Below are 69,191 nucleotides of genomic sequence, written 5' to 3'. Positions count from 1 at the left end.
GAACCTCACACCGCGTAACCGTGGAAACGGAATCCAGAGGCTACGGAGCGACCGCGCGAAGACACCGGCCACTAGGGGCGCACTGAGTCCCTGCCCCGCGCCGCCTCAGGCCTCGCCCCCGCGCTCTTCGCCACGCCCCCTCGCGGTCCGCGCACGCGCAGACACCTCCCAGGGCGTGCCAAGGCTCTGGTCCGGGGATCTAGGTTTAATTTTGACCCTGCCATACGCTGCCGGTGTCACTTCGTTTCCACCAACCTCAATTTCAGCAGAATAGAGATAATACTACATCCGACCTCAGAGGGCTGTTAGGCTAAAACGAAGGTGCCCACAAATCACTTAGAACTCTGTTCCTTTGTTCCAGAAATTTATCTGAGTCTTTCTGGCCTGAAGACGGGAGAGATCATCCTCAGAGAGTCACCTAAAGCCCCACAGCAGCTGTGGCCTTGGTTTCATTTATACATTCAGGTCTTCATTCAGTCCGTAGATACTTACTGAGCACAACTCAAGCAGGAGGCAAGCGCCAGGCCCTGGGCTGCACACGGTAGCTTGTCCTGGATCAACACGTATGCAAAGTGGAGGCTCTTGACATGGAGTCTGGAGGTGGCTTGGCCATTTGGTGCTGCCCGTCTGCAGACGCTGAGAAAACAGGTCCTCAGCCATGGGGAGATGAAGCCTAGGAAGAATTGGCTTATCATCCGTATTCTTTGCAACCTGCACCCCCACCCCAGCTCTTCACCCAGCCTGCCCCACCCTGTAAGGTGTGTTTCCCCATGCACAACATCACAGACCTTGTCTACAAGCGCTACCCACAGCAAACTCCCGATGAGAAGAGAGGAGACATCTGGTTAGTGGGTAGGTGGGCCAGACTTCTGGTCTCTGCCTTCTCTCTCTTTTTTTTTTTTTTTTTTATTTCTTGGAGAGAGAGAGAGAGACAGCATGAGCAGGGGAGGGTCAGAGAGAGAGAGAGTCACAGACTGAAACAGGCTCCAGGCTCTGAGCTGGCAGTCAGCACAGAGCCCGACGCGGGGCTCGAACCCACGAACCGCGAGATCATGACCTAAGCGAAAGTCGGACGCTTAACCGACTAAGCCACCCAGGCGCCCTAGGTCTCTGCCTTCTCTTCAGGGCTCAGGGGGTGGGAGCCCAGAAGGCTGAACTGCTCTCTCTGTCCTATAGAGGGGTGAGGCACCTGGCTAGGACTGGCTGACCTCCTTCCTTCTGGACACGAAGGGTTTCCCTGTGGTTTGATGCCCATCACCCAGATCGACCAGGTGATGGACGACCATGCTGACCAAGGGCAGCTACATCTCGGCTCCTAGAGAAGGGCTTCTCAAGTTTGGCCAAGCAGCCTGCACGACAGTGTTCCCTGCATTGCAGACGAGCTCCAGAGGGGATGGAAGAAGCAGGGCCTCGGAGCCAGGGAGACGTGCTGGAACTGTGAGGCAGGAAGCACGTGGCTGGAATCCGTGGGACCAGTCCCTGCCCTGAAAGGGGGAGGTGTGGGAGCTTGCAGACGCATCAGCAGTGGAGCAGGGACGACAGGGCCAGAGCAGCTAAGTACCTTCCAAGGAGGGAAGTCTAGGGAGACCTAGCAGGAGCAGCCAAGCAAGGGACGGGATGGCCGGTGGCCCCCTCTGGTTCCTGCCCACTTCATAGGCTGTGGGTGAGGCCACTGGCCGCTCTGCCTGGTGGGAGTATGTGTCCTAACACGGCTGAAGCAGGAGGCAAATTTAGGCTCTGGAAGTGGCCATGGTGCCGGGAAGGGGGGAGTCTCGAACCCCTCCTTCCTAGGCCGCTTTGTCCTTGTGAGCTCACTCCTGTAAGCGTGGCTGAGCGCCTGCCTTGTGCCAGGCTGGGCAGTGTTGGGCCCGACAGAACTGACCCAGAGATGGGGGTGAAGGACAGTCCTGGCCTCTCCCCACTGGGCCGCCAGGTGGAAGGGCTTCAGCACAGGGGAGCCGCCCCCCCAGTTCCTTCTGCTTCTGATCCCCTTTCTCTAGCCCAGTACAGCAGCCACGAGTGGTTTCCCAGGACCTTTGGGCTGATGCCTGATGCAGGGAGGACGGGGAGCAATTCCAGGGGACCCAGAAAAAGCACGTCTCCCTTTCGTGGCTACTCTGGCCTCAACTCACGTCCAGGTGACGTGTGGCCTTCCAGCTGGGTGAAGCTGTAAGGAGGGTGTCCTTTTTTCTGGTCTTCCTCTCCCAAGGTAGAAGGGACAAGCCACACAAACGCTGAAGGGGGACCTTGCAGGCAAGAAGGTGCTGGCCCTTCGGCTCCCCACCCCTAGTGTTATTTGGACAATAAAAGGAAAGAAGCGGTGACACATATGACAGCATCGATCAACCCTGAGAACATGCCAAGTGGAGCAGGTCAGATCCCAAAGGACAATTATTGTATTTTATCATTTATTTTTATTAGTGACAAGAAGATGTTACTTTATTTTTTTTCTTTCATTAAGATTTAAGGGTTTTTTTTGGAGGGGGGGGTGTAGGTGGATCAGTCAATTGAGCGTCTGACTTTGGCTTAGATTGTGATCTCACAGCTTGTGAGTTCGAGCCCCACAGCAGCTCGCTGGTGTCAGCTCAGAGCCTGCTTCGGATGCTCTGTCCCCCTTTCCCTGTGTTCCTCCCTTGAAAATAAATAAAACATTTTTTAAAAAAAGATAAGGATATTTTTTCTTTAAAAATTTTTTTAATTCTAGGGGCACCTGGGTGGCTCAGTAAGTTGAGTGTCTGTTTAGGCTCAGGTCTTGATCTTGCAGTTCCAGAGTTCAAGCCTCTACATTGGCGGGGGGTCATTGCTGCTGTCAGTGCACAGCCTTTCTCTCTGTCTCAAAAATAAATAAATATATTTTAAAAAATCCCAAACCCCTTCTCCCTTTAAAAAAATAAATAAATAGGGGTGCCTGGGTGGCTCAGTCAGCTAAGCGTCCGACTTCGGCTCAGGTCATGATCTCACAGTTCATGGGTTCGAGCCCCGCATCGGGCTCTGTGCTGACAGCTAGCTCAGAGCCTGGAAGTTGTCTTCGGATTCTGTGTCTCCCTCTCTCTCTGACCCTCCCCTGCTCACGCTGGCATCTCTCTCTCAAAAAATAAATTAATTAAATAAATAAAGAAAAAACATTTTAAAAATTAAAATAAATAAATAAATAATAAATATGAAATTTTAATTACATTATAGTTAGCATACAGTGTTGCATTAGTTTCATGGGACAATTATTTTAGATTCTATTTGTATGAATTCTCTAGAATTGGCAGATGCATAGACACAGAAAGTAGGTTAGAGGTAGCCAGGGGCTGTGGGGGAGGGAAATGGCAGCAACTGTAATGGATGTGGTTCCTGTCAGAGGCAATGAAAGAGATTTGGAAATAGCGGTGACAGTTGCACAACTTCGTGAAAGTAATTAATGCCATTGAATTATATACTTAAAACTGGTTTAAATGCCAAGTTTTACACTGTGTGTGTGTGTGTGTGTGTGTGTGTGTGTCCCCTCAATAAAATTTTTTTAAACATTTAAAAAAGGCCACAAAGCCAAGCAAAATGCCTCCTGGTCAGATTCAGCCTCCACAATGAAATCTGACACAGCGATTGGAGGCAGGAGAGGCTGGGGGTGAGGTGGGAGTCTGGGATCCGCAGGGTCAGAAGGATGGAGAAGAACTAGCAGAGAATGTAAGGGGAAACTGAGGCTTGAATTTGCGTCCAGCAGCCCGCGTAGTCTGTACCAATCAGACACCAAGCCCCACCTTAGCACTGTCCCCAACTCCGTCCCCACTGTCCCTGTCCCGTCCAGTCCACCTCATCCTGCGCTGGCTTCCTCCACTTTGACCTTTGATCCATCTTCAATTGGCCTCGGTGGTGACCCTTCTAGAACCTGGATCTGACCACATGTCTCTCCTGCTTAAAGTCCGTCTGCAGCTCCCCACTGCCTCTGCTCAGCCTTGCAGGCGACGCTGTTCCCAGCTGACTCCAACCTGCTTTTCCTGCTTCGCAGTCCTCATGTTCCCGAGCTCCGAGTTCCTTTATGTCCATAGCCATTTTTGCATACCTTCCGTGCGGCAATTCATAAATGTTACCCCTAATTTCCCCCACAACTCTGCAAGGTCGGTACCATTGACTTGATTTTAGAGATGGAGAAACTGAGTCTCAAACAGGCTAGGTCAGACTCAGGTCTATGCTCTTTGAGATGTGTTGGCTCCTCTCTGTCATTTCCTGGCCGCCCAGCCTTTGTTTATGCGCGAGCATAATAAGCCTGTCAGCCCCCAGCAGCGGGCTGATCAATTCCAAGGGCTAAAGGTCCCAAAGCTTCTTCCGACTCATGTGGCTGCCGCTCTTCAGATCGACAGGCACCTTGGTGGACATCGCGACCTTAGCACCAGGTGGACGCAAGCCACCCACCGAGACCATGGCCTCCCGCTGCCTCCTCTCACCACCTCAGCCGGAAACACCAGATCCACAGGGCAATTTTCCGTCACCAAAATTTGCCAAGAGGTTGAGGGATTGCAGATGATGACAAAGTGGCCATCAGTCTCCTTTGGGAGGGTCCAAGCCAAGGTCCCTTTTTTTTTTTTTTAAGTAAACTCTACCCCCAACATGGGACTCGAACTCATGGCCCTTAGATCAAGAGTCACATGCTCCACTGAGAGCCAGCCAGGCACCCCAAAGGTCCCTTAACAGGTTCTCTTGGCAGGCCTAGATGGCTCAGTTGGTCGAGCATCCAATTCCTGATTTTGGCTCGGGTCATGGTCTTGAGGTTCAGGGGATCGAATCCCAAGCAGGCTCTGCACCATCAGTGTAGAGCCTGATGTGGGATTCTCTCCCTCCCTCTCTCTCTGTACCTCACCTGCTCACCTGTGCATGCTCCCTCTCTCAAAATAAATAAACATTAAAAAAGAAAGAGAGGTTCCCTCTACCAGGGCTGACTGGTTTCCTACCCTTCTCCATGTCCTGCTCCCCCAACTCGACCCTGCACACTGCATTTCCCTCAGGCTTGTCCGGGCTTGGCGTTCCCTCCAGCCCACAGGAGCCCAGCTCTCTGAAGAGGACTTGTGCTGTCACGTGAGCTGAGATCAGGTTGAGACGACTTGCTGGGCTAACTGGGCTCTGAGAGGCGGGGAGCCCCGAGCCCGGCTGGAAGGCCCTACCTCCCAGGCCAGCTCTGCACACCTCCCCTCCCGCTTCCAGAATTTCTGATGAGACAGGGCATGTGGAAGGGGTCATCGCAGGCACGGGCGGGGGATCCCTGGGGACCATGCGACAAGGCAGCCAGTGGCACTGCGGCCAGTGAAACGGACTGCGCTCCTGTGACGGCTTTCTGGGCATGCGGGGAAGGGACGGGGGAGGCTGACAGAGCTCGGCGAGAGGCTTGCGTGGGGCTTGCTCAGCATCACAGCACGCTGTCCCCGCCGGGTCCCGGGCTGGGGGTCTCCTGGGATCCATCCAGGTCCCGGGCAACTGGATGGGGCAGTCTTAGATCCCTCGGTGCCCGTTTGGGCCCCTCCCGCCCCAGGACCAGCGTGGTGGCCTTGCCTTCTCCTCCCCCAGGGCCACCCCGCACCCTGACCTGCCAGCCCACAGCTCCTCCACACTGAGCTCCTCCCCGCAGCCGTCCCAGAAGAGCCTTCCGGTCCTCGGAGGTGGTCCTGGGAGCCTCAGATGGAGGAGGCCAGGTGGGGAGCACAGCCTGAGGGATGCGGTGAGCACCCCCCCTCAGCCTTGGGGTTCACAGTCCCTAAGCTCTCCTCTTCTCGTCAAAGGATTGGTTCGGACCGGGCTAATTCGTCTTCTGCATATGGCCCGGGGAGGGGGAGAGCCCTTGAGAACCCAGCCCCAGGTTCTCCAAGGGGGCGATGGAGGAGTCCGTGGAGGGGAGCACTCCCGGGGGAGGCCCTGGGTGCTCCAGCCCAACGTCTCTCCTCAGGACCACAGAGGGGAAGGGCCTGGAGCGGGAGCCGGAAGGAAGCAGAGACGCCACAGGGACTCGAACCCCGGCCCGGCAGCACCAGGCGTGCCACCACTGGCGCCTTTTGCTTTTTCCTGCTCGCCTTCTCACAGACTCAAAGGTGAAAAGCAAAACCTGAACGCGGCCATGGGCCGCGTCCAGTAAAAGAAACACCTGCGGCGGCTCCGGGCCTCCCTCCCTCCCAGGTTCGCCCTCCCTGCCCTGACAGCCCTGTCAAAGGCGCAGCCAGGGGGATGCGTGTCCCCTTGGCCTCATGGCCGCACGTTTCCTGTTGTGCTAGATGCACACCCCAGCTGCAGGAGCTCACGAAGCCCGGGGGAAAACTGAACCACGAGTTATGGTCCCGCTCCCTAGAGGGCAGTGTCAGCAGTAACATGTCTTCGTATGTAGATGGAAATTTCCAGAAAGATCCTAAGAAACGAGAGCGGCCACCTCTGTAGCAGAGCTGGATGGGTGAGGGGAGGGGAGGGGAATTTACTTTCACTTTATACCTTTTCCATGGTTTCTATTTTTTTTTTTTTTGATGCTCCAGGTGAGGATCGAACATGGCTCGAATTTTTAACTCTATGCAGACCACTTTTATAATTAAAGGCAAAAATTTCACGTTTGTCATCCAGAACAGGAAGTCTAAGAACTAGAGGAAATTTCAAGCACCCTGGCCTAGCTCAGATGCCAGCGGTGCTCCGATGTGCTGGGCCACACAGCCTGGCCCACTGCGCCCCCCGCCCTCGCCCTCTCCGCCACTGTTGGCTGTGAGGTCCTTCCTGCACAGCTGCCGCTGCCTGAGAACGAAGCACAGCCCCACGCCGGCCTCTGGCCCGGCGTCTGAGTTCCCGCAGAGGACGGTCCGAGTCACCAGGGCCCCAGAGACAGGAGGAACAGGAAGCCCACCCCGGACCCTGGACCAGTTTACCTGCCCCCGGCCACCCTCCCAGCCTGCTGCTCCCGGGCCGGGCGCTGCCTCCTGTGGGCCCACGGCGGGTCCAGTGGGAGCACTCCCAAGTCTGCGGTCCTCCTCCGGGAGTCCTGGCCTGGCCTCTCCTGAGGGGAGGGCCGCTGGACCCCTCCTGCCGACCCCGAGGAGCTCAGGAGCCCGCTTCCAGCAGGGTCCGGAGAAGGCGAGGCTCAGAGGGGGCTGAGACCTGTTCAGAGTCACCCCAGGTCGGGCTGAGAACGGGTCCTACCAGTCCCGAGGGATGCTCTGCAAGCAGAACTAGTCCCGCATCGCTCACACACTCACACTCACACTCACACACACTCACACTCACTCACACACTCACTCACACTCACTCACACTCACTCACACTCACACACTCTCACTCACACACTCACACTCACTCACTCACTCACTCACACTCACACACACACACACACACACACACACACACCCAAGGTCTGAGGACCACCGGGTGGGCTCAGAGCCAGGCTTCCATCCCCCTCACCCATCTCCCTCGCCTCCCCCCCACCTCCTAGCTTGCCCATCTCCCCTCCTGGCCTCGCTTCAGGCTCCAGTCCCCAAACACAGCACAAAGGGCAGGCACTTACTTACTGCAGCAGGAGGGAGGAACCGTGCATAGCCATCTAAGTCCCAACCTGACGAAGCAACAAAGCTCTGGCCTTAAAAGGCCTCAGAAATGGGGGGGCAGTCAAAACAGTCTGTAAGATGAGCAAAGAATTAATTCAACATGTTAGTGACGAGACCCTCAAGGTGTCTGCGGCAGGAAACTCGGAGAGTGACCTACGCAGGGAAATGCGTCCCCGGTGAAAACTGAAATGGCTTCGAGGAAGCACTCCACGCTCACGGTCACAACAGAAACGGCTGTGGTGGCAGGGCGGTGGGCAAAACAGAGTGTACAACCGGCCCCTTGCGACCCTCTGGACCCAGGGCAGTGAGCGAAGAGGACCAAGCAATTCCCGCCCCTTCCCTCCGGCCAGTGGGGACAGGGACCAAACCAAAAGCAGCCTGGGGGTATAAAAGAGGATTTGCCCCAAGACATCTGTGCCGCTGTCATTTAGGGTTACAAAATGCTGGAACCAGCCCACACGAGGTGGCAGTGGCAGGCTCGCACCCTGGAATTCCCCAGAGAATTCAGCCACAACAGGCGGATTATTTCAGCACCAGTCACTGTGTCTACACCGTAGCCTGAAGTGGGAGAAGCAAAATAGCACCCGATCACCACCGTGTAAAACAAACACGTGACATGGGCAGGAAACAAATGAGAGATGGAAAAATGCTTTCAAAATTCAACAGTTGAAAATTCCAACACCCAGGTACTTCATTCAACCGGCCGGTGGGGATGGGGTGGGTCTCCGGCTGCCCTGTCAGCACCAAGCCCTCCCCACAGCAGGGCCGGACCCTCCATGTACCAAACACACTGCAGCAAAACATACAGAACAAAAACTGCTGAGCAGCCCTGGGGGGCTGTGGAGAGAGCGAGGAGTGGTGGGGAAGACGTAATCATGCTTCGCATTACATAGGGACGTCGTGGTTTTGGACTGGACCCAAAACCATCAAAAGGGATGGATCCAGAATACGGGATGTGACAAAGAATACTTTCTTGAGTGTCGTGGAACATTTATAAAAATGATCATACCTTAAGCAGTGAAGAAAAGGAGCCACAGATCCAAAAAAGCAGAAATTGTACCGGGCACTTCCTCAGGTAACCATTCATTAAAACAGAAACTGATTATAATAGTTTAAAATTAAAAAAAAAAAAAAAAAAAACAACCTTCTAAAGACTTGGAAAATTTAAAGCATACTCCTTAAATATGTTCAAATGATATATCAGAACTAAAACCAAAAAGCATATAGGAAATAAGGACAATTAACTCTTCCCAATTATAGACAGGGAGCCTTCGGGTGCTCTATGGGGGACACCCCGAGTCCTCACTGTGGCCCCGCCAGCCCCACCTTGCACTCCTAGCTCCAGCCAGTTCCCTTCACAGCTCAGAGGCTTTGCTCATGCCCTTCCCTCAGCTGGGAATGCTCTTCCTTACAGACTCACCTACCCTTCAAGTGAGAGCTCAAAGGTCTCCCCTGGGTTAGGGCTCTGTCTTCACCCTCAGGCTGCACTCCACCCCCTGTGGCTGTTGTCACACTGTGTTAACTCGTGATCTATATAATCACCATCCGAGACCTGTCCCCCAGGAGAACGGGGGCACCATAGGAAAGCCAGGCCATTTGTCTCACCTGCCTGTGTCTGTGGAGTCCAGCTGGGTATCTGGACATGAAGGAGGTCGTTGGAGTGATCGTTAGAAACTGGACCAGTGTGGACCGACTGGACCAGTGTGGACCGAAGCAACAGCGGTTCGCCAGAGCGTCCCCTCCCGAGGCTCCGGCTGGGCCCTGGCCACTAACTGGCCTCTGGGTGGGGGTGGGAGGCATCAGTTCCCTCCCTGACAGAGGGTCCACACGTCAGCATCTGAGGGCTCTGTCCATGGTCACCATGGGGCTAGAGCAGGACCGCCTCCTGCCTCAGCCTCCCTGCCGGTGCTCTGCCTCCCCCGCCTTCCGCATTAAGCATGCAACACGAGACTGTGGGAAAAGAGTGACAAAAGAACATCGAAGGAGAGCTCAAGAATTAATGAAATAAAAGCAGAAATTAATAAATTACAACATGAAAGCAGAATTGCGTTTTCTACCTAAACCTGCTCTTTTGAAAAAGCCAATAAAATAGATTTCTTGAAAGTCTGTTAAAGATAAACTAGGAATAAAACGTGAAGACTGCATTTTTTTTTACTCCCAGCCCCAAAAGCCATTGACAAGGATATTAAAATGCAAAAAAAAAAAAAAAGCTCTACACTAATACGTATTTAAAAAGGCAATTTTCTTAGAAAACTTAATTTTAAAAAATTGACTTCCAATGAACTAGAAATATGGACTAGCCTATAACTTGGGAAGAAACTGGAAGTTTGCAAAGAACACGGAATCTCCAAATAGAAGTGGCAGCCCAGGCAGCGTCACACAACTCTGTGCTCTGTCATCTGAACCAGGTGGGAGCCTGACAGCGATGGGAAACGGCAGCGCCCCTCACTCCCAGCACCTGGGCCGTGCGACCCCTCATCTCAGCCTCATGCGAACCACAAGTTATGTTCTAACTTTATTTCTGTCCCCATTTTATCAAGGAAACCGGCTTCAAGGATTTTAGAAATGTGGCCAACGTCATGCGCTAATAGTGGCAAGGCAGGGACTAGAAACTCAGCTGTCCAGCCCAAAGCTCTGCTCTTAGCCGCTGCTCTTGAAAGCGTCTCTGCCCTTCCCGAGGTCCTGATACCAAAACCTGCCGGACAGCGTCCCAAAGTTGAGCGAACCTTCTGATTCATTTCTGTTCTGGCAGAAAACAGCTCTGGGACTGGGAATGGAGTGTTTCAGAAATCACAGGAGGCCGTAACATTCCATGATGTCATTCATCATGAGAGAATGAAAGGTGAAAAACTCGATGCTCAGGGGGGAAAAAAGATGCAGGAAAGAAAGACATCTGAATAAATCCGGTATCTATTACAGGACGTTAGAAACCAAACCAAACCTTCTAAGCACTTCAAGCACTCCAGCAAGATGACCCCGGCTCACGTACCAGGTGGTGCCCGCTGACGTCACACAGGAAGGGGTGCCCACCCAGTTCATACTACACGATCGGAACACTCTTTTCTCTGCCCCCAAACCTTAATCATTCACATGACACCTGGTCATTATTTTTTTGCCACATCTGAGTATAGCCAGTTTTCCCCCTTAAATCAAGTTACTTTTATTTTTTATTTATTTTTTTTAATGTTTTTTTAAATTTATTTCTAGGAGAGAGAGAGAGAGAGACAGCGTGAGCAGGGGAGGGTCAGAGAGAGAGGGAGTCACAGACTCTGAAACAGGCTCCAGGCTCTGAGCTGGCAGTCAGCACAGAGTCCGACGCGGGGCTCGAACCCACGAACTGCAAGATCATGACCTAAGCGAAAGTCAGACGCTCAACCGACTAAGCCACCCAGGCGCCCCAAATCAAGTTACTTTTAAAATATAAATTTATTTTATGTCAAAGAACACTACCAAGAAAATGGAAACATGACCCCCAGAAGGGAAAAACGTGGTTAAGGGTCTAGTATCCAGAATATACAAAGAACTCTTAAAATTCAATGATGAAAAGATGAACTCTGAAAAAAGGGACAAAGGGTCCGTATAGACAGTTCTCTAGAGAGGATCTACACACGGCCAACAAGCATATGAAAAGGTGCTGGACATCATTAGTCATGAGAGAAATGCAAATCAGAATCACAGGAAATAGCACTGTGCCCCCATTAGGATGGCTATGATCCAAACAGAGGGAGGGGTGCCTGGCTGGCTTGCATGGATGAGTATGCGACTTGGGGTTGTGAGTTCAAATCCTACGCTGGGTGTAGAGCGTATATAAAACACACACACACACACACACACACACACATACACACACACACACACACAGAGCCAGTAAGAACAAGGGTTGAGGGTGTAGAGAAATCGGAAACCTCATCAACTAACGGCGGGAATGTAAAATGGCACAGCTACACCAGGAGACAGTTTGGTGGATCCTCGAAAAGTTAAGCACAGAGTTACCTGACCCAGCACTGCCACTCCGAGGCACACACCAAAGACAACTAACACAAATTCACATAAAAACTGCACAGAAGCATTACTCATAATAGCCAAATAAGCGGAAGCCACCCAGTTGTCCAACTGGTGACTGGACAAAGTGTGGTGTAGCCGCACCACAGGACAGTACTCAGCCTCGCGAAGGAAGGAAGTATCATTACATGCCGCAACGCGAATGAAACCTGCAAGCGCTGTGCTAAGTGAAATAAGACGGACACAAAAGGACAAATGTACGATTCTGTTCATGCAAGGAACCTAGAACAGGCAAATTCGTGGAGACAGAAAGTACAGTAAAGGTTATCAGGAACCAGGAGGAGGAAACACCAACCGAGCAAGTTCTCCCACAGCAGAAGCTGCTCATGTTCTTGCCCATCACCAGCGCGCCTCTGCCAAACCAACGTCACGTGTGCCGTCTTCACATCCACATCTGTCGCAGACAGACTTTGATCAGTTACAATAATGAAAATGCAGGGGGGAAAGGGGACCTGGAGGAGGGAGGGGGGAGGGAGGGAAAGTTATTGTTTTATGGGTAGCAGGCTTCTGTTTGGGAAAATGAAAAAGTCCTGGAAATGGGATAATAGTGACGGTGGCAAAACATGGTGAACACACTAAAACCCACTGAACTGTACACTCTGACAGCATGAATCTTACGGTACGTGAGGGGTATTTCAATTAAGGAGAGAAAAATAAAATTCCTTTTCCAAGGAAATGTTGTATTACTGTCATAAACAGAAAGTCGGCGATTTTCACATACATGATAAAACAAATGTGTGAATATTAAAATTCTGAGATGTCTCTCAGCAGATCGCTCCAACTGAGGATCATCAGGAGGACACCCAAAGGGCAACCTGACGTGTGCTGCGGGGGGCTCACGTGTGCCCCGCAGGGCCAGCCTGACCCTTCTCTAGCTGCTGGGTGGGAACAAGACCACGATGCTCACAGTTCATTAGCGGTTACGGCCAGGGCCAGTGAGGCAGGAGAGAAGCATGAAAAATGGAATAAACCACATGAACGACAGAACCATTCAAGAGGACTCTTGCTTTGAAACTCTGGTAGAATAGTGCTCGCTCCGTTTCAGCGAGCACTGAGCACAATGCCTATTCATTTCACTAAACCCTCGTCCCACTTCTTAGTAGATAATATGATTATCCCTTCTTACAAATGGAGAAACTGAGGCAGAGAGCTGGTCGCAAGTCAAGCATGAGAGCAGGGTCACTGGACTCAGAAGCCTGCCCTTTTAGCCAGGAGGCTATATTGTTTTCCAACTGGCCTTCATAATCAGCCTATTTATTTTAAAAATAATGTATATCTGTAAAACAAGTCTTCTCATATACCACCATAATCAGAAATTTTAATAGAAAATATATCTAATCACAACACAGAATATAACATATCTAGAAGCAAACTTCATAAAGGTTCATAACTTGTACAAGAGAGGTCTACAATTTCCGAGGGACATGAAAATCATGCGATCCTAAACAAATGGTATGGTGGGGGGGAGGGGGGGGCTGTTCCTAAATGAAAAGTCTCAATGTCACAACATTTCGATAAACATAATGCAATTCCAGTAAAAACCAGAATACCTTAACAAAATGCCAGGGGTTTGAATTACCACATTTTCAATCAGATGTGATAAAGCTAACATAATGAAAACACTGGACTGGCAGAGGAAAGACAGATCGGCAGAACAGACTAGAAAGTTCAGAAACAGACTCGATTATATTAAAAGTACTTAGTACATTACTAACAAGTTTCAGATCAGTAGAGAAAAAGCATCAATCAGGGAGCGGCGCTGGGGAAATCGGTTGGCCATCTTGAATTAATTGGATTCTTGCCTCATGCGGCACAAACACCTACACAACTTCTAGATGGATTAAAGAGTTATGTCAAATGTCAAAAATGAAATCACAAGGAAGCCAGTGGGAAATACAGCAGAACATCAAAGTATGAAACCATGATGAAAGTAATGGCCTTGATGACAAAACTTAAAACCCTTGGCAACACCCAACAAGTAAATTCAAAAGGCAAATTACAGCTTGAAACCAATGCGACATCATGTGTCAACTTAAAAAACAAAAAGGAAAACAAAAAGCAAACTACAAACTTGAACTATGTTTTGTAATATTCGAGGGTAAACGTCCTCAAGTGAAGGGTTCTCAGGAGGTGAAAACATAACTGAAGCACGAGTAGCCACATACATTAGCCAACAGTGTTCATTTGGCTCCAAAGACTCAAAAAGTGGAAACTGAACCAGGACGACCCTGGAGTTTGCCTTCCCAGGCTGCAGGGCCCTGCTGCTGTTGGCACCAGGCGGGGGAAAACTGAGGGGGGCGCTTCACAACCTGAGTCATAAAACCCAGAAGCCATTAAAGAAAACATTGATACCTAAGTATATTTAAAACTCTGAACAACAACATTTTAGCATGAAACACAAAATTGAGATCAACGACAAACAGGAAAAGTATTTGCAGCATCAGTGACAAAGGGATCATCTCTTCAATATATAAAAAGCTCTTGAAAATCTGTAAGTACACAGCCCAATAGCAATATAACTCAAAGCTATGGTGAACTGCTATTTTTACTTCTCACGCTGCGAAATAACCAAGTTTAAGAACACAGCGTTGGTAAAGTGCAGGGAAACGTCAACTGGAACGGAACTACAGAGCACATAGGTTGGCAGTGCCCATCGTATTTAGAAAGACACACAGACCATGACCCAGAAAGCTTTCCCCAAAGGCACAGCTGCCCCCACCCCATAAACATGTAGACAGATACTCAGTATAGCCTTACACACAGTAAATTTGCTAGAAACAATCTAATTGTTCCTCACAAGGGAAAATGGGTAATTCAAACACGAACTATCACACAGATGTGTTTGGAAAAGCCCAAGGTAGACCATAAAAAGCCATGCAGCGAGCTCCTAGATGCACTGTTGGCTGGACAGTCCGAAGTGCGAGGCGGGGTATGTGGTATACCGGGCCCTCCGTAGTGAAATACGTACGCCGGATTGCCCAGACAGAAACTCAGGCAACGGGCCACAGCTGCTGCCTCTGTGGGAAGGGAGGCTGGGGGTTAGAGAAAGATGTCACTACATCTCCTTGACACGGTTTGAATTTTTACCACACACATGCATTACTTTGAACATTTTCTACACCTTGAAACAAATGGGAAAAGAAAGGCAGCGGGCCTCTGCCCTTGGGCTCAGCAGCAGCAGAGGCAGGGCCTCGCTCTGACACACAGAGAGCTGGTCACGCAGCTGTTCCATCGACAGAGGAGTCAGGGGGACAGTGTACCAACTACCCCAGAGGCTGAGGGGGCAAGAATAAGGCTGCTGGGATAGGTCCTGCGCCTCGTGCTTCCCAATGTCCAGCTCCTGGGGACCCTAGTAGGTGAGTAAGAGCCAGAGCAGGGCTCACACCCGTGCCCCTGGCCCTCGGAGGCCTCTGGGGGAAGCATGGAAAGGAGAACCCAGCAAAGACCGTGCGCAGCAGACAGGCGGGAGAGGGAGCTGACTGTGGCCCACCGGGGTGCCCGCCTCTTCCACTTGGGATTGGAAATGCCAACAGATACCAGGAGAGATTTCAACAGACCAAACACATAAGATAGAATTAAATGCCACTTTTGGTAAATGTCACAACTGCTGTCCTAGAAGAGTTTGTTTTTCAACCTGCTTAGGGGAAAGAGCGCCAGAGGTTGACTCACAGTCTTGTGAGGTCTAAATCAGTCAGATGTGATCTGATGCTCAATTCTGGTTCGGGCAAGCCGTTTTAGAGACCGATCAGTTTTAACTCAATTCCATAGCATGTTATTCTACTTTAGCTGCAGAAACTCTCAACCCACCTCGCAAGATGGAGAGTCCCAGACCCAGATGGCATAGGTAGAGCTGCTGTGCTGTGCTGTCCTGGAGGGGCTGTGAATGCCTGGAGCTTCCTTAAAAAATACACCTAGGTAAAAATTTTTTAAAAGTTACATGAAAAGAAAGCAAGTAAAGATAAACCCAGTATTCAGGATGGTGATTACGGTGGCCTAGAGGGGGAGGGGGGCAGTAGGTAGAAGCTACTGTCTAATGTCCTAGTTTTTATATTGAGCACAAGACTCAGAAATGCTTACCATGTTATTACAAAACATCAAGGAAGCAAAGAGAGCCATGTTATGTCACGAACCAAAAACTAACCCAGTTCTGTGTACTCGAGTTCCAACAAGGAGAAAATATTAATAAGAGGAGCAGCATAGCCTCCACTCACTATTAGGTTTTCAAACATAAGTGTGACAGTCATTAAAGTTTGCTGTATTTGACTAGAAGCAACAGAAACTAGAGGCTAAAACTTCCAGAAACAGATTCAGGCGGGTAATTAATTGCAAGACATTAATATTGACCTGAGGCAAAGCAAAGACAGCAATTACTCAGTAAGAGTTTGACATTTCAACTTTATCAGTGTAAGTAACCAATTTAGATCCACCCCTAAATTGGATTCATAACTCCTTAGACAGTGAAGAGGAAACTGTAAAGGAATACACACGCATTTAGCTACTAAAGAAAACGTAATCAGAAGCAAACCCAACAGACTTACTCATTATTAGACTTGGTAGGTGGAGGTTTTAAAAGCCCTTGTGTGATAGATACTTTTTGCACCAACGATAGAAGGGGGAAAAAGGAGTAAGTTAGACACTCAGAACTGGCAAAGGCTCACCTTCCGAACGGAACAAAGAATTTATGATCATTACAGAACTCAATATGGAATTTCATACGGTAAGCGGGCAAAGAGGTAAAAGGCAGATGGTAAAACGGACGAACCAGTAAATTCAAAAACAAGGATTAAGACTACCAAAGTACTTCTAAAGGTAGCAACAAATACTTCATAACACTGGACTTGGCAATGGCTCCTCAGACACGGCACCAAAAGCACAGGTAACAAAGGTAAAAATAGATACACTGGACTCACGAGAATTAAAAACTTCTGGGCATCCAAGGACGTAATCAACAGACTGAAATGGCAGCCCACATCATGGGAGAAAATATTTCTAAGTTGTGTATCTGATAAAGGGTTATTATCCAAAATATATTTTAAGAACTACAAATCAATAACAATAAAAAATAACCTAGTTTTTAAAATGGGCAAAGGACTTGAAAAGATATTTCCCCAAACAATACATACAAATGGCCAACAATCTTATGAAAAGAAGCTCAACATTACTATTTATTAGGCAAATGCCAATCAAAACCATAATGAGACATCACCTCACACCCTATAGGATGGGTGCTATTTAAAACAACAACAGAAAATAGCAAGTGTTGGGGACCCCGTGGAAAATTGGAATTCTTGCAGACTGGTGGGAATGCAAACTGGTGCAGCCACTGTGGAAAACAGTATGGAAGTTCTTCAAAACATTAGAAGTAGAATTAGCGTATGATGCAGCAACCCTGCCTCTGGGTGTCAGCTCCAAAAGAAATGAAAGCAGGGTTTCAAAGGGTATTTGCACACCCATGTTTCCAGGAGCATCCTTCACAATAGCCAAAAGGTGGGAGCGCCCCCAGTGTGAACTGACAGGTGATAAAATGTGTTTTACATTCATACGATGGAACCTTTCAGCTCTTTTTTAAAAAGTAATCTCTACACCCAACGTGGGGCTCAAACTCATAAACCTGAGATTAAGAATTGCACGCTTCAGCCACTGAGCCAGTCAGGTGCTTCTGTTTCAGCACTTTTAAAAAGGAAGATTTTGACACATGTTATAACACAGATGAACCTTGGGGATATGATGCCAAGTAAAATAAGCCAGTCATGAAAAGACAAGTACTGCATGATTCTATTTAACACCAGCTACCTAGAAAGGTCAAACTCCCAGAAACAGAGACTGGTGATTGCCAGGAGAGGGAGGAAGGAAAGGAGGGAGGAAGAAGGAACTGGCGGAGTTTAGCAGGTCTGGAATTTCAGTTTTGCCAGATGAAAATGTTCTGGAGATTGGTATGGCAGTATATTTAACACTACTGAACTGTCCACTTAAAAACGATGAAGATGACAAATTTTATGTTACATGTATTTTACCACAATTGAAAAAAAGGTTGTAATAAGAAAAATGGAGAATATCTGATGTTACCAACCATGTAGGGAAATGGGTATACTCACAAGAGGAAGTGTAAGCTTTCTGGAGAGTATCGGAGTCTGTGAAACCGCGCACACTCATCAACCAGGTAATGCCACTCTGGGGGGTGTATACACACAGCACCTTCACAGCAGGCAGACCCTAAAATAGTCAAGACACTGCTTACAACTCAAGAGATGGACTAAACATCCTGCAGTATAAGCAGCATGGGATACGATGATGGAGTTTTTCATTTGATCAGTTTTAGAAGTCACGGACCTCTTCAGCAAGCTTATGCTTTTCACACACACACACACACACACACACACACACACTATAATCTACACATGGTTTCTGAGCATTCACAGACCTCTAGAAGCTCATCCATAGCTTCTCGGGGAAGAACGAACAACCCTGAAAGCCAGGCCCAATGTGCTTGCGGACTCCACGGCTACAGGGAAATGCAGATAGAAAGAAAAATGCAAAACCAGAACAGACCAGAATGTGCACAATCGTCACCAAAGGTTCAGAGCAAGGCGGGCAGGTGACAAGGGCAGGGAGGGGGAAGCAGGAAAGGGGCTGGGAGGCTGGGCGGTAGAGGAGAGAAAGGTGGCACTGCAGACGCTGGATCAAGAGTAGCTCTGTGCCCAGTACACGCGTTCATCTGCTGCCTTTCCCCAGAGGAGGCAAACAGGCTTCGGGGGTGAACTTGCTCTCGTTCATAAAGCTTCCAAGTGGCCAGGTCAGCATAGCCCAGCTCCATCCTTCGGCACCTGCTTGGGACACTCACCCCCGGGAGGTGGGCTTGCCGTAGGTCCAACACGGTGGGGTAATGGGGAGTCATGGAGGCCCCCTACTAGGAGACAATACCTGCCTGTCCCCAAGGTCTTCTCCAGTGAGCTGTCCCACTGTGTGACAACACCCCTCAACTCTGCCACTCAATTGTGTAGTCACAGGGAGGGGGACACCAGGAGGGAGCAAGCTCTGGGGATCCGAGAGGGCATCAGCCCTCCACTCCTCCCCACCGGTAGCACAATAAACTCCAGTTGCGGTACATGTTTAAGTGTAAAAAAGTAAGCCATAAGTGTCACAAGAAACTCCAGATGAGTATTTACACACTTTGGGGGTGAGAGAGATCAAAACACAACACCAAGTGCCGAAACCGTGGAGTAAGGGCCTCAGGCACGCGCTGCCGCTCCTTCACGTCTGAAACACAGTCCACAAGGTGCAGGGGTCAGCTAAAACCGAGCAAAGTATTTATGCTGAACACAGATTATTAATCTCCTCAATACATAAGTGTTTCTACAAAACAACCAACAGGAAAAAGGGCAATTAGTTAAGTCCAAGTAACACACACGCACTCGCGGGCACACACACCATTGCAAATGGCCAATCCACAGATGCGGTCTCAATAGCAGTAAAGATCTAAGGTTTTTAATACGGTAAAACCTTGAAATACCGTGGAAAAGGGAAGACAAAGCCAGGTTTGCTCAATGATGAGAACGCCAATTTAGAAAATCCCTCCTAGGAGGGCTATTTAGCACTATGAATGAACCTGAAGTCTTAAATTTGACATATGCATTTCATATTCAAATATTCCGAAGTAATATCAGCTGTGATCAAGTGTGAGCTACAGTGAAGGTCATCAGACCTTTACCTCCTAAGAGAAAATAAAACCCTGGACTATAACTTGTCATCTAAATTAGTTTAGATTAATATAGCCATATGATGGATTACATCACCACAAAAGACGTTTCAAATGCCAGGAAAAGATGTTCACTATATATCAAGTGAAAGGAGGTGCAACAATTTACAGCACAATCCCATTTTTGTTAAAAAAAAAATTCATATCCTACGCATAGGAAGAGTAAAAACACCCTAGAAGCAAAATATACCAATAAGAGAAAATTACTGATGATTTTCGTTCTCAATTTTATTTGTAAGCCTCACGATAAGCCTTTTTTATACACAAGAACTCAGTTAAGAGGTATTTAAAAGAGAGGAAAGGCTGCTCAGCGCTGAGGGGGCTTCAGGGTGGAGGCCTGCAGCAGAGAGCAGGCAGTGTCCTACCCAGCAGGCCAGAAGGTGGCGGAGAGGATGCCCACAAGACCAAAGTCAAGGCCACATTCCGAGGGACATACACCTTTGCATCTTTTTATTTTTTGTTATTTTGCTACCTTCCTCGGCCCGCTCCCAGACTGCAGCAGTGTATTTCCTGTTAAATATGAACAGTTAAAACATACAAGTATCTGTAAGCCTGCTTTGCATTTACTATCAGCACCACACAATACAAAGCCGACTAGAGGTTAACGTTTCCGCCAGACACTTAGTGACACAGAGCAGCGAGCTTTGGAGCAAACGGTCCTACAAGCCCCTTAATGTCCAAGGGCAGGAAGACAAACCAAGGGCAGCTGACAGGGTGGAAGAGGCGATGGTAACTGACCAATCCCTTTTGTAAGGCGAGCCACTGCGGCCGTTCTTACTGTGCCCAACCTGGGCCCGGAGAGGCCTCAACCCATTCTCCTTTTTAAGCGAACTTCCAAATGCAACTTCTGCTATCCTTATGCCCCCATTACTTTTAACTTGAACCACATCACCATTTTCTACCTAAATGAATTTCATCGTATGATCCACGGCCTGTGGGAGTTCAGAGTGAAGGCTGAGTTCAGATCTATGCACAAGAAGAAAAAATGATTAGCAAAAATCATCAACACCCTCATGGACGCCTGCAGCCCATCCACTTGGCGGGAGCATAATTGTGGGTGAAGAACAGGTAGAAAGCTCGTCTTTCACAGACAATCTAGGAGCCCCTGGATTGGGTGGAGGCTAGAAGGCCTGGCTCCAGCCTTCAGCTGCCTGCTCTCTGCCAATACCCAACATGTACACGCTTATGGAAATTCTTTATCTGCCTAACACGGTTGCTAGGAAACAGTGCCTTTTAGAAAAACATTCATAGCAGTTACCTTCAAGGTTGGAAGCAAGAGTTTTGTAGTCAGCATATAAAAAACAAGGAGAAACCAGTTCTGAAAAGAGGGCAGGGCGGCGGGAGGAGGGCTGGGATAAAAAGCAAAGAGAAGGGGGAAGGGTGAGGTAGGAAAAGAGGCCTAGACTGTTCTACGGGGATCAGTGACCAGAGTGGCCAGCAGGGAAAGGATCCTGAAACCTGCACGCAGCCATGCCCCCCCACCCACCGTCAGCAGAGCCATGAGCCCCCTCCCCCACACCCCTGCCAGGTCACTTCCTCCTCCCCAGCACCAACTCCAGTTTCTCAGGAGCAGACACACGAGGGCTTACCAGGACCCTCGAGGCAGGCCATCTAGACAAGGGAGGACAATGGCCAGTCCCATGGCTGCTCTCGGAGGAATTCTTTAAAAGGCCACGCTCTCCCACCCCTTTGCTGTGGTCACAGCACTGGCCTGTCCCATCTCGGGTCTCCTGTCCCTTCCAAGGCAAACTTCCCTTTCAGCTCTCTTGCAAACAAAAGCCTTCAGAGAGGCTGTCCAAGCAGTTCTGTTCTGAGCCCAAAGTTTTGTCTCCTGTGAGGCAAAACCTTTGGGCTCGAGAATAAACACACAACAGCAGTGTGACGACTTTGGTCCCAGGATGAGGCTGTCACCTCCCCACCCAGGATGGAGTCAATTTAGAGACACGAGGCAACCTCTGGGTTCCAAGAGCTTCTACTCACGCCCTGTAGAACCTTGGCCTGCTCCACAGGGCAGGCGCACAATTGAGCCCAAACTCTATCACCAATAAAGCCAAGTTCTTTAGTACTAAAGATGAGAAGCATGTGTTTAGACTCAAAATCTCAATACATTCCAGCTCCCCCAAACCACAAATATGGAAAACATGTAGTACGTGTCTGTGGTATTCTTCAGACTGTCTCCCCTAAACAACGGGAACGATAGGTCCCCTTTCTGACAATACCATTTGGAAATCTGACCAGTTAAAGTTCCAGGATATTAAAGTACTTGCTCAGCACCTTGACACTGGCCTTCACTGGCTGGGTGGTTCAGCATCAGTTTACACAACCCTTAGCTGCTCCCTAAGCTGAGCTGACAGTGAGCTGAGCACCCACTCTTGTCCACCAGGCTGCAGACCATTCAGGTCATACTTGTTCTATTTGAAGTTATTACCACACCCCACTAAATGACCTCAATTATTTAAAGCCACTGAAGGGCAAGTCTAGGCCTCAATCTACAAGAAATGATACATCCAACTTCATTATTAAGATAACTTGATTTACAGAAAAGAGAAACATAAGATAGCAATACAAATTAAAGAGTTTTAGAACTCAAACCTTTATTTGTGCTGTAAAGAAAATGATTAGTAATTATGTACATGATGCAACAGCAGAAACTAGTTCTCAGCAGAGCAACACGGAAGTACTTTAACCACCCAGTGTTAACAGCTTCCATTTCACAATGGCACACGCAAACCCATTTCCCCATACATGTGTGACTAACGCGCTTTAAATTCCGAGGGCAGCAATTTACATCATACCCAAGTCATGCTGAAAAGCTGAACTATACCAACATATTTTTAAACATTAAAAAAGAACCCAGAAGACAATCCCAGAGGTAAAAAGTATTGGGGATTTTAAATTTTAAGTGAAACTTAAGGTCAGGGGCACGGGATAGAAAGCCACTGGTATTACTTTTACCAACGCAACAGATGGATCTCAGAACCAAGTATCATAAACGTCTTTCACGTCTTTCCCTGAATTTTAAAAACAGACCATATCTAGTAAACCCCCCACCCCCATTTTGCGTATTCCCCAAACTGATTTTGGCCGAGTTACTCAAGTACTGGATCAATCTGAAAAACACAAATGTTCTAAAGATAGAATCGATTCACTCTGAGCTTTGCAAGGCTATCTGGATCGTTTGCCACTATATATTACAGAAATTTTAGTGACCATAAAAAGGTTATTCTTTGTTACAAAAACTAAACAATTTTACTGCTATTAATACCGACCACAATGACAAGAGATGTTGGAGACATTCCTATGAAAAACATTGCATGTTCACTTTGCTCAGAATTTTCAATCACAAAATCTCAGTAAATAGAAATGTTCCAAAGCCCTAAGAGTACATCTAATCAAGCACACACCACAAAATTTTAAATACTTGAAAAGCTCCCAATTTGCGCATTTGAAGTCTTTTCTAAGACTTAAGAGCTTCCCAGTACCCGCACACCTTCATATAAACCACTGAAGCTCATGGAGCAGCAAGGGCTAGTTGGCACTGCTGATGGGAGCCCCCGGCCCCCAGCTTGCGCGGGGCTGGCATTCACGTTCATTTCCATTTCCCTCGTCCCCACTTTGCAACAAGGCAAAACAATTTTGCGCTTCTGCGTTCAGTAGATTTCTAAAGATTTCTTTTTAACGTTTTGAAGCAAGTTTCTGTGCTTTCCAGGAGACAATTTAACCAGCACTAACAATTCAGTAGCAGGAACTAGTATCTTCTTTGTCCAGGAGTCTACTATATTCAAGTTTTACCCAAAATCCCCTTCCACCCACGTTCCCTGCCAACCCCACCCTCCACAACATATACCATATCAATCCAACCCTCTCCCTTTCCTCATCCCCACCCCTGCCAGCACCAACGCCACCCCCATGTACCACCCCAACTCACACCTGCCAGTACCAATGCCAAGGTGTGCCCCCTAACCCTCACCCCTCAGATGAGTCCTCCATTTGAAGATTACTTTGTATATGTGCTGCCGAAGCGAGCACCATTTGAAGATTTGAAATTAAATCAACCAAAATTCATTTAAAAAATACACGGAAGAATCAAAAGATTACTAGTAGTACCCCAACCATTCCCCTGTTACTGGTGATGCCATCGGAAGGCCCAAACACCTGCCATTTCTAACAGAATTTGGCCACAACCAACTTGGATCCACCCCCAGACTGTAGCGTAACACAATGACACCCCCCGCCCCTTTATTTTGCCAGTAGGCTTCATTTAAGCATTTGCTCAAGGCATTTCGAACACTCTCCCCAGACACAAGTTAGACCATCACACATCACACTAATTCCTCCAAACAAGGCAGGCAGCAGGCACGTGGGTAGGTGAGCAAGTCACTGGGCTCCGTCTGCAAGATTCACGTACAAGGCAGGACTCTGCGTGTGGCACGTTACAATGTCCTACAGCTTAAGAATCTTCTTGAAGCAAGGTTCGTAGCCCAGAACTAGCAATGACCGAAGGCTCGAATTTAGAAGATGCGGCATCGGAAAACCTCCACCCCCAGAAAAGGTGGGGTGCCTGCGGGTTGGTGCTCCGGGATCAAACATTCAAAGCAACAGATCTGCCGAGGGCCCGATGCATCTGCTGTGGACTTTGATCGCCCTCCCCCAAGAGCTCATCTGAAAACCTTAAGTGGTGGCCTCCTGAATACAGGGCTTCCTGAGCAAGGCCTGGACACAGGACACCGGAGCAACTTCCACCTCCTAAGCCTCTGGAAATTCAATCTGCAGACATCAACTTAGGCGGGCTCTCTGCTTCAGGGTCTCCCCTCCTGCACTGCTACGACTCACACTGGCCATGGGCTCCTTTTCTCCTGGTGCCATCTGATCACCGCGATGAACGCTATGGTAACAAACCACGGTCCATGAAGCATTTCGAAACTTTCGGGTGGTGCCATCGCCACAGGCCCACCCAAGGGTGCACATTCAGTCCCCACCCTCTCCGCAGGCAAGCAAGACCACCCCACCCTCAGCAGGGAGTGCCTGTCCTCCTCCACGAGATTACCGACATAACCGAACTTCTCAAGGCCTTTGCCAAGTCCCCAGGCTTACCAGGTTACCAGAAGCAATGTTTTAAGCGGATGGATAACCTTGAGAGAGTTAAAGGGAGGAGGAAGGGCAGAGTGAGCTCACAGAAGTTAACACCGAACCTAGAGGAAAAAAGTCCAAAGGGGAGCACTGCCACCTGGAAAATAAAGCGTGGGTCAATTTTGTTCCCAGAGACACAAATACTCCTGCCTCAGGAGCCCCAGCCTGTCAGGCTTCAGGCGCCACGCCAGGAACCGCTTAGATGGCACCCTACCTCCTCAATCACTCCTGAGACCACCCTTACCTCCGACAAGGGGTCTGACCTCACACCCAGACCTGGGTCTCACCAGGCTGGGCCCGGCCTGGACCCTGTCCCAGGGCAAACCACCATTACATACCACCCTGGGCCAGAGCTGTCAGGCCCGCAGAGCTAAGTTCAGTATCCACAAGATCAGGCCTCATCCCCATGCGGGCTGGCAACCCTCTGAAAAAAAAGGGGGCTGCTGACATTGACAAGTTCAAAGTCTGCCCTCCCAGCCCTCCTTGGGCCCTGCTCCCCGCCCCCTGCCTTCCTTCCTGATCATTCGCAGGGAACCAAATGCTCAACTCCGCTTTCTCTCCAGCAAGGGGGCTGAGATCCTGTTCTCTGGCTCCTGCTCTCCTCTTCCCTCCACCCAAACCACGGCACAGGGGCTCGCTCAGCCCACGCAGGAGCAGGGCCTTCCTGAAGGTCAGGTTCCTGTCCTCCAGGAGGCAGCGACAGCCTGGCCTAGAAGGCTGTCCTCCCCTAGGTCACTGCGGGGCCTTTCAAGGCAACTCTCTCCACCATAGGTTCCCCCAAATCTAGCTTCCTCTTTAACCTTCCTGGTCCTCATACCCCAACCCCCTCGAGTCTCATCTAAGCCTGTCATCTCCCCCCTGGGGCCCTAAACTGGCCACTTCCTCCCCCACAGCTACCCCCAAGCCCAAGGCCCTCCCTGTCGCTAACTCCTGATGGACAGGCCACAACTTTTGCTTTTATAGCCCCGGGCCGCATCACTCGGGGCACTGCTCAACGGGACGATTCCTCCACCGCCACGCGAGGGGAAAAGAGTCCCTCCCTGACCTTGCCCACGGAGACGACTCGGGGCGGGTCTCGGTCTCCCGAGGTGTCCACCACCTGGATTTCTCAGTTGTCCCCGCCTCCCCTTTAGAGGTGCTACGTGACACGGGGTATAGATTTCAAGGTCATATTTGGGAAGCGGATTCCGCAGGGGAGATTCCCCTTTTTTTGGGGGGGCACGAGGGAGTAGAAACAGAAGTCCCTGAAAGACCGGGCATGGGGGGGTGGGGGGCATTGGCGGGCTGGGGCCGCACTCCCGAGGGGGCCAAAGCAAACGCGCCGGGGTCGTCTCAGGTCACACCGCCCCGCATAAGCCCGAAAGAAGGGCCGGCAGAGCGCCTGGAAAATTCCAGGCGGCGGCGGAGGGATCTCTGCAGAGGACGCATCACCTCGGGCGGTGGCGACCGGGCGGCGGCGGGGCGCCCCGCCCCCGCGTGACTCCTCGGGCGGCGGCTCGGCCGAGTGAGCGCCGGTGACGTCAGCGCCGAGGAGCGCGGGTGGGGGCGGGGCGGCCGGAGGCCCCGCGGCCGAACTCAGGACCCTTCTAAGGGATACGGGGACTTTCCGCAAGTTGGGGACCAGGCAGTCCTCGCAGAAGCGAACGCGGAGCGGCGCCTGTAGCATCTCTGGCTGAGAACCCCTGCCGTGGTGGTGGTGGTTTGTTAGGAATTGGGTTGGGGGCAAGTCGATTAAAACCTTAAGCCCCGTGATGTTCCTGCGTAGTGGCTTGTGGGGTTATGGTTTTGTTATTTTGTTCCCAGGGGCCTGACCGGTTTGAGGTGTTTCATAAGAAAACCGCCCTTCCTGGGATAGGCTACTTGATTTTTCATGAGATCTTAAGTGAAAAGAAATAATTGCAAAATGATGAAATCAGAATCTTGTTTGCGCAGAAAAATTAATATAATTGTGTGACTCTAAGACCAAAAGGATATAGATAATTCAGCTCGTTTAATTTCTCTGGATTGGGAGGTGGGGAAACGTGGAGACTTTTTGGAAAAAAACCTGCATTTATCCAGGGTAGTTTACAGCCTGTGATGGGGCTCAGGAAGCCTGTTTGAAGACTTGGCGGCCCTGCTTGCTGCCTCCAACCTGGGTCTTCTAGAGCAGAGGCAAAGAACCCCCTGGACTTATCCCCTCTACCAAGGCCAGGCCACATCAGGCCTGAGCGCTGGGGGAGGCTTTTGCAAGGGACAGGTGGTGTCTCGTTGCCGGGGTGAGGGGGGATCACAGCTCGAGACCCCCATGTAGCCCCCTGAAGTATATAGGGTGGAAGGAGGACTGTGTGGTCAGATAATCACAAGCGACGGTGGCTTCTTAGACTAAGGCTTTGCGGGAACTTTCCTCCCAGGGTAACCAACCACCCGCGCCCCAAACAAAACCTTCCCTGACAACAGGCTCCCTTGGCAACGAGGAAAACTGGGTAAGATTTCTTCCCCAACCTCAGTGAGATGGCATCCGCAGATGGCAGATGGGCCCCTCCCTGTGGTTCTTGCAAAACTCACGAGTCTCATGTGACCCTCAGCGTTGATGACTGAGTTTGTGGCAAGCCCAGGCTTGTTTACCAGCGGCTGCCTAGCTGAGCTCCTCTGCCCCGGAGAGATAATGGTAGTCCACCCTTCGTCAAGATCTGCCCTGTCTTGTGCTGGCAACATTTCGACGGGTCGATCGGAGCGACTTGGCCTGAGAGAACAGTATGGGAAGAGGGAACTGCCTGTCAGGATGTTCTAGAAGGCTGTGCAGTGTGTGTAATACCAAGCAAGTTCCTTTCCTGCTGCGTCACAGTACCAGGCTGTGGGGTCAGCCCTTTATTTAGCTACAAGGTGCCTGAGAGGTGGTAGTCACTGCTGTGTGGTTGGTGGCTTCCTGGGCCCAGCCTGAAATCTTAGCTTGCCTTTCTCTACTTAAAAATCGCCCTCGTTCACACATATTCCCAAATCCCAGAAACAAGCTTCCTTAGATTTTCTGTTTGAGAAAGGTGGGAGTAGGTGGAAATAGCAACACAAAACATTAGGATCCTAGGAAGCTTGGGACTCCCCATCACGAAAGGACAGAAGGCCTTTCTTTGTGCCCTGGTCTCTGGAGCTGCTCGGTCCACCCCCTTTATTTTCAAGGACAAAATGGCAGTTTTCAGAGGGTCCTTGCGTGGAAGCTCTGGGTGCCTCCAGTTCCACATAGCTGGTTTTGTTTCGCAAAGGAACGTCCTTGAGGAGGGCGGGGAGGAAGATAGTGTTAAAAATAAACAACACGGCTAAATAAACAACATGGCTAAAGTGGAGTCACGTGTGCTAAGCCCCACCAAGATTTAATATCTAACTTAACTGCAGTTTCAGACCAGTCCGGAATGTCCTGATCATCCCAATGCAGTGAGGCTGCATTCCCAGGCCCCCCGCTCTTCCGCCTAAAGGAAGGTGACCTTGCTTGAAACATTCCATTTTCTTTTGCTAATATTCTCCTTGTCACGCCCTCTTTCGGCCTATAAACCCCTTGTTTTGTACACCTCCCTCAAGCTCCTTTCTGTTGGTCAGATGGGATGTTGCCTAATTCATGAGTCATTGAATACAGCCACTCAGGTCTTTAAACTTCCTCCATTGAATTTTTTTTTTTAATGTTTATTTATTTCTAGGAGACAGAGAGACAGCGTGAGCAGGGGAGGGTCAGAGAGAGAGGGAGTCACAGACTCTGAAACAGGCTCCAGGCTCTGAGCTGGCAGTCAGCACAGAGCCCGACGCGGGGCTCGAACCCACGAACCGTGAGATCATGACCTAAGCGAAAGTCGGACGCTTAACCAACTAAGCCACCCAGGCACCCCTGAATTTTGTTTTTTAACAGTAGAAAACCATACAGGGACTTCTCTGCCCTGCCTTGGGGTGGGGGAGGGGGGAGGTAGTCTCACAGTGAGGTAGACAAATGTGGTGCTTGGGTTCGGCCTTCTTTTTCTGCGAATAAGGCTAAAAGTACCTCCCCCCTGAGGGAGGAGGGCCGGCAGTGTGTCAGCAGATTTCTCTGGATCAAAACAAGCTGTTCCCGGACAACAGTCGTAAACAGGAACTTGGATCTCTGGGTGGGGCTGGTGACAGGTCCCCACCCGAGCAGCCAGGCGGCTGAAGCTTTCTCCTTCCTGGGCAGCCCGCTTAGCTCAGGGCTGGAGGGGTAGAAGGATAGGAAAGGGCCCCTTGGGCAACATCTCGGTTTTTCAGGGTCATCCTGGGTTCCAAATCCTTTCTCACGGTCATGGCCACCTTCCCATCTTGTTCTGAAGCCAGTTCAGCTCTGTTTCCAAACATACACCAGCCCCGGAAAGGACCCAGATTTCCCGCAGGAGCCCCCGGAGAAGGGAGAGCGGAAGGGAGAGAAAGGGGTGCTACTTCAGGTTCACACCAAGGGCAGGCCCACTAGAGAAGGTGCCAGAACCCTGCCTCCATTCCCCACAGGTCCAGTTGCAGAGCTGTGGCCTCCTGGGTCACTTACTTACGAGAACCCCCCCCCCCGCCCCCCGCTGGGGTTGGGACATTTTCCCTCGGAGCCATGAGGCCCCTTGTCTCAGGGTCTGGGAAGGGAAACTGCACAGTCACCCCCGAGGAGGCTGGGAGCCCTTCCTGCCCCGCCTCACCTCACCCACCGAAGCCCATTTGGAAGCAACATCCTGCCCCACCCCCACTCCCCGCCCAGCCCCCACCTGCCGGGCAGGGAAGCTGGGCCCCCTCTCACAGTGTAGCCCTGGGCACACTCTTTCCTGCTTTACTTATTCTTTCCTTTTCTCCACTTCTGGCCTAGATCATCCTGCCTGGAAGGCTCTTCACCCACCTGGCCGCCTGGCCCAGCCCAGCCGGCCCTCAGCGGCTTCAGGCCTCTGCCCAGAGGTCACCTTCTCCGCGGCTCCTGTGCGCCACTGGGACTCGGGCTCCTTGAGTCTGGGTTCTGTTCCGCCCTCCGCCAGACACCCCCCTCCCGGCCAACCCCGCGGTCCCTGGCACTCGGTGGACCTCCATGAAGTGTGTTAACAGCAGCCTGTGTACCGTAAAGGTCGCTCTGTCCACTCTGAGGCCCTTGACAAATGTTTGGGATCCTGGCGGACTGAAGGGAAGAGCCGAGTGCCCAGGTCAGCAGCAGCCCCACACACTCAGCGGCAGGCCCGGATTCGGGAGCCTGTCCAGCCCGGACTCCCAGGGCAAGAGACCAGGAGAAAGGGCCGGGGGGGCTGCTCACCCCGAGTGCCTGAGGCCAGCTGAGGGGACTGCAGAAACCTGTCCCGCGGGAGCTGGCGGAAGGCGTTTGAGGGAGAGAGCTTTGGGGTACGGACTCCCCACACCCTGGTTTATAAGGCAGGGGAGGAGATGGACCTACCTACATTTCATGCTCTTATTTTCTTTTCTTATTTTTTTCACATTTATTTATTTTTGAGAGAGAGAGACAGAGCATGAGCAGGGGAGGGGCAGAGAGAGAGAGAGAGGACGTCACAGAATCTGAAACAGGCTCCAGGCTCTGAGCTGTCAGCGCGGAGCCCGACGCAGGGCTTGAACCCACGAACTGTGAGATCATGACCTGAGCCGAAGTCAGACGCTTAACCGACTGAGCCACCCAGGGGCCCCACGCTCGAATTTTCTTAGCCTGCATGGACTAAAAGGCAGGTTGCCAGAGAGATGAGCGCGGGAAGGGGGGCGGGGATCCAAAATTAGGAGAGGGCTTCTTCCACATTTGACTCTCGTTTCCTGTTGGGGTCTAGGGCCCGTGGGCTCTCAGTCTTGATGCTCTTTCCCGAGGTTCCCCCCTCCTAGGGCCATACTCCACTCCTTGGCCAAGGCCTCCGGGAAAGTTCGAGCCCCGTGTCAGGCTCTGTGCTGACAGCTCAGAGCCTAAAGCCTGCTTAGGATTCCGTGTCTCCCTCTCTCTCTGCCCCTCCCCTGCTGACGCTCTCTCTGTCTCAAAAATAAGTAAACATTAAAAAAAACCCACAACTGTCCTTGAACCTCTGAAGGAGCCTTTTCTGATCTGACCCCACGGCCCCCCATCCCCGAATGGTATCTGTGAGCAAGGCGTGCCTGGTACCAGGACTTCTGCAGGCACTGGAGAAACCCTCTGAGTGGTCCCTGGGGCCCCTGGAGGCTGCTGACCTTGGCTCTTGGAGGGAGACCTGTGCTCTCACTGGCCTAGAATATCAGTGATTACTACGGCTCCTTCCACCAAATGCCAAGGTCAAATAGGCAGGGGACACAGGAGCCGGGAGGAAGAGCGGGATCTATTATTATCCCCTTGCAAACTGTATTTATGACAAGCAGTTTAAAATAGTTGGCCGGCTCAGTATGGGTGGGGGAAGCAGGTGCTGAGAGACAGCTGCGCAGGGGCCTGAACAGTCAGCTCCTGCGGGCACCGGGCAGAGTGGGAGGGAGATGACTGGCCCAGGGCGTGCCCTCCCCACCCCCTGGATTTCCCCACATAGCTCTAGTGTTAAGTATTTTGACTCTGTTGTCATTCTACAGAAGAACAAACCGGAAAATTCCAAAGCAGAATCTGTTTGCAAGACACGGATCCTGACCTTTGGAAAATGTGGGTCCTCTCACCAACTGGTGCCCTTGGAGCTCCAGGACCCCCTATCGGGGGCTGTAGGACGGTGGCGGTGGTCAGGAGCCAGGGCCACTGCCCGGACGAATGCAGCGCCAGATCGAACCCCTCCCTCCCAGAGATTCTGTCCGGGGTGCCAGTAATAGGGATCCAGGCAGGAAATGCCGACTCACTGCCTCTGCTGTGTGGCTGGAGGAGCGGCGGGCTCAGCTGCCCCCTTCTGGCCATAGCTGGACCTGCAGTCCGACTCTCCCCAACACTGCATACAATCCCCCCCCCCACCCCAGCCACCACCCACCCGACCTGCCCCATTGTCAACGTGATGGGGACAAAAAAAGGCAGCCACCTTGGGGCATGCAGCTTGCTGCTTAAAACTTAAATCCTGGCCCAGGCCCACCCGGCCATCCTGTTCTGGGTGACATTGGGGTAATCCGCCTGCATTCTCTGAAATGTGGGCCTGATTTGGACAGGGAGAAAGTGTCCGGCTGCTCTCAAATGTCCTTCTTGCCTGGGAGAAGGAGGAGCAGCGAGAATCTGACCTGAAGTTCCCCACTTCCCTTGGCTTAGAGCTGGTAGTGTCTGTCAGGCTCAAGGTCACTGCCAAGCTTTGCATGGCTCCCCCGCCCTGCCCCTATACCCTCTCACTGTGTTCCATTTTTCTCTATTTTATGGAACCTCTTGGGCCCTCTCCTTTAGGAAGCCTTCCTTGATCACCGACGACACCCCTCCCTATTTGTCGTCTGTCCCCTTTGTCTCCCCGTGTTTGGCTGTGGCCAGCTCATCGGTCCGGGGACAACATGTGTGTGTGAAGTGGCTTGTATTCTTGGTCGTCTGTGTTCCCATCCCCAGTGTCCCTTGCAAAGCTGAACCCCTTGGGGCAACTCAGTCACTACTTCTCTCGACTCCTTTCGCAGGGGCAGCTAGAAGTGCTTGCTGACACATCAGGGGACCCTGACCCGGTCACTGCAGACCTCCCCTGCCCAGCTTTCTCTGGCTGTGCCTTGAGCCCGTGGCTTCCTGGATGGAGCATGAAAGCTTGCCCGGGTGCGCTGCTGTATTCTGAGTCCAGTGTGGCCCCTGTCCTCTCGTGGGTGTCTCTCCCAGCGGCACACCGCTGGTCGCAGCTGCACGAAGCACGGAGCCCTCCCCGCGTGGCTGGATCGGAGGCGGCTGCGGTTCAGGCAGAAGCCACCTGTGTCCAAGCAGCTGGGAGGCCGAGATGGGGAAGGCCTGCCGCAGGGTCCTGGCTGCTGTATGTGGTGGAGAATGACCCGGAAGGGATTGCCCGTGTAGATGGTTCCAGTGACTTCTGTTCGAGTTCTGAAGAGTTGGGGGGTGGGGAGGCTGGGGGCCCTGAGGACCCTGTACCACGGCACTGACCACCATGGGCCTCCTCTGGTCTGGGGGCCCCCGGAGCCGGGTGCTGGCTGAGCCAGGCTGTGTGTGCCAGGCTGGTAGATGGAAGCCACTAGGGCAACCCAAGGCCAGCTGGTATTTCATTTTATTATTTTTAAAAAATGCTTAGTTTGAGAGAGAGCACGAAAGCAGGGGCAGGGGCAGAGAGAGAGAGAGGAGAGACTCCCAAGCAGGCTCTACTGCTGGTATTTTATTTATTTATTTATTTTAATTTTTTTTTTAAATTTTTTAATGTTTTATTTATTTCTAGGAGAGAGAGAGACAGCGTGAGCAGGGGAGGGTCAGAGAGAGAGGGAGACACAGAATTGGAAACAGCTCCAGGCTCTGAGCTGGCTGTCAGCACAGAGCCTGACGCGGGGCTTGAACCCACGAACCGTGAGATCATGACGTAAGTGAAAGACGCTTAACTGACTAAGCCACCCAAGCGCCCCTTATGTTTATTTTTTTGAGAGAAAGAGAAACGGAGGGACAGAGTGTGAGTGGGCAAGGGGCAGAGAGAGAGAGGGAGACACAGAATCTGAAGCAGGCTCCAGGTTCTGAGCTGTCAGCACAGAAGTTGACACTTCTGAGCCGAAGTTGGACACTTAACCGACTGAGCCACCCAGGCGCCTCTAACTTTTGGGCGCCTGGGTGGCTCAGTCGGTTAAGTGTCCACCTCCTGATTTAGGCTCAGGTCATGATCTCGCGGTTCACGAGTTCGAGCCCCACATCGGGCTCTGCACTGACAGCTGAGAGCCTGCTTGGGATTCTCTCTCTCTGTCTCTCCCTGGCCCCCGCCCTCCACCTGCTTGTGTGTGCTCATGCTCTGTCTCTCTCTAAATAAATAAATAACATTTAAAATAACAAACTTTGATGCACTAAAAAGCCCCAAAGAAGACCAAGACAGTGATCTTTTAGGGTGGTGTCATAGGTTGAATTGTGTCCCCTACAAGAAGATGCATTCAAGTCCTAACTCTTGGGACCTACAAATGTGACCTCAGTTGGGAATAGGGTCGTTGCAGATGTACTTAGGTAAAATGAAGTGGCATGGGGTGTGCTCCTAACCCAACATGACCAGTGTCCTTATAAGAAGACAGCAACATGCAGACAGACACAGGCAGGGAGAGGCCATGTGATGATGAAGGCAGGGACTGGGTTCATGCAGGGCAAGCTAAGGATTTCCAGAAGAGCACCGGGAGCTACAAAGGGGCAAGGAAGGCTTCCTCTGCAGCTTTCAGAGGGAGCATGGCTCTGGTGACGTCCTGGTCTCAGACTTCTGGCCTCCGGATCTGTGGGACCCTAAATCTCTATTGTTTCAACCCCACCAGCTTGGGGCACTGGGTTATGAGAGGCCCAGGAACCTAATGCGGGTGGAAGAGAGATGCATGACAATGATTTCTGGAACATGGTCCGTCTGCAGGGATGAGCGAATGGACGAGCCTGACGCAGCCACACAAAGATACAGCCACGCGGGCTCCGGGTGGTTTCACAAATGTTACCCAACGTCAGCCATAACCTCATAAAGGAGGGGTGACCGTCCTCCCTTCAAGGATGGAGAAACTGGGGCTCACAGAGGGGACTCCCGGCCTCACAGTGGTGGGGACCCTGACTCTGCCCACCACCTCTCCTGCCCCTGGAGACGGGTGCCTGCCTCTAATTTGCGGAAGTGTGCCCTGGGCATGGGAAGAAATCATTAGACACGCGGCATACCTACCCCCGTAAGCGGAGGCGTAGGTATTGCTACCATCCCCATTTTAGAGATGAGAAATGGAGGCCCAGAGAGGTGATATAATTTGCCTAAGGCTGCACAGCAGGGAGGAGTCTTAGATGGATGGGGTCTTGGCCTTCCAGGGAAGAAAGATCTGATGTCAGGGGAAGTCACCTGTCCAGGGTGAGGAGCTAGGGTGAAGGGAATGTGGGCTTGGTGTGTTGAGAAGCCAAGGTGGGGGAGCAGTTAAAGAGTGCTGAGCAAAGGCCCCCAAGTGGAGAGATTGTAGGGTATGTTCTAAAAATAAGTGGAGGGCACCTGGGTGGCTGTCGGTTAAGCCTCTGCCTCTTGATTTCAGCTCAGGTCATACTCTCACAGTTCATGAATTTGAGACCCACATCAGGCTGTGTGCTGATAGCTCAGGGCCAGCTTGGGATTCTCTCTCCTCCCTCTGCCCTGCTCCGACTTGTGAACACGCTCTCTCAACATAGAAACGAAAAACTTTAAAAAATTTTTTAAAGGTTTATTTATTTAAAAAAAATTTTTTTTACATGTATTTATTTTTGAGAGACAGAGTGAGACAGTGCGTGAGTAGGGGAGGGCCAGAGAGAGACACAGAATTCAAAGCGGCCTCCAGGGTCCGAGCTGTGAGCACAGAGCTGGGCTCAAACTCATGAATCACGAGATCATGACCTGAGCTGAAGTCAGACACTTAACTGACGGAGCCACCCAGGTGCCCTCAAAACAAAAAAAAAAACCTTTAAAAGCAAGTGGAGCCAGTATGTCTGGTGGGCAGAGACCAATCCAGGATGTGTGTGGACCGAAGCTTATGAAGTTTAGGGGCTTTCTTCAGAAAAATAATCTTTTAAATCCTACTTTTGCATATTTTACAAAACCACTGAACACACTGATAGGCCCTCTCAGACCTCAGAAGGGAAGGCCCTGAAGTTTGACCTTCATTCATTCCAGATGCCAGGCGAATCTGGGGTGGGGGCGGGGAGGACATGGCAGAGGCCCTGCCCTTCATGTTGCTGCCCTCAACCTTTAGTTGGGTGTTGCTGCCCACCGGCTCGGAGTGGGGACTTGGGCTGGTGCCACCTCAGGGGGCCGCCCATGGGGGACCCAGGGGGAAAGCACCTCACAGTGTGGGCAGATGCTTGAGTGGAAGAGGGGGTAGAGTCCCTCCCAGACCGGGAAGCCAACTCCCCGGGGAACTTCCGGCGGAACTTCCGGCGGCCATCTTGCCATGTAGGGCGGTGCTCCCCAAGGGGATCTGGTTCTCAGTTGGGTTCCCTCCCTAGGCCCCTCTCATCTCAAGGGTGCCTGGAATTGGGATCACAGGCCCTGAGCCTTCAGAGAACACAGAGGCCTCCCCCAGCAGCCAGCCTCCCCCTCTCCCCCTGCCCGGTCCCCGTACAGGTCACAGGGGGTGGCTTGTAAGGGTCAGCTGGCTGGGGGGTGAGGGAGAACACACTGTGTGGGGTGGGCAGCATCCTCTCCTGCTGTCGTGCTGGGTGGCTGCAGAGGGAGCGCAAAGGCCCTTCTGTGACGGCCATCCCAATGATGGCCGAGGCGGTGTGCGGCTGCACGGGGAGCATTCTGAACTTAGCCCCGTGAGCCAGCTGGGGGCTGGCGGTGGAGACTGGGCGCTGGGCCCGGAAGGGGGTCCTCCAGTCAGCTTGAGCCTGCCCACAAACAGGCAGCCGCTCCTGCTCGGCAGGCCGCCAGTGCAGGGCGTGGGACGTGGCCTGATCAGAGATGGCAGGGAAGGCAAACATGGCCGGCCTGGAGGTGGGGCAGGGCTGTGGCGGGAGGGTTGGCATGGTAGGCAGAAGAAGGTCCCTCCAAGATGTCTGCGCTCCAGTCTCCAGAGCCTGTGAAAGTTAGGTTATGTGGCAAAGAGGGATAAAAGGTGTTAGGCTGCCGGCCTTAACAGGGAGATGATTCCAGATTGTCCACACTGGCTCAGTGTAATGGCAAGACCTTGTGAGGGGAGAAGAGAGAAATGTGAGGACCCTGTTTGCCTTCACTGGCTGTGAAGGTGGTGGAAGGAGCCACCAGCCGAGGTAAGCAAGCAGCTTCTAGAAGCTGCAAAAGGAAAGGACAATGGATTCTTCCCTAGAGGCTCCGGAAGAAATGAGGCCCTGTGGATACCTTGACCTTAGCCCGGCAAGGCTCATTTCAGACTTGGAGTTACAGAACTGAGGCAATGTGGGTGTTTTAAGCCATGAAGGTTGTGCCCATTTATTACAGCAGCCGCAGGAAACTAATACAGGTGGCGAGCACTGACGGGGCCCGGGGAGGAGGAAGGGGCTCCGGGTGGGCCAGGCCCTGGACTGTAGGTACTCCCCCGGCCACCAGAGTGGGGGTGTCTGTGCCGCTGGCCTCTCAGGTGGATCCTGTTCTCCCTGCCAGTGTCCAGACCCGCGACTTTTAGAGACAATGAAAATAGCAAACACCTGTTGCCTGCCTGGTCCTCGCCGACCGTAAAGCACCCAACGACCCTAGGAGATGGGCACGATTATCGTTGCCATCTTAACGGCCAAGAAGTGGAGGCTCGTGTAAGTGCCCATGCCCACGCACCATGCTGCCCTTGCCAGCTGGCGGAACCTCACAGAAGGAGGCAGAGTAGGGGTGAGGCCCTCGTCCCACGTGACTTGCTCCTTATAGCCCCCAAACCGAGTTCAGTGTGAACTCCAAACCCCAGGTGGCGCTCACCCTACGGGGGGCCAAAGCCTGTGGCTGTGGGAAACGCACTTCCTGGCCAGGCCTGGGGCGCGCCTCCTTGGGGTGGGCACAGAACCACCCAAACCTCCTGGGCTCTCTGGCCTCTCGGCTAAGCACTGGTGCCCGGACCGTGCCCGTGGCCCCGGCCCCTAGGTGTGAAGAGGAACGGGAAGGCAGGAGGTGTGGCCGGCTCATGGGACAGGGGACAAAGGCCTGCCCACCATCGGCGCCTTGTTCCCCTGCCTCCCTGCAGACCTAACCCCTTGGTTCCCATGAGGAACCACCAAACCCGGCCCGGACCTCCTTACCCTGGGAGTCCCTCTGGCCGGCCACCGAGACCCAAAAACCTCACTCCCGGTTCTACATCGAATTCCGCTCAGCAGCCTGGGGAGCTGCGCACCTTGACACATATTTAATAAACAGCAAACACGGAGCCTATAATCAACTCCCAGACTGTACTTAACACGCTCTCGTTATTTCATAACGCAAACCACCCGAAGTTTGCTGGAAATTCATTTTATTATTAATAAGTCACATGATACAAAAGAATGAGAATGTTCAAAGGGCACTTGGTGAAATACTGCTTTGTCCCAAAGGGCAGCCAGCAAAGGTCATGGCACAAGGGATGCTCGGAGAACAGCAGGGAGGCAGAAGAGTAAAAACAAGTCACATGTCCACACCCGCGCCCCCTCCCCTCCCACAGCCAGTTGGCCCAGCAGATAAACATTCACCTGGATCCAAACAGCGGGTGGGAAGAGACAGCCAGATGGCTGCGTGCCAGGCGGGCAGGGCAGCCACTCAGGTCCAGTGGTTCCCGGAGGGGAGGCAAGATGCTCTCTGGCTGGGACATTCCAGAAGGCTGGGGAGGCCTATTTATTTAACAAGTCCCTACTGCTGGAGGCAAGCTTGCATTTCCTCTGCCCAGGCTCTCCAGGGGAGGGGAGAACAAAGCAAAGCCCAGTGCTGAGCCCGACCTGCCTCCTCCCTGCGTAAAGTCCCAGGAAGCGCCTGGAGAGCCACGGACCCACCACGGAGGAGCCTCTGAGCTGGGAAGGCCCCCCGCTGGCCTGCTCCTCTGGGAGAACGTGGGAGGCGGAGGCAGGGGAAAAGCCACAGCCAGCCTCCCTACAATGTCCCTGCAAAGAGGAGACCAGCTGGCACGGGACATCCTGGTGCACGGGCCGCCCCAAGGGTCTGGCAGAAGGACACCCGGCGCCGCCCTGAAGGAGCGCCAGCAGCTCCGAGGTCGGCGGGCGCATTCTCTGCAGCGGCCCTAGAGTTCACAGGCGGCGGAGAACCACAGCAGATGAAGAAAGAGCAAAACTAAAACCTGAAGCCCAGGGAGCAGCTTGGGAGCTCTCCAGGCGTGGAGTGTGGGTCTGGTGGCGTGTCGGTCCACAGGACGGCCACCTCCCGGCACAGCGTTGTCACCAAAGGCTGGCAAAAAGGCACTTTCCTTCGGGTCAGAGTGTGTCGTGGCACAAGAGGCCTGAGTGAGGGGCCCAGGATGCCCCCAGAGCCAGGCCCTGCTGGCTCCCTCCAGTTCCATCCGGCCAGGGAGGGCGTGGGGAGGGGGGGAGCTCGCCTGCTCGGGTCCTCCCGTGGCTCAGTGCACGGAGGCCCCCGCCTGCCCCACAGAGCCATGGCCAGACGGGCAGCGAGGGGGGAATGCGGTGGAAGGAATGTGGGGACGTGGTCATCAGGGTCCAGGGAAGAGACCAAAGACACACACTGGATCTGCAGGTCCCGAGCCCTATTTGCCGGCCGCCTGCCATCAGAGCCGCCACCGAGGACTCCAGAGCAGGGGACACTGTCCATCTCGAGAGGGGCACGAAGGCAAGTCCCTGGCTGGGAGGAGGCGGCCAGGGCCTCCTGAGATGCTCCCGAGACGGCGGTGGGGCTGGGTCCAGGGGAGGGCGGTGGGCTGCGAGGGAGACCGCTCGGGGGTCCCCGGCCAGCTCGGCGCAGCCCACATCCCATCCCACGCAAAGAAGCCACTGCCTCCCTCCCTGAGGTAGCCCTCCTGCCCGGCGCCTGGTCCCGGCCCTCAGGGAGAAGAGCGCTCGGCCAGGCCTCCCCTGCGCCGTCCCCCTGCCCGGCCGCTGCCCTCAGCCCTGCTCCAGGCTGTCAGTGGGCTGCACCACGGTGTAGCTCCCCTGGCCCATGGACAGCTGCCGGCTGAAGAAGGACGTGGTGCGCTTCGGTTTCACCCGCTTGATCTGCTGACCTGTCAAGGAATATGAGGAACACGCTGAGGGAGGGCTTCCCGAGGTGGGGCGGTCCGCGCCCCTGGAGCCTGAATTCCGAGTCGGTTCAGACCCAGTCTCCTCACTGGACCCACCAATCATCTGGACCTTAGTCCCAGAGCCCAGGTCTTCTACCGGGGGTAGGGGTGGGGAGGGGCGGGGCAGGTGGCCAGCCTTGCAAATTTGGGTTTGCATTTGATGCTGGGCCAGCTGTGCTGTCTGAGGAGCTTTTGCTAAACCCAGTTCAAGAACAGACCAAAGAGGGGCGCCCGGGGGGGCTCAGTCGGTTAACGTCCGACTTCAGCTCAGGCTGATCTCCTGGTTCGTGAGATCGAGCCCCGCACTGGGCTCTCTGCTGTCGGCGTGGACCCCGCTTTGGATCCTTTGTCCCCCTCTCTCTCTGCCACTCCTTGGCTAGCGCTCTTTCTTTCTCTCTCTCAAAAATAAAAATAAACATAAAAAAAAAAAAAAGAACAGACCAAAGAAACAAAACTAGACTAGCAACACAGACTAACTGGCTCGAGGTGAGCCTTGATAAAACAGATGGAATTCTTACAAGTTAGAATTTCAGGCCAGGTGACCAAGGTCAACACCAATGGTCACAAGTCATGTTGATAATGCACTTCTGATGTGATGTGATAAAAATGGCACTTTACTTCTATGACCTTCCTCCCTAACCCACAGCTCCTGCCTACTGACAAGGAAAACCTCAGGCAAATCCCAATAATGCGGCATCCTACAATATCCCTGAATAGTCATCTTCAAACTGTCAAGGTCACTGAAAACAAGGGAAATCTGAGAAACGATCACAGCCCGGAGGTGCCTACACAGACGTGGTGCTAAGTGCAGTGGGGCATCTTGGCTGGGGTCCTGCCGCCTTGAAAAGGGGCATTAGGTTAAACTGAAGGACTTTAATTAATGGGGCGCCTGGGTGGCTTAGTCGGTTAAGCGTCCGACTTTCGCTTAGGTCATGATCTCGCAGTTCGTGGGTTCGAGCCCTGTGTCGGGCTCTGTGCTGACTGCCAGCTCAGAGCCTGGAGCCTGTTTCAGAGTCTGTGTCTCCTTCTCTCTCTGACCCTCCCCTGCTCACGCTGTCTCTCTCTCTCTCTCTCCTAGAAATAAATAAAAAAATATTAAAAAAATAATAATAATACTGTATCAGTATCAGTTCGTTAATTATAACGAATATACCATATTAACCTAAGATGTTAACTAAAAAATCAAGCAACAAAAGAAAAAGAAGACAACAGAAATGAACAATCCATGAAGAAAACACAAATGGCCATGCATAGAAAAATAGCCCAACTTCACTAATATTCAAATACCAACCCAAGCAAGTTCTCTGTCAGTGTGATGGGGGATGGGCAGGTGGGGGGGTGCGCAACGTCTTCTGGGAGGGGCGCAAGTGGGCACGCCGCCTGGCACCGCAACCCTGTTTCTAGGAATTTATCCTGAGGAAATGGTGCAGATTCTAAGCAAGGAGTTAGCTGTAGCCGTGTTGTTGGTAGTGGCTGAAGACTGGAAATAATGGTCGTGCCCCACCCCAGGGAGCGCGGTGACAGCCTGCTGGCCATTCCAAGGGAGACTGGGGGGACAGTCAGGTTACTGAAAAATTATTCTGCTGTTTCTCTTTATAAAAATGACACGCGTGGGGCGCCTGGGTGGCTCAGTCAGTTAAGCATCTGACCTCGGCTCAGGTCATGAGCTCACTGTTTGTGAGTTTGAACCCTGCATTGGGCTCTGTGCTGACAGCTCAGAGCCTGGAGCCTGCTTCAGATTCTGGGTCTCCCTTGCTCTCTGCCCCTCCCCCACTCACGCTCTGTCTCTGTTTCAAAAAAAAAAATACAAATTAAAAAAAAAATGACGTGCTTGTAGTAAAAAATGTAGGGGCGCCTGCGTGGCTCAGTCAGTTAAGTGTCTGACTTGTTTTGGTTCGGGTCATGACTTCAGTTTGTGAGTTCAGCCCCGCATCAGGCTCGGTGCGGACAGTACAGAGCCTGCTTGGGATTCTCTCTCTCCCTCTCTCTCTGCTCCTCCTGTGCTCTCTCTTTCAAAAATAAACTTCAAAAAACATTTTAAAAAATGACGTGCTTGTGATAAATATGTAAATACTGCAAAGACGCACAAAGAAAAAGCAAAAGTGACAGTCATTCTCCACCACAGCTGGGGCGTCCCTCCCTCTGTACGCGGATGCAGGTTTGTGTGGGTTGTCCTATTACCCGATTCTTATTACTTGGTCTTAGTTTGTGAACATCTTGCCACTTATTAAAATTTTCTTAATGTTTATTTATTTTTGACAGAAAGAGAGAGAGAGACAGCGTGTGAGCAGGGGAGGGGCAGAGAGAGAGGGAGACACAGAATCTGAAGCAGCTCCAGGTTCCAAGCTGTCAGCACAGGGCCCAATGTGGGGCTCGAACCCATAAACCGTGAGATCATGACCCGAGCCGAAGTCGGACGCTCAACTGACTGAGCCACCAAGGCGCACCTACATCTTGCCACTTAAATGTAGGTCTTCGTTACTGCATTTAAAACCTTCTTATTTTGGAATGAATCTAGATTTTTCGAGAAGCTGCAAAGGTAATCACACACGTTCCCACGTGCCCTTGTCCAGCTTCTCCTGAGGCTGACGCCCTCCGTCAGCATCGTACGTTTGCCAAAACTGAAACGTAAACCCCGGTGCGATACGATGAACGGAGCACAGACTCCTGGACGCCCCCAGTTCTCTGGCACACGCCCTCCGTGCGCCCCAGGGCCCCGTCTCGGACAGCCCACTGCCCTTTCCCCAGCTGCCCTGATTCCACCGGATGTGGCCCCGGGTTTCTGTCCCCACTGAAGTCATGGACATCTAGTTTCTAGTTTGTCCCGTCTGGACACTGCTGCAGGGAACATCTGCGGACGCAGCGGTGACACGGCCAGAAAAGGACTCTCCCGCCAGGGCCCCAGAAGCCCCGTTCCCAATCACAGAGCGTATGTGCAGTGCGCGTGCATGATGTGAGCGTGCGCGGGCACGTGCTCACCTTCCTCCACGTAGTCGATGGTGGACAGGTGCTGGAGGCGGCTGCACACCACGCTGTCCTGTCTCCGCAGCTGCGGCCGCTGAGCGGGAGGGGGCAGGGGGCCGGCGGCCGAGGGCGGGCCGGACACGGTCTCCTGGGGGGCGGCGAGCTCCGAGGCCTGGTTCAGTTCAATGCAGTACTCGATGAGGCCGCTCATCAGCTCGGCCTGGGGAGGAAAGAGGGGCCGCCCTGAGGCCTGGGCGGTGAGCCGCGGCCTTTCCACACTCTGCAGAGGGGGACGGACGAGGTGGCCGGGCCCCTGCCTTCTGCAGGGGAGGAGGGGGCAGATGAGGAAGCAAACAGCATTCACACAAGGAAGGAAGGGGGGATCAGGTGCTCTGAGAGCAGAGGGACAGGGGAGGCAGCCACCTGGGGGTGACTTCGGGAGGTCAGTCCCGGAGGATGAGTAGGGGGCCCTGTCTCGGGTCTGAGAGGCGGGCTGGGCAGGAAAGAGCATTCCAGGCGGAAGGCCGTGCACCATGGGCGGCAGCAGTCAGGCCGGACGGGGAGAGGAGCTCAGCTGTGGGGACACGGTGCGGAAGGAAGAGGGCCCAGCCGGAACCTTCTGGGGGGGAGGGAACGGAGAGAGCTGCCTGACAGAGGCACCTGCGGGCCCGTGAGGAAGGCGGTGGCGGTCAGGTCACGGGGCCGAGGGTGGGGGTGCGGGGGGCGCCCTCTGAGCACGTTCTTCAAACGTGACACCTTCTCAACCAATCTTAAATGTAACACGTGTAACATAAAAGGTGAAGTGAGCGTGTGTCAGCAAGCAGAGTCCGGACACCTTTTGATGGGACACCAGGGGTCTGATGGATCCGCAGACAGACAGCGTCGGCGGCTGGAGGCCCTCAGCGCGCTTCCTGAGCGCCTACCCCGCGCCAGGTCTCCCACGGAGAGCGGGACATACAGGGACCAAGGAGGACGAATGGCTGCCTCATGCTCCCCAGAGGAGAGCCCACAGGGGAGGGGGCAGAGGCCTAGGGGATGGCCCCACGCTGACAGAGAAGCCGCCTGGCACACGTGCCCACACGGCGCAGCCCGAGGCCTCTCTGAAGCAACACCAGCCGCCCCGGGGAGGGGGAGCAGGGCAGGAAACCCCGCCGGGGCCCAGAAGGAAGAGCCGGCATCCATTCTCCGCACCCGCCTCCTTTGCCCACGGAAAGACTCGGCCACGCGGAGTGGGCCACTTGGCTGGCGAACGGGAGGGCAGCCGGTGGGGACAGAGGACCCCGGGCTGTAAGCATGACAGGGGAGCCCTCGAAGTTCCCTGGAACGAAAGCTCAATCACAGCGTGATGCTTCTGAGGTCCAGGGAGCCTGCCACTCAAAGGACACCACGTCCGACCAAATTAATATCCGTTCAGGATAAAGCTTGGCAAAGCAGTAACAGAAGGGAGCTTCCTCCACCTGATGGTGGGGGGTGTCTGTGAAAAACCTGCAGCTACTTCCCCCCAAGGTCAGGAGCAAGTCAGGATGTCTGCTCGCACCTACTCAACCCTGTACCGAAAAGTCAGGCAGGACAAACAGAGGCACACACACTGGGGGGTCAGAATACGACTGTCCCCGTTCACAGAGGACATGGCTGTCTACAGAGCAAACCCTGAAGACTCTGCAACAAAACTATTAGAACCAGTGAGTGAATTTAACAAAGTTGCAGGATATGCGATTATGGATATAACAAAATCAACTGTATTTTTTTTTTAAACTTTTTCTTCTAGAGAGAGAGAGTGAGTGTAGGAGAGGGGTAGAGAGAGAGAGGATCTTAAGCAGGCTCCAAGCTCACGGGGCTCGATCCCACAACGCTGGGATCATGACCTGAGCTGAAATTCAAGGATTAGACAGATGCTCAGCCAACTGAAGCATCCAGGTGCCTCCAAATCAACTGTACTTCTACATACCACAATGAAATGAACGTGGATATTTAAAGAGGGGATGTTTGTCTCCCCCTTTTTCTTCTTCCTGTTGTGGAGCATGTAGATGTGATGGCTGGAGCTGAAGCAGCCATACTGGACCGTGAGGTGAATTTAAGAGAAGAGAATGTGCATGGTAGAGAAACAAGGTTAAAGGACTCTGAATTCACAATAACAGATCTGGACCGCCTACCTATAAGGTTATGTGAGAGAAAAATTAACTTTTATGTTATTAAAAACCAAATAAATGAAAATAAATGAAAAAGTACCATCTAGGGTAGCGCGAAAGAAAGAAAGAAAGAAAGAGGAAGGAAGGAAGGGAGAAAAAAGAACCTTATGTATAAGTATAATAAAAGATATACAATATCTCTACGCTGACAACTATAAAGTATTAGAGAAAGAAATCAAAGCCAAATACAGGAAGACATAGAAATAGTTGGCCTGGAAGACTTCACATGTCAATTCTCTCCAAAATTAATCTATAGATTCAATGGAATCTTAATCTAAATCTCAGAACACTTTTAGGGGAGGAGGGGCAGCAATCAGCAAGCTCTTCCTTTTTTTTTTTTAATTTATTTCTGAGAGAGAGACAGCATGAGCAGGGGAGGATCAGAGAGAGAGGGAGACACAGAATCTGAAACAGGCTCCAGGCTCTGAGCTAGCTGTCAGCACAGAGCCCGATGCGGGGCTCGAACCCATGAACCGTGAGATCATGACCTGAGCCGAAGTTGGATGCTTAACCAACTGAGCTGCCCATGGGCCCCAGCAAGCTCTTCCTAAAATGCATATGGAAATGCAAAGTAACTGGGAGAGTCAAAAACAATTTTGGAAAAGAACAAAGTTCTGGAAATCATACCTGATTTCAAGTTCACTATCAAGTTGCAGTTAGCAGTACAGTAGGTTTATTAGTGAAAGACAAACACGTAGATCAAGGGCACAGGACAGACAATCCAGAAATAGACCCACACACCTGGCCGACCGGATTTCAACAGAGACGCAAGGGCAATTCAATGAAGAAAGGGTAGTCTTTTCAACAGATAACACTGGAACAAAAAGAAAAAAGAGAGAGAGACAGAGAAAGAGAATGTTGATCTACATATCATACTTCATGTAAAAAATTAACGAAACGGAGGGACGGTGAGCAGCAAGCACGCATCCGCGTGACTGCTGTGGACGGCTGGCAGTGTCTCAAGGGAGCGCATGCTGACCTGGGGGCCTAGCCGTTCCACTCCTGGGGGGACAGCCACATATGCGCATAGAGGACATGCACACCAGTGATCATGACAGCGCTGCTGGCAACAGTCCCAAACGGGAAACCCGAGTGTCCGTCAGCAACGGAATGGGAAAGTCAAGGCTGGCGAATGTAGACGCTGGGACACCAAGGGAGCCTCTCGAAAGATCAAGATCAAGCCACTGCCACCTGCAGCGGGGACAGCACACACACACACACACACACACACACACACACAGCCGAGCGGAAGAAACCAGACAGAAGAGAACTCACTGAGGAACCTGCTGCCAGAAGGTTGAGAAACAGGCAGAACGACTCGAGGGTGAAACGGGTCAGGATGGGGGGGCCCTTGCTGGGAGGGGGCTCGGGGGGGGGGGCCTCCGGGGTCCTGGTTCTAGTTCGCCATCTGAGATGTGTTACGTGGGTTTATTTTCAGAAAACCTGTTGAGCTGCACGCTTAGGATTTGGTAACTTTTCTCTCTGGAGAATCCAATAACACATTTACTTTAAAAAGGGGTCTAGCCTAGTGATGTAAGAATTACAGTCATCAGCAGGAAGTGGGGACAGCCACGTATACGAAGCCGTGGTAGGGAAGAGCTCGTGGATGCTAGGCCCGGGTGTCAGAGGAGCCACCGCAGGGGACAGGAGTGTCCAGGAGCTCACGGTCAAGCTGTGCTGGGGACAGAGGACAGACAGGACAGACATCTGTGCATTGGGTGTGGCAGGGCAGAGGCCGCTGGGCTTGCAGCAGGGAGGTGCAGGGGTGGGGGCTGTGTGCAGGGAGCGAAACAAAGGCGCTGAGGGGCCTTCGCCCTGCCACGCCTGCTCCTCCTCTGAGAGCGCCCAACTCCCAGGGGGCAGGGGGCCCATGCGGGCTGCTCACACGGCCACAAGCCCAGAGTGGCCTCCGCAAACCGGGCCTCTGACTCACAAGGGTGGCTCCTGCCTACCCTGGTCCCCAGGCCCTCAGCAGCCGTCTTGCCTCCTTGTCAGCCAGCCGGGAGCCTCCAGGACCCCGCCCCGACCTCGTCCCGGCGCACACCACGCCCACTACCTGCTTGGAGTAGATCTTGAGCAGCCTGTTGACCGGGGTGCCCTCACTGTCCCCATCGAACTCCAGCCACAGGACAGACTCCTCCTCCTCGGGGGAGGTGTGGTCCCACGACAGCTCCTGGAAACGCAGGCCCAGCAGGACGTGCTGGCCAGCAGGAGGGAGACACAGGGCTGGGATTCTCAGAGCCGCGCCTACTCTCCCGCCCCAGCCTGCTCAGGTGACACCGGGAGGGGACAGCTGGCCGGGCCATTTACTGCCAAGGCTGAGTCTGAACTCCTGTGTGAGCTTCTTGAAGGAGTCCCTGCTTTCATCAGACCCTCAAAAGGGGTTGTGGTCTGGGGGGGGCGGAGAGCCCCTGGCCCCCAGCGCTACTCTCCAGCTGGTCAAGCCCCTCACAGCTGGGGCAGTCATGTGGGGGAAGAGGCGGGCATGGGGGGCTTGTCCACCAGATCAGCGGGGGCATCCCAGCAGGCTGAGCCGCACTCTGGCCCAGCATGTTTGGGCACAGGTGCCCAGGAGGGGCTGGGGTCCCTCTCTGGGGACAAGTCACCCAAAACTTTTCTGCTGACTTAGGAGAGACTCCTGCCCAAGTGCAGAGAAAATCCCCATGGGCCAGGATGCCGATGCCACTGTCTACACAGGGAACCAACAGCCAGCCTGCGCCAAATGCAGGCCAAGAAGCCCGACCCGGGCAGCCAGGGACGGCTTCTAGCCGTGAGGCTTTTCTGGAAAACCACCAGCTAGTCTCCAGCCATCGGTCCAGCGGAGCGCCCAGGCCAGATCCCCTCCACCCAGAGGCCTGAATCCCAGCCGTGGCCTCCCCTTGCCCGAGCCACCCTCCTGCCCAGCACGCTAGGCAGAGAAGCTGATCTGGAGGGGACCCCAAGGAGGCTCCCAGGATGATGCTGGAGGGCCCAGGGAGCATCCAACAGGGAGGGAAGCCAGACAGGCCACCCAGTTGGCTTCGAGGCCAACCGCTGGCCCGCAAGAACCAGGAAGGCCTGGGTAAGCACCCCATGCCCTGTCCAGCGAGGCTCCCTGTCCCCAAGCCAGGTCCTGCCCTGGAGGAGCTGGGCTTACCTTCTCCCTGCTGTCGATGACATGCACTCCCTCCAGACTGATGGCCACAACCACTGGCTTTCGCCCGCCCCGGTGCAAAAAGCCCTGGGCCGGCTTGTCAACCTCACCGTGGAAGAAGGCACACCTGGGGAGGGGAACTGCCATCAGCCGGTCACCTCCAGCACCAGGAGGTTGCCACCAGCATCCGGGGTCTGGGTTCACCCTCCCCAGTGCTCTGGCCCCAGGCCCTGTGCTGGGCATATGAGAAGTTTAAGCTGTTTTGGCGACTGACGGTTAAATGGAAACCTGCCCCTGGGGAGGGAGAAACCGAGCGGGGGTGGAAGGGAGGCTTCCTGGAGGTGGTGGCATCTGCCCCGACCATGCAAGACAGGGAGGCTTGAACAGGCTGGGGGAGGAACGGAGGAAAGGCAGGCTCCTCAGATGGAGAGGAGTGTGACCCTGGGAGTGGGACAGAGGAGGTCACGTCTGGGCACCCGCCAGGAGGGTCTGGGGCTGAGGCTGCTGGAGGTGGCCAAGCTGTATCAGGGTTGGGAGAACTCGCTCCCCACCGTCTGTCAGGCCAAGACCCTTCAGCAGCAGTGGGGTCCAGCTGCACCTGCCCGGGGGCCACGAGGGAACGGGGGCCACCCAGGGAGGCTTCGGGCTTGACATGGGGAAGGGGAAAAGGTGTAGTGGCCTCGGCACGCCAACTCATTGAGCCACCACCCTCTCCCCCTGCCCCGCCACGTCCTTCCCTCTCCTACGTCTGCCTGGCCCGCCGCCCCCTCGCACCAGGCGCAGCCCAGAGTCCTTGCTGAACCCCACCCCGTGACTGCCCGCACCCTCACTCCCGGAGCGGCCGGGAGACAAGCACGTGCTGCGTCCGAGGCCTGAGAGCAGCCTCGCTCCTGGAAGACTTCTCCAGGTTCAGCGGATGGCTGGGACTCCTGCTTCTCCGAGGGCACAGAAGCCACCAGAAGCAGCCACTTGGCTACCCTCATCTCAGTTTCTCACCCTCTGTCGGATCAGCCCCATCCGTACACACACACATTTCATGCATCATAAAAATTAAAAGCCTCCGCCCCCATATCCACCCACAAATGCTGCATCCCTTGACTCCACTGCACAGCACTGACCCCAGAAGCAGCGGGCCACACCCGCTGCCTTCTGTCCCTTCTCTCTCCTCCACCCACTGCCACCCCACGATGCTGGAACCAAGGTCTATCATCAGCCACACAGGGCACGTTGAATTCGACCCGGAAGCAGCAGCCTAGGACACTTCGTCACTTCCTCCTCCCTGACACTTCCCTCTGCCCGCCTCACTGGCCCAGGGCCTCCGTGTGCCTGTCCACGCGCACCTCCTTGGCCATGTCTTTGGGCTCTAGGTTTCAGACCCCCCCAAATGCTGATGCTCACCAACTACTGCCGACTCTAGACTCAGAGACCTAACCGCCCGTCCGTCAGCTGGGTATCCGGCGAGCATCTCAAAATCAACACGTCGAAAACCATACCCCCAGCCTTCCCCAGCCAATTCCGGGGCACGGTCCCCTCCCGGCTGATGACACCATCTTCATTTGCTCGGGCCGCATACCTGCAGTTCCCTCTCTTCTCCTTCATCTGCTCCCCTGTACATCTGTCCAGCAAATTCTGTCGACTCTCCCCTCAACGTCTCCGGCATCTGACCATGTCTCAGCTCCTGCGCTATTACCACCCGGCCCGAGCCGTCTCTCCCCTTCGGGGCATGGTCACGCTGTCCTCACTGGTCACCTCACCGGTCTCTCCTCTGCTTCCGCTGCTGGCTCTCTTCCCCCCAGAAAGGCAGCCTCACCAGGCAGGGCCCGGGTCTCTGCTCACCGAGGTCTCGCCAGTGCCCCGGCTACGGGCACGCACAGGTCCCCGAGAGCTACTGACCACTGCCGGCGGCGCAGAGAACTGGCTACATGCAAGGTCAGCAGGCCCAGCGGCCAAGTGACCGTGGCGGTGGAAGGAGAGTCGCCTGGCCTGTGGCAGGAGCAAGGGGAGGGCAGGGGTCCAGCTCGGTGCCTGTGGGGCCCGAGGTGCCGGCTTCAAGACACAGCTCACGTGAGGGCAGGGCACGGCTGGCGCAGAGGGGGCACCCCAGCAGAGGCCAAGACACATGGCTGGGCGTCAGGGGAGGGGACAGCAGAGACCCCAGGGCCAGGGAGTCGCTCACCCGTAAAAGGGCAGCTCGTGGCTCTTGAGGAGGTAGGCACGGTAGTGGGTGCCGAGGGAGGGCTCGTGCTCGCCCTCGCTGCCGACCGCATCCTTCACCTGGCAGTAGGCATTGAGCAGGCCCTGCTCGCCTGGCCCGGCCTTGGCCCCACGGCCCCGGAGCGCAGCGAAGAGCCCATGGCTCCGCTTACAGAGGTGGGCAGGGAGGAAGGAGTCCAGCTTCTCCCTGCGGAGAGGGAAAGAGGGGTGCCCGGCGTGAGGAGGGGCTCCGGGGCTGGGGCCTGCCAGAGGGGCCGAGGTCCCCGGGGGGCAGCATGCTCACGGGCAAGGGCAGGCAAGGCCCCGGACGAGGACCGACAGCAAGCCCACTGCCACGAGCCCTGCGGCAAGCGTGGCTGGCGACAGGCCCGGAGGACAGGCTGGGAGACCAAAGGGGCGGCCGCAACCAGGCCCGCCGCACAGCCAGCCTGTGGCCGGAGGATTTGGGCGCAGTGTCTATGTCACTGAGTCAGGAAGGTTTGGATTTTTGAGCCAGTGGAACTTTTACGACTCAAAAACGGCGGCAAGTGACCTTCATACACCTCTCCACACGTTTCCTGCCAAACAGGGATATTAAAAAACACCCTGTCAAACCACAATCCATGAACACAGGTTCAAGAAGGAAAGGATGACTCCGACTGCTCATGACCACAAAGTAAGAACCTCGGCGTAATCATGCTGTTCCCGCGTCAGGCAGCGCTCTGACCGCGTGGGCAGCGCACCGGCTGCTGCCAGCCGACCACAGCCGGAGCTCTGTCTCTGAGCAGCGAGCACTTTCTCAGAGGCCCAACCGCCCCAGGGATAAAATAAGGACATTAACCGCTGGTAGCATGGAGGGGCGCCAGCAGGTGCCTGGCACCTAACGAATACCACTGAGGTTATCATTTTTCACCACAGAGGGGAGGGGTCTCTCCTGGGACTTCTGGCCAACGGAACAGCCCAGGCCACCCCTGGCCAGCGGGAGGGCCGAGGAGAGGAAGGAACTCGCCGGCCTGGTGGCCCAACAGCAGGGCGGTGTGAGGAGGGGTGGCCGGGGGGGGCCGCCACCCTCCTCGTGGGCACTTTCATTGCTTGTGCTCTTGTATCCTGTCTTCCAGCAACAGCCCTCACTCGTCATCTGGAAATCCAGTCTCCCCACACCCATCCGTGGGGCCGGGGCGGGCTCAGGGCGGGCCCATCAGCGCTCTGGCCACCACATCTCAGCCAAGGGAAGGGGACCTCAGGGTGAGCGTGAGGACTCTTGTGCATAAGGGAGGAGGCCTCTCCCGACACACAACTGTTGCGGCCATCCGGCCTGCCTGCCTGTGAGCCGGCCCAGAGGACACAGGGCTGGGCTGGGTGGTCCCTGTGGGGCCTCAGCTATTAGTCACCTGGCACAGGGCCCTGTCTCTGCACATCCTCTCCCCCAGCACGCCGCCCGCCCAGTGCAGGGGGGAGGAGCCTGGGGTCCAGGAGCACCCTGTGCTGAAAGTTCGTCTTCACTGCAATTAGCTCTAAACCTCAGGATCATTGTGCAGGGAGGTCAGAGTCCGGCCTGGTGTGCTTCCGGGGCAGACTGACTTCTCACCGCAGAGAGCACTGCTTCTTGAGCGGGGCTGGGAAGCACAGAGCCAGCAAGCCGGAGTGTCTGGGCAATGGGGCCTCGTCCCTGTAGTTCAGAACTAAGCCGGACTGTCACTGGTGACTGGGGTCAGGATCGGCTCAGTCCCGGGCTGTGACCTGGGAAGAACCAGCCCACCTCTCCCCTGCCCGATCTCCGATGGAGGCTCCAGCCCTGTGCACACCCGCGGCTCCTCTCACAGGCATCGCTTCACCCAAATCTCCCACTTCTCAGGCCCTTCGGCCCAGAGCAGATGAGGGAAAGGAGGCGCAGAGAGGTGGGGTGACTCGCCCAAGGTCACACAGCGCCAGGGCCAGCCCCAGGGCCTGCCTACACCTCCTGACTCCGGATCCTGTCAGATCGTCCAGGACTCCAGGACAAGCGTCCCGCCCCCGTGTCCCCGCCTCAGGTCCCACCGGCCCTCACCTCACGGCGCAGGCGGTGGGCTGGCCAGGCTGGTAAGGCCCGAGCTGCACGCGGCACACCAGTGCGCCCAGGGCCTCGCAGTCCTCCAGGTCACACGGGTACCGTGCAGCCAGCACATTGCCTTTGGCCTCCTCATAGAGCAGCCGCAGGACCTCCTCGTCGTGGATCTGCGGGCCGGTGTGGTAGGGGGGGCGGCTCAGCTGGGCCGGCGCACCAGCATCCCGGGCTCTACGGACAAGGGGAGGCCGGACGCGGGGCCCCGGAGATGGGTGGCACCACCTGGGGCGCGCCGCCTCACCTGGAGCTCCCGCCGCTTTGGGAAAAACACGTTCCTTCGGAACTGCAGCGAAGGCTCGTCTGGGGAGAGAGGCTGGGGTCACCGCCCGGCATCCCCCCCTCCGCCCCCCTGCCCTCGCCACTGGCCCGGCCCCGCCCTGGCATCCCCCTCACCCACCACGCTGACAAAGCCCAAGGGCCGTCCAGAGACATGGCTTATCTCGCTGCGCTCACAGACCCCCGGGGCCGCTCCCTCCGTTCCCCTTAAAGATCCTGTAAGACCTGGTAACTGCGACCCAAAGGCCCAAGGGGCTGCCTCCCCTGTCCCTGGCACAGACTGCCATCCACCTCCCCCCCCCCCAACACCGAGGACCCTCCCCGGGCAGGAGTGGCCGCTGGTGCCCGGGAGAGACGCGGGCCGGCTGGCGGCGGCACTGACCCGCGACCACGTCGTCGTCGGGGGCGTCGGTGAAGCGGAGCAGCAGTTCCGGCCACTGGCGGCCCAGCTTGTAGGGCTGGTGCTTGGGCTTCAGCTGCACCTCTGCGGGGCGAGAGGGAAGCGGCCGTGTGTGTGGCCTCTGATCGCCACGACTGCCACCGCAAACGACGGCAACAATAACAGACGGCAGTCGTGGCCGGTGCTAACAGAAGATACGAGCATCCTGAACCCTCGCGAGTGGTTTACGCGCATCTGCTCTGTGATAACGCTACGCTTGCTTCACTTGTGCAGAGAAAGGAGGCGCAGAGAGGTTAAGTTACTTGTCCAAAGTCACACAACAGGCGAGAGAGGGTCAGGCCTCAGGCAGCACCAGCCTCTGATGTTCCCTACAGCATGAGGTGGTGGCTGATGGAAAGTGCCAGAGATGGCGGTACAGAAGAACCCAGCACTGCCATTAGGAAGCAGAGCCCAAAACTGATAACTGAGGCCCAAAGGCCCAAGACAACTGAGGCTGCCCTCTCCTACCCCCTGGTGGAGCCTGGGCTTCCTCCTCGCCAGGCCCCACCCCCAGCATCTTTCCCAGGAACCCCAGCTGACCTTCATTCCATGCCATCCAGCTCGCCCACCCCATTTTCTCCTCGTTCCCTCTCCCACTCTGCTCCGGCCATACGGGCCTTCTTCAGTAGCTTGAATCTCCCCAGCGAGTCGGTGCCTCAGGACCTTTGTAAGTGCTGTTCCTCCTGCCTCAGGCATTCTCCCCCCTAGAGCCTCACATGACAGGCTGGCTTGGGTCTCAGTTCAAGCGTGTCCTTCCCCAGACCCTTCACTGAGGCGGCTCCCTCATCAACTTCCCCCATGCCACTGCACCCTCATCTGGTTGTCTTTTCAGTATTTACCACTATGTGATGTCACCTCTCTGTCCAGACTGCACTGGCTGGGGAGTCCTCATGTCACCTGGGCAACAGTGGCTCTGTCCTGTTCACTGCTGTACCGCTGGCCCACCGCAGGCCCTCACATGGGTGGACAGAGTGGCCAAGGGCATCACTCGTGGCCCCTTGGCTCTGGGCAGCCAGCTGGCCCCGGGGCTCAACACCCCGGGCCAGGAATGAGAAAGCACTTTCATTTCATGCACCAGTGACCGGAGCCTTTGAGGAAGTCAGAGGCCACTTCCAAGCCACCAGTGATGAAGGAGGGTGGCTGCCGGGGGTGGAGGCGTGGGGAAGTGCCATCAACTAGCTACTCCTGCCCTCCGACCCCGCTTCCGACCCCTACCTCCTCCCAGAGGGCCGGGCGCCTTATCCTGCCAGCATGAAGCCAAGGGTTCTCATCCCTGTGCTTTGGGTTTCCATCTTTTTTTTTTTTTTCTTTGAGATAGGGTGCAAGTAAGCCAGGAGCAGAAAGGGAGAAAGAAGCTAAGCTTGCCCAAAGTGGGGCTTGAACTCTCCTGAAGCAGGGCTCGCACTCACCCGAAGTGGGGCTCCAGCTCACCTGAAATGGGACTCACTCACGAACCATGAATTCATGACCTGAGCCAAAGTTAGATGCTTAACCAACTGAACCACCCATGCACCCTTATCTGGTCCGTGATCTTAACCCAAAAGGACAGCCACATCCCCCAAGCTGTTCTCCCTCCTGCTCGCAGCCTCTCCCATCCACTCCTGCATTCAGCTTCCTCACACCCCTTTCTCCTCCAACGTTTCTCAGATATTCAGATTTCTCAGGGGCTCCTCGTCCCTCATTTCCAACCTAGATCCTTGCCCACATCCATCTGTCACCACCTCTGCCTCACCCAGTGGCAGCATCCTCTCCCCTCCAAGAAAGGCTCCCTCTCCAACCCCAGCCTCCCCCCCCCACCCCACCGGCCACTCAGCGGGGGCTCTACATGCTTTCCACCTGGACGCTCCCGGGATGCCAGAGCCTGAGGGCCAGGAGGCCGTCCACTGAACAGGTGGGACACTGAAGCCCAAAGCGGGACAGTGCCTGCCCAAAGCCACCAAGAGTTAGTGGCAACCAGGACCACAGCTCCAGCACCACACTTAAGACTGCGACTTCCCCGAGGGCAGGGACGCCTTCGGTCCTGCTTCCCATTGTATCCCCGGAGTTTAGATCGCTGGTCTGCACGGGGCTGCTGGGAGGCGGCTCCGGACCTACTTGTGAGGTGACCAAGGTGACTGACTAGCTGGGACCCCTGGACACACTGAGGGGGAGAGTGGACCCGGGGCAAAGGTGCCCTTCCTTCTGTCTACAGTCCAGCCCTGCCGCCGAGCCCCAGCAGCTCAGGGGACTCCCGTGATCAGAGCAGGACTACGTGGACCTGAGGCCCCACACTTTCAGATGGAATCTTCCCGTCTGAAGGCTTTCACCCGAATGAGACCGATGGTCCCTGGAGCCTGCTCTGTGCGGAGTGGCACGGGCACTGAGAAGGACACGCATTCCTCAAACATCCAGCTTGAGGGGCGGCTCCAGCAGATGGCACCCCTCCCCCCCCACCGCCCTGGGGCATCTGTCATAGCTTAATCTGGGGTTGGGGGGAAGCCAAGGGTTCCGAGGGGCCTGAGTCAAAGATGAAATGGCCTTTCAGCCTTCCTGGACCCAGCCAGGAAACCAAGTGGGCGCCGACTTTGTGCTGGGGCCTCTCGCCACCCTCCTCCTGGACAGGATGGTGCCCCAGCGTGCCCCAGGCTGGCCACACAGGCAGCCCATTCATGTTCTTGCGCGGGGGGTGGGGGGGGACAGGAATGTGATGAGGAGGGAGTGGGGGCGGAGGAAGTAGGAGGAGCTGCCCAGCTGCAGGGACAGAGCCCGGAGCCAGAGGCAGGGCAGGGGTCAGCCACTTGAGACCGTCGCCCCCAGCTTTCCAAAGATATGAACCAAGGGGCCCGCAGTTCCGACTGACACCCGGAGGGTGAAAAGGGGGGCAGCTGAGCTGGGTGGGGAACGGGCGGAGGAGACTTGTTGGCAGGAAGAGGGTGGGCGAGAGTAGCAGCTGGACAGGAAACTCCATCAGGGCAGGGGGGTTGGACACAGGACATAGACAGGATGGAGGGAGCCGCGGCAGGGCACTCCGTCTCCCACTGGCCGGGAGAGACCCTCCCTCTGGGCTAGAGGCACAAATCCCACTGGCCTTGACAAAGACGTAACTACTAGAGGCCCCGTCACCCCTTCTTGCCCCTGTTCCTCTACAAGAAAGGAGAATATTGAAGCTCGGCAGACATGTCTGGCCCGGACACCTCTCCTTTGGCCCCCTTCCTGTGCAAGCCAGCAGGCTAGAGGCCCTATTCAGAGGCCTTAGGGACTCCCCCCACCCCCGAGCCCTTCCCCCCGCCGCCCCCCACTCCTGCTCCATCCCTGCCTTGGGATCTCAGCCTGAAAGGACCGGACACAGGTGGTCACGGACCAGAAAACAAGCCGAGTTGGACGCCCCCATGCAGAACAGTCAGGTTCCCACTTGTCCTGCCCACCCCACCGCCGGGGGTGGCTGCTTCCTTGGCCCAACTTCCTCCCTGCCCCCCCTCATCCCCCGGAAGCAGGATGCAGTTCGAAGAGGCTGGCTGAGGGGGTCCCGCCCAAGCTTCCATTCTGATCTGGGTCCTACCAGTCACTGAACCCACCACTCCCAGCCTCACCTTCGTCTGTAAGACAGCGCTGGGCCATGAGGATGGCCAGCTCAGGCTGTGGCATGGGCCACACGCTTCCCTCCCTGTCCCCCAGTCCTGCGCCTCCTCATGCCCCAGGTCCAGCACCAGCGAGGCTGAGGGCCAGGCTTGACCCCTCCTCTGCCACCAGCAGAGAGAGCGTGGGGGCAGAGGAGCCAGCTGTCCTAAAAGCGGGGGACAGCCCCAGGACATACATAGGTCCCGCCTTCTCCTGACGCCTGTGGCCAGAGGTTCCGGAAGCTGGCCCCTCCCTACTGGGCATCACCCTTCCGACCCTCCAGCCTGAGCTTCTGAGTGCCAAGCCTTACCCAGCAGAGGAGAGACAAGCCAGAGTGCGAAGGCCTCCAGGGCGATGTCCGGGAGCTGCAGGACCTCACGGACGGCCCGGTGCAGCTCGTGGGCAGTAAGCGAGGGCAGGTTCTCCACGGCCAGGGGCACCACCGTGTCATCCGCCAGGTACACCAGCACGTCAGCTGCTGCAGCAACGGAGATGGGCGGGGTCAGCTAGGCCTGCTACCTGGGCACAGACGCGCTGACCAAGAACCCTCTACCCGTCCCCCCCACATCCCTTAGAGTGCCTCTACCCTCTGAGGGCAGAGCCCCAGCATCCTCAAAGGACCCTGTGAAGAGTGGTGTTACAAGGCTTGAGACCCTCGAGCCACCCAGAAGCCCAGCAACTCTGGCCCAGGGACCAGCCCAGTCCCACCCTAACTCCCAAAGCTTCAAATCCCCACACACTCTCCTGGCAGCCCCAAGGACTCTGCTGGGCTTCGTCCTTGATGGAGAACATTCCACAGGTGAGGACTGAGAGCAGAGACAGGCCGAGCCCATCCTGAGATGATAGGAAGTCAGTGCATCAGGCGGGGAGAGAGGAGACCTGGCAACCCGCTGCTATTCTCAGGCAAGCAGCTGTCTCTCTCTGTCCCGGGCTAAGATAGAACAGGGGATTCCTAAGGCCACCCAGGGTAAAGCAAGTTCCAGGGCTCAGCTTCCATAGGATTCTTCAAGCCTCAGGACTCAATACCATGGCCTTTCAGGATAGTCTGACCAGGCCAGGAGCAATACAAGCTAAGAAGGTGTGTGTTCACTTGTGACAGCTGGTAGGATTCTTATTTGGAGCCTGGTGCCGAAGGGAGGCCCTTAGAGGAGGAGCCAGATTCAATCCCCGTCCCTGGAACTTCAGGTACGGTGAAGGACCACTGAGCTTGGAGGCCCATATACCAGGGCTCCAGTCCAGCCGGGGTCCTGGCTGGCGGGCTGGCTCCAGCAGGTGTGAGTGTGACTCGCTTCATTAAAGCAGGGCTAACACCTCTCTCTCAAAGAGAGGCTGTGAATCCAGGGGGGTAAAGCCTATGAAAGGCAAAGGCGTAGTTTATCGTCAACACACGTGAACGTGCATTTTGGATCTCTAGTCTGTGCTGCCCGTAACGGCTACTTTCTTGACAGACCATAAAATCATCTCCAGGAGGCTGTGATTCAGACTCACTTTTCAAGTAGGGAGAACGGAGTCAATGCAGGTTCCAGTACCCAGTGACTTAACCTCTCTAGGGCCCAATTTCCTTCCTTATAAAATGAAGATAATGATCCCTGCTTTTCAAACTGCTGTTTGTTAGAAAGAAATCAAAGTCAAGGTGTCACTTTCATCCTGAGATTTCACTTCAGTTTCACAGCTATGGAAGATAGGCTCATTTTACAAATGAAGAAAGGGAAATTCAAGAGCAGTGCCCAACTTGGTCAATAGCCTAGTGACAGAGCCCAGGTCCTCTGACTGTCTTCTGTCACTTTTTGTACCTCCACAGATCTTATTTGTTAATTAATAGATAAGATTCTCTTCAATGAAAGAGATGACAAGCCAGGGCCACTTCCCCAGGAGTGAAGCACAAGTTGGGTATGGGGAATAGGTGATGGGGACAGGGACCCACCTCGGGCTCCCACGGAGGACACGCTGCTTCGATGGGACCGCTCAGCGGGGCCCGGTTGCCCAGCATTATCTTCTGTCCCGTCCATCTACACAGGGAAAGAGAAAGAACGGCTACCGTGGGGTGGGGTGTCCAGGGATGAGGGGGTTGGGGAACCCTTCAAACTCTCATTGAGGAGGATCGGAGTCCCGGGCTGATCTGCACAAGTGAACAGCGTTGGCTGGGGGCACTGCGGTGCAGACCAGCGCGTCTTCAGCCAACTCAAGCTCGAGGCTGGTGGTCAGGGTGGCGGTGGTCAGGTGTGGGGTCGAAGCTCGACTCGCCGGGATGCCCAGGCAGGGCACGGTGGCCCCCATCCCGGGCGGGGACCCGCGTAGGGCGTCGCCGCGCTCTCACCTCGCAGGGAGTCCGTGCCCGCCTCTTCAGCCCAGGCTCCTGGTCTAACTCCGACCCCCACTCCGAAGCTGGCTAGGACTCCGGCACCCGCTCGGGCTGCGCCTACCCGGGCGGCGACACGGAAGCTGGGGCGGAGGAAGCGCGACGCGCATGGCCCCGCCTCCCAACCCTCGGAGCCAATGGGAGTCCGGGACTGCGGCGCACGCGCCCTGCCTGGCGCCAGCGCGCTCCCGCCTGCTACGGGCCCGCGCCTCGAGTGTTTGCTTACGCCCCTGGCCACCAGGCGGCCACCCTAGGAAACATCCCGGCCACCAACTCAGTGACGGAGGGCAGTGCCCCCCACCCCTTCCACGGTCCTGCCCGCTGGCCTGTAACAAGGTGTAATGAAGGTTCAAGGAAATCAGGAATGGTGACCGAGCTATGGGCGCTCACCCCCTCGCCTGTAAAACGGAGATGCATCCTGGGACGTGTCTGGGATCCACACTGTTCTGGGTGCTGCGTAAAGGTGACTCAGGCAGCAGCCTGTACTGCTGTGGCTCCTCCTGGGCCCTGAGTGGTCATGGGCTCTTTGCTGTGGTCAGAAGACTGGGCCTTTGTCTGAACTCGGCCTGGGCAAGTGCCTTCTCCCCCAGGCCCCAGTTTCCAATCTATAAAGTGAAGAGATTGAACCCAATGGCCTCCTAGGATTCTCAAGGTTATATGCTAGAAACCCAAGCCAGACACACTTGATTTTCCAAGGCGCGGTCACATGAGCCCTCTCTATCTTAGACACACAGCCTGGAGGCTTTGAGCCGTTCCCAGGCTAGAAAGTGGCGTGGGTGAAGAGACAGGTGTGAAGCTATTATCCCAGGGTCACGTCACCAACATGCCCTGGCAACGCCAGCATGTGTGTGCCTAAGGTGTCACTCTCAGGGAGAAAAACAGGTCCATGGGGCACCTTCCTGAGCCAAAGGAACCAGCAATTGTTCTAGCCACAATGGGCTGGATGATCAGGGCTGGGGAGGGCAAGAGGAAGAGTGGACTCACCCTTCCCTGACTCCCCAGCATTGGAAGGCTGCCCATCTCCTAACCCGGCACCGATTTCCTTAGTATTTGAAACATCTCTTCACCTGCCCTCCAGGACCCACACTGCTGCACAGTTGGGCCCATTACAACGTGTCTTCCTTGCGTGAACTAAGGACTCCAGCAAGCTCAGATGTGAGCTGGAGAGAAGAGTGCAGTAAGGACAAGCATCTGCCTCCAGGTTCTAAGTTCTGGGACCCTCAGACCAGGACACAATGGTTCGGTGGCCTCCCTAAACCAGCAGCAGCAAAGTGGGACCCAGTTCAGTGTGCTTGAGTGCTTACTGAGGGTGAGGTCTGGGCTAGGGCACTGCCCTGCCCTCAGGAAGCTTATGAAGCTCAGGAAGGTTGAATTAGGGACTGGAGGTAGAGAGGGAGAAGAAAGATGCCCGGAAGAAATGCATGTTTAAGACTACACAAGATGACAGAATTGCCTTAAGAGCTATCAGATGCTACAAGCAGGAAGAGAAGGGTTCTCGATTCCTGGGCCCTGCTGGGTGCCAGGCCCTCCCCTGTCTCCTCACGTCATCCTCATGGCTTGTAAGGGTAGAAGTAAGAGTAATAGTAGCTCGTTTGTGGAGCACGTACAATGTGAGAGAGAGAGACAGAGTGTGAATGGGGGAGGGGCAGAGAGAGAGGGAGACAGAATCCAAAGCAGGCTCCAGGCTCTGAGCTGACAGCACAGAGCCCAACACGGGGCTCGAACTCATGAACCATGAGATCATGACCTGAGCCTAAGTCGGACGCTTAACCGACTGAGCCACTGAGGCCCCTCTCTTTTCCAAAGTCCTTTAATCCTTATACCACACTAGGAGGTGAGTAGTGTATCTCCATTTGTTGGTGAGAAAAGAGGATCAGAACGTTTAAATAACAAAGCTGACGTCTGGCAGTTATGTGTGGAGGTGGTGAGGAGGCAGGGAACCCGGGGCCTCTCCAGTAGGAAGAGGTGAGATGTGAACCCTACCTCGGAGACCCTGTCTGCCCGCGAGAAAGTAATGGTGAGTGGGTGCTGCTTTGGCCACGATGGGAAAGGGGATGGGTGAGCGGGACTGATTCTTAGGCACCTGCTGGGGAACTAAGAGTTGTAACGAGATCTGGAGGGGCAGATGTCATTGGGACTTTACATCCTTTGGGGCCATTTGGAGATGGGGACAGAGAACTGGGGACCCAAGGGTGGCTGCAGGGCTGCCCACCAATGCTGCTCCCTCGCTTGTCCATTCATTCATACTTGCAACAAATATTTATTGCGTGTCTGCTCTGTGCTACACACTGTTCTAAGCCTTCGCGATAACATCAGTAAACAAACCTGCCGAGATCTCAGCCCAGACAGCCAGCATGTTAATTACGCCCCGCATCAGACGCCCGATGAGTAGGGGGGAAGAAAGGAGACGTAGAGCCAGGAAAGGGGCACCAGGAAGGGGCAGGTGGCGTTTGAGTCCAGGCTAGTCCAGGCCAGCAGGGAGAAGGGACAGCCAGTGCCCAAGGCCTGGAGGCAGGAGCCCTTTTGAAGAAGAGAGGGAGGCCAGGGTGGCTGGGACGGAGGTCAAAAGAATGTGGGGCTGTGCTCTGAAGGCTTCTAGAGCCTGCGAAGGACTTTGGATGTGACTCTGCGCAGGAGGAGAGCTGTGAAGGGTGTGGAGCGAGGACAGACATGGTCTGACTTCTATTTCAACTGCATCGCTCTGGCTGTGAGGTGGAGAACAGACTGGAAGGGGGCAGGGGTGGAGGCGTGGAGGTGTGGAGGCCAGGCAGGAATCCAAGTGGAGGTGATGGCAATTTAGGCCCCAGGCAGTAGCAGTGGAGGAGGTGTGGAGGGGTGAGGCTTGGGAGGCATTTTGAAGACAATACCAACACAATTTCTTTATGGAGTGTTGTTGAGCTGTGAGGGAAAGGGAGGGGATCAAAGAGGACTCCAAAGGTGGGGACCCACATTTGGAGCCTTCACCGATTTCTGTGGCCAATGGCGCCTGAGCACTGGATCTCTGTGCCCTTGAATGAGACCTCACCCCCGCCCCCCTGCCCGGCATACACAATCTGACAGAATACCTTGTGGCTGTCGACAGAAACAACATGTTACGTGGGAACCTGTGTGCGCCCTGTTAATGTCGGAGGCTCATCGTGTTCAGCACTTTCTGCCTGTGCCCTCAGCTCTGCCCTGATGCCCTGCACCACGTCCTGGCGCCCACATGCACCCGTGATGCACCCCCAGGTCTGCAGGGCTGCCACTGTGCTCCCGTGTCCCACTAATGGAGAAAGTCAACCACACGGCCCTGGCTGATGTCATGATCCTGAACGTGAACACCACCGCCCCAGAAACTCCCAAAGGACGTGGGAGGAAAGCACCTCAGGAAGCACGTGTCTTGCCACAGATCACTTCGCTGGTGGGGGCAGAGCTGGGACGACGCCACAGCCCCTGATGCCTCTGCTCGTGTCCCTCGGCCCCTCTAAGGCAGGGAGAGAAGGCGGAAGCAGGAAAAAGAAAAGTACCAGACGGGTGGGAGAAGCACAGGCATGAGCAATCATCTGATTCATTAAAAGATGCAACAAAATTGTCGATGATGTAAAATAGCATTTTCTTTTTTTTTTAAAAGGACCTAGAGGTTTGTTTTTTTTTTAATGTTTTATTTATTTCTAGGCGAGAGAGAGAGACAGTGTGAGTAGGGAAGGGTCAGAGAGAGAGGGAGACACAGACTCTGAAACAGGCTCCAGGCTCTGAGCTGACAGCACAGAGCCCGACGCGGATCTCGAACCCACGAACCGTGAGATCATGACCTAAGATCATGACCTAAGCGAAAGTCGGACGCTTAACCGACTAAGCCACCCAGGCGCCCCTAAAATAGCATTTTCAGGAATTCTTTTTTTTTTTTTTGAATATTTTTATTTATTTCTAGGAGAGAGGGAGAGAGAGAGAGAGAGAGAGAGAGAGCAGGGGAGGGTCAGAGAGAGAGAGGGAAACGCAAACTCTGAAACAGGCTCCAGGCTCTGAGCTGGAGTCAGCACAGAGCCCGACGCGGGGCCTGAACCCACGAACCGCGAGATCATGACCTAAGCGAAAGTCGGACGCTTAACCGACTAAGCCACCCAGGCGCCCCTAAAATAGCATTTTCAAAACGACATCGAAGAGCGTGTTTAACCGCTCTCAGCTCGTAAAGAGCCAGCGGGCGAGGGGGTTACCTGCGCACCGTGTAGCATGTTTACTGTGCGGGCGGCAGAGAAGGGCGGCTGAAGGAGGCAGAGAGCAGGAGAAAGGCACTCGGGTCCCTGCCTTGTCAGTTTGGGTTACTGTCCAAAGAGAAATGGGCAGTCACCACCCTTGAGCTGAGACCCACACCACCCTTTACACACTTGAACTCCCCAGCTCGTCCCCCGCTGGGGGCCAAGGAGGCATGGAGACGAGAAGGCCAAACTAGGGAAGCGGTTTCTGACTCACAGGGGGCGCTGGGGAGCCAGAAACAACCCTGGGAGAAAGCCTCAGGCCCAAGAGTCACTCCTCTCCTCCCACCCCTTCTGTCTGCTCGGCGTGCCCTCGGGCCTGCCCCCTGGTGGCCACGCTCCCTCGCTGCAGGCCTGGTGGCCGGTCCTGAGTGGGCGGCCGCCTGGCATCCGGTGCTGTGGGGAGAAAGGGGGTTGGACCCGGCTGGGCCGGGGAGGCAGGGCCTTGCCCTCAACAGGATCGTTAAAGCCTTGCTGGCTGAGGAAGCCCTGGAGGCTGGGGCCTGGCTGGCCCTGCCTGGTCACCGTGCGAGGCTGCAAGGCCATCGCTGGCCGGCAGGGGGCAGGCCACCTCGGCCATCGCCCCTGCGCTGAGATTTCATGCTGCACACCCTCCTCCGCTGTCGGGGCCACCCAAGTCGGCTCCCTCCCCTCTCCTGGTGCTGAGGTCTGGGCAGCGGGCCACCGCGCACCCTCCGGGCAGAGTTAAACATTAGTGGCAGGTTATCAGGCAGGTTGGGGGGAGCGGGACCCGGAACCTTTCCTCACCAGTGTCTCCTTTGCTGGGGCCACCAGTTCCCGCCCCCGCCGGACAATGCCCGTGGAGGAGTTTGTGGCCGGCTGGATCTCTGGTGAGACATTTTTCTCCCTTCTGTCACATGCCCCCCCACCCCAGTGGTGGTCACTTCTGGGTGACTTAGGAGGAGTGGAGACCAGAGTCCTGGTGGCCCTGGAGCACCTAGGGCCGCCTGGCACTTGCCCGAGAGGAGCCCTGAGGAAGCCGCGCCGTCTTCACCTCCACAGCCTCCAGAGCCGGCACCCTGCTCCCCTAGACCCACCCTGTGGGGCTCAGAAAGGAAGTTCACCTTTGACCCTGGCAGCTATACTGCGTTCCCCTTCGGGCCTCTGCCCTACCCGGCAGCGGGCTGTGGGCCCTGGCGCTGAGGCCTGTGCTGTGGACCCAGCGCAGCTCCTGGGCGACATTTCTCTCAGAAGAAAGAGAGGGACGTTCTGAACCCGCCTCCTGAGAATGTGACCTCGCCCAAGGCTCCAGGACTTGCGCCTGCCATGCAGGGATGATGGCCTGGGGGCTGGGGGCCTCCGAAGCTGTTCTAAGGGCCCCCAGCTCTGTCCCGCTGGCTGATGGGGTGGAGCGCTGGGAGAGCAGGGCCCGGTCTAGGTCTAGATCAAGGCCGCATACGCCACAGCGGCCGTGAGTTGAAGGCAAGAAGGAAGGAGTCAGGCTGGCAGCGAGGCAGGTGGCCTGGAGAACTGTCCCACGGCTCCGCGGTTAGACAGATGAGACGGGCGGTGTCAGATGCTATGAGGACACCGTGTCTGTGGTTGGCGCCTCCCTTTGGCCCATGTCCTCCAGGCGGGGCCGGGCCTCTCTCTGACTGACCCCTTGTCCCCACGTCCCCATGCCTGGCTCGCCCAGCACTTGGTGTGGAGGAGGGCGCAAAGGGACCAGCTGGATTTCCTTGGGAGTCTGGCGGGTAAGGCTCTGCCCCCCCTTCTCCCGCCTGAGCTCCCCTTTCCTCTAGGCGCGGACCTGCTTCCTCTGCCCGGCGCAGGGGCCTCACTCATGGCATCTTCTTATCCCGCAGGAGCTCTGGGGTTGGTCCTGGGACACCCTTTGGACACTGTGAAGGTGGGTCGCGGGGACGCACCTGAGGAACAAAAGATATGACCTGAACCAGACAGTCCGGATGCCCGAGAGGGGCATCTTTCCTGTCAGTCCCACACCTGCTGGCGTCCTGCTGGGCAGAGGGAGGAGCTGGCCCCCTCCCGCCCCCCCCCTGCCCGTCCCTGCCTCTCTGTCCTCCTCATCCAGGTGCGGCTACAGACCCAGACCACGTACCGGGGCATCATCGACTGTATGGTTAAGACCTACCGCCATGAGTCGGTGGGTGTCTTGCTTCTTTGGGGCTTTGGGATGGGACACATCTGGGTGACCGGTACCAGCTCCCTTGTCCCCTGCCAGGGCTCTGCCCCTGGAAGAGAGAGACCCTAAGTCTGGGGCTCCTGGGGGATGGGCGGTAGCCCGGTGCCCCATGGATGGCGCTGAGGCTGCCTCGACCTCCCTTGGGCAGGGCTCAGGAGTGGTTTCTAGCCAGAGGAGACCCTGCCGGAGGTAGGAAAGGCGAAGAGGGGGCCCCCTCGGTCCCCCAGCCACTCTGGCGTTGCCACGTCTTTCTACAGCTCCTGGGCTTTTTCAAGGGAATGAGCTTCCCCATCGCAAGCATCGCCGTGGTCAACTCCGTCCTGTTCGGGGTCTACAGCAACACGCTGCTGGCGCTCACGGCGACCTCCCACCAGGAGCGGCGGGCCCAGCCGCCCAGCTACACGCACGTCTTCGCAGCTGGCTGCACTGGAGGGTTCGTGCAGGTGAGAGGGCGGTGTGGGGCGTGAACACCCAGGTACGCTCACGCACGTGCACGCAGGTGTAAGCACACACACACACGCATGCGGGCACAGCGAAGGGCCTTTTGCTGCTTCCCCTCCCGGCCCTCTCTGCAGACCCCGGGTCTCCCCAAAGCGTACAGAGGAGCTATGGGGAAAGGACTGGCTCCTGGCTTCTGCCTGCTGACCAGGCCTGGCCGAGCCGTGGGCTTCTGGGCTGCGGGCCTGGAGGGAGGGTTGTGGAGAAAGCCGGGGTGGGGGGGGCAGGAGGCGGAGACAGCTGGGGGCCGGGGCCGGGGAGACGATGCCATGGAGGACACCATGGAGAGCGGTCGACACCCCACCCTGAGGCTGACGGGGTTTGCCCCCTCCGGAGGGCACTGCCAGCCTCAGGGCTCAGGGAAGACTTCTCCCCAAGGTGACCTCTGGCCCTGAAGAACTGGGAGTGCTCCCTGAGCTCCGATCTCAGCCCCTCCAGTCCTGGCGTGGGCCTGGCACTGCCCCAGCCCATGCCCTGCTCAGCCCCTGTGTCTGCACTGTCTGGTGGGCCGGGATCTGTGAGCCTCACGGGGGCCCTGTCCACAGATCTCCGGGCGAGAGGCCCGGGGCGTTAATCATTAATAGCTCTCATCATTCGGTTTTGGTCTTTGTTCTCAGCATGTGTAGTATCCAGCTTTTGACTGATGGGGTGGAGGAAAGAGGGGCTTCCAGGCACCAAGGGGAACCCCAGCTGACTGGGGAGCATGAGCACAGAGGCAGAGGGACTCCAGCCTGGCTCCACCCCACCCCCCAGCCAGGCGCCTTCCCTCACCCCCTATTTGGCACTTGGCCTGATGCTCCCAACACACCTTGGGGCAGAGAGCAAGGACAAAGGACAGAATCAGGCGGCTCTCACTCAAGTGAATTAATGATTCATGAGACCCCCCATCCCCAAAGGTCCCGGCTTTTCTCTTGCCCCTCCTTATGCAGGACACATGCCTGCATATTTCCCAAGCCCCGAGACCTGCACAAAAACAAGGAAGAGACCCCAGGCTGGCGGCCGGCCCGGCGTGCCCAGCTCCTGAGTCACCCTCCCCTCCCGCTCTTTGCAAAGCAGAAGAGATAGCAGCAGGGGGCGCTGTAAGGGCCCCTGACCCGGGATCCTGTCCAAGGACAAACTGTAACTCAGTTTCCCGTCAAGCCCATGGATTCGGTTGACAGAGCAGGGTCTCGGAGCAGAAATTGTGTTTTAGCGTGGGGATGGGGAGGAAGAGGCAGGAAGCGACTCTGGTCAGCACCGGGAATGACAGCCTCTGATGTGCACAAAAGCTGCCTTTGGCTCAGCAAAGGCTGACCCTGTTAAACACAGCGGCAGCCTCTGCCGTCCCCACCGCCCCTGTGGGCACATGTTGGGGAAGGTGGGAGCCCAAACCTGGCCTTGCTGGCCACCCAACCCTTGGCTCAGCCATTTCCTTGCCCTTAGGAGCCCTGGGCTCAGGGGCACATATCCTGGAGGAGGCCTGAGTTTGGCTCTGCCCCGGGGCAGAGGGAGGGAGCCCAGCCCGCTGCCCTTTCTGCAGGGGAGGAAGTGAACAAAGCCACTCTCTGACCATCACCGACTGCCTCTGCCCTCAAGCTGTCCCCAGGGCTGAGGACCTGAGCTTGTGTACCTTCCACGAAGGAAACAATAACCACAAGTGTACCTTCCACGAAGGAAACAATAACCACAAAAGCCCCTCACAACATGCTAACCTCAGCCTCACCTCAATTTTCATCTGAACTTTAACAGCTGATCTTGACCTAGGGCATCCCTGACTCACGCACTGGCCCCTGCCCCCCAGCTTCCCTCCACATCCATCCAGAACCCCCCTCAGTCCTAATAGTTCCCCAAATGTCTGTCCCTTCTGCCTCCACCAGGTGATAAAGTCCCAGGTCCTGCATATCCCAGCCTCACCCAACTTCCTTGGGACATAAGTGGTTGGGGGTTTGCGGGAGGCAGGAAAGGCTGGCCCAGCACTTGACCCCCTAGGAGGCCTCTGAGAGGTGTCCTGCAGGAGGTGGGGGAAGGAGAATCTAGGAAGCAGAGTCCCCAACAGGACTGAGGTGACCTCCTTAAGCCTGGGGAGGGGTCAGCCCTTTGCTGTCTCATGGGCACAGACAGAATCCTTTCTTCAGACCCAATGACGGCAGGTGGGTGCTCACCCTGGCCTTCGGGGGGCTAGAAACCTACCCCCATTCTTGAAGAAACAATCCAGGATTGTCTCCAAGCACTGAGCACCAGGCAAGTTCAATGCTGTTGTCCTAGGAGAGGGGCAGTGCTGCTCGCTGTCAGGGGTCTGATGCTAAGGAAGCCGTCTGGCCCGGCCCAGCCCTGTGTGCAGGGGCTGCAAGCCGGGTCAGCGGGAGGGGCGAGGCCAGGAGGGAAGATGGCCCCCCTACCTTCCCCTTGTTAGAATCGACCCGTTGTTCTCGCCCAGAGCGCCACCCAGGGTCTTCTGCTTCCTTCCCTACAGGTCTACTGCTTGGCCCCTTTTGACCTCATCAAAGTCCGGCTACAAAACCAGACAGAGCCGAGGGCGCGGCCTCCGGGCAGCCCCCCACCCCGGTACCGGGGGCCTGTGCACTGTGCAATCTCCATCTTCCGGGAGGAGGGGCCCCGGGGGCTGTTCCGGGGAGCCTGGGCGCTGACGCTGAGGGACACCCCCACACTAGGGATCTATTTTGTCACCTATGAATGGCTCTGCCGCCAGTCCACGCAGGACGGCCAGAACCCCAGTAAGTGAAGTGGCGTGAGGGGGGCGGGGACAGAGAGGAGTCGGGGCGGAGCCGCCGAAGGATGGGGAGGGGCCCTAGGGATGGGGGCGTGGTCTGACAGCCGACTGGGCTTCCTCTACCCCAGGCTCAGCCACGGTGCTGGTGGCAGGGGGCTCTGCCGGCATCGCCTCCTGGGTCGCAGCCACCCCCTTGGACGTGATCAAGTCCCGGCTGCAGATGGCTGGACAGAAGCACGGGGCGTACCAGGGGGTGCTGGACTGCATGGTAAGCAGCGCCCGGCAGGAAGGTCTGGGGGTCTTCTTCCGGGGGCTGACGATCAACAGCGCCCGGGCCTTTCCTGTCAACGCCGTCACCTTCCTCAGCTACGAGTACCTCCTCCGCTCGTGGGGATGAGTCCGGCCGGGTGACGCCGGCCCCTCCCCGGCGACACCAGCGCCCAGCTGCCCGGCTCCGAGGCCGAGGTGAGAGCACCAGCCTGCGGTCCGATTGGAGAGGCCCGGCCCTTCCTCCGGGTGAGCAGCCGTGCGGGGCAGGAGGCCCCGGGGCCTGGACTCCGGAACCCGAGGCTGACGTCAGCCCCCCAGCAGGGCTCGCCAGGAATCTGCGAAGTCCACTCCCCTGGCCAGTGGTGCTGGCGACCTTCTGGCCTCCATCCTGGGGCTTCACCCATTCAAGAGTTTTTAGAGCTGGGACCCTAGGGCGCTAACCAGCCACCCCCTGGATTCCAGCGACTGTCCTCACGGGCCTCTTCCTCACCTCCTTTCAAACTGCTCCCCGGGTGACCCCCCTGGAGAACAGCCTTCTGTCCCCTGCTGGTCCAGAACCGTTCAGTGGCTTCCTTTCCCGTCTGAGGGAGAGCCCTCCCCCCTTCCCCCCCCCCCCGCCCCCACCTCCTAGGCCCTCCCTGCCCACTGGCTTTCTTCTCCCTGGGGACTTCCGCAGCCCAGCCCTGCACTTGGAGAACAAGCTGTGCTATCATTGACCTTGGCCTGGAAGGCTCATTCCCTCCCGGCCAGCAGCAGGCAGCGCCCTCGGGGTGGCTAAGCCCCCTCCGCCCCCAGGCTGAGCACTGTCTCCCAGAGCCCTTCCTTGCCTCCCCCTTGCCTCACGACTGGCTGT

At 55.2% G+C, this 69,191-nt stretch overlaps 2 protein-coding genes and 2 long non-coding RNA genes across 6 annotated transcripts; 1 reads left to right on the top strand and 3 right to left on the bottom strand.

Moving 5' to 3' along the window:
- Window positions 1-6,470: 6,470 nt before the first annotated feature.
- LOC120240228 lies at window positions 6,471-7,402 on the bottom strand. The gene is made up of 2 exons (XR_005530598.1): window positions 7,313-7,402; window positions 6,471-7,197 (listed from the first exon to the last, which is right to left on the bottom strand). It is a non-coding gene; the product is annotated as an uncharacterized LOC120240228 (long non-coding RNA).
- Window positions 7,403-23,289: 15,887 nt separating this feature from the next.
- Window positions 23,290-25,385, bottom strand: LOC120240085. The gene is made up of 2 exons (XR_005530582.1): window positions 24,834-25,385; window positions 23,290-24,592 (listed from the first exon to the last, which is right to left on the bottom strand). It is a non-coding gene; the product is annotated as an uncharacterized LOC120240085 (long non-coding RNA).
- A 12,041-nt stretch (window positions 25,386-37,426) lies between these two features.
- Window positions 37,427-58,531, bottom strand: FRMD8 (FERM domain containing 8). Of its 2 annotated transcripts, none has more exons than XM_039244903.1 (11): window positions 58,423-58,531; window positions 58,030-58,114; window positions 56,416-56,583; window positions 52,452-52,553; window positions 52,035-52,093; window positions 51,737-51,903; window positions 49,673-49,897; window positions 47,500-47,623; window positions 46,420-46,563; window positions 42,190-42,394; window positions 37,427-39,153 (listed from the first exon to the last, which is right to left on the bottom strand). In XM_039244903.1, exons 2-11 carry the CDS (start codon window positions 58,112-58,114, stop codon window positions 39,035-39,037), a joined length of 1,398 nt encoding a protein of 465 aa, XP_039100834.1. In that variant the 5' UTR covers window positions 58,423-58,531; the 3' UTR covers window positions 37,427-39,034. The 2 variants fall into 2 exon arrangements, with proteins under 2 accessions (XP_039100834.1, XP_039100835.1); XM_039244904.1 differs by having other exon boundaries at window positions 56,416-56,580.
- A 4,936-nt stretch (window positions 58,532-63,467) lies between these two features.
- Window positions 63,468-68,967, top strand: SLC25A45 (solute carrier family 25 member 45). 2 transcript variants are annotated; one of them, XM_039244856.1, is made up of 6 exons: window positions 63,468-63,547; window positions 64,523-64,566; window positions 64,750-64,821; window positions 65,118-65,303; window positions 67,811-68,072; window positions 68,197-68,967. In XM_039244856.1, the coding sequence occupies exons 1-6, from the start codon at window positions 63,511-63,513 to the stop codon at window positions 68,463-68,465; spliced, it is 870 nt and encodes a 289-aa protein (XP_039100787.1). In that variant the 5' UTR covers window positions 63,468-63,510; the 3' UTR covers window positions 68,466-68,967. The 2 variants fall into 2 exon arrangements, with proteins under 2 accessions (XP_039100787.1, XP_039100788.1); XM_039244857.1 differs by lacking the exon at window positions 63,468-63,547 and adding an exon at window positions 64,332-64,411.
- Window positions 68,968-69,191: the final 224 nt, after the last annotated feature.

Source organism: Hyaena hyaena, unplaced genomic scaffold, assembly GCF_003009895.1.
Source record: "Hyaena hyaena isolate Hyena2069 unplaced genomic scaffold, ASM300989v1 scaffold_248, whole genome shotgun sequence".
Classification (NCBI taxonomy): Eukaryota; Metazoa; Chordata; class Mammalia; order Carnivora; family Hyaenidae; genus Hyaena; species Hyaena hyaena.
The sequence above is the reverse complement of the archived record's forward strand: the minus strand, read 5'-3'. Positions and strand labels throughout refer to the sequence as shown.

Coding starts and splice junctions, on each gene's coding strand:
- FRMD8 (XM_039244903.1), bottom strand. CDS start 58,114: ATGGACGGGACAGAAGATAATGCTGGGCAACCGGGCCCCGCTGAGCGG. Junction 52,554..56,415: donor GCTTGTCTCTCCTCTGCTGG/GTAAGGCTTGGC, acceptor CTCGCCCCGCAG/AGGTGCAGCTGAAGCCCAAG. Junction 39,154..42,189: donor CATCGACTACGTGGAGGAAG/GTGAGCACGTGC, acceptor ATTCCTTGACAG/GTCAGCAGATCAAGCGGGTG.
- SLC25A45 (XM_039244856.1), top strand. CDS start 63,511: ATGCCCGTGGAGGAGTTTGTGGCCGGCTGGATCTCTG. Junction 63,548..64,522: donor TGTGGCCGGCTGGATCTCTG/GTGAGACATTTT, acceptor CTTATCCCGCAG/GAGCTCTGGGGTTGGTCCTG. Junction 64,567..64,749: donor ACCCTTTGGACACTGTGAAG/GTGGGTCGCGGG, acceptor CTCCTCATCCAG/GTGCGGCTACAGACCCAGAC.